The sequence below is a fragment of the Podarcis raffonei genome, chromosome 7 (genome assembly GCF_027172205.1).
Source record: "Podarcis raffonei isolate rPodRaf1 chromosome 7, rPodRaf1.pri, whole genome shotgun sequence".
Taxonomy (NCBI): Eukaryota; Metazoa; Chordata; class Lepidosauria; order Squamata; family Lacertidae; genus Podarcis; species Podarcis raffonei.
Genome location: NC_070608.1, coordinates 15135745 through 15207833, shown reverse-complemented (window position 1 = coordinate 15207833; position 72089 = coordinate 15135745). Strand labels below are relative to the sequence as shown.

The window sequence follows — 72089 nt, the reverse complement described above, 5'->3', positions numbered from 1 at the left end:
TGATTTGCATTGCCAAACATTCCTGCATGGGTTGCTTTTCCTGGTGTTAACCAAATGCCAGAGAGAGCCACATCAGTCAAGCTCAAGGAAGCCAGAGAAGTAAAGCTAAACTAAATAGGTATGAAGTCAGCTTATTATTTGGGAAGGGCTGTAGGTCAGCAGTAGAGCAACTGCTTTGCATGCAGAAGGTCCCAGGTTCAGTCCCTCCAAGGAATGCGGGTGGTGCTGTGGTCTAAACCACTGAGCCTCTTGCGCTTGCCGATCAGAAGGCCGGAGGTTCGAATCCCCGCGACGGTGTGAGCTCCCATTGCTCTGTTCCAGCTCCTGCAAACCTAGCAGTTCAAAAGCACACCAGCGCAAGCAGATAAATAGGTACCACTGTGGCAGGAAGGTAAACAGCATTTCCGTGTGCTCTGGTTTCCGCCACAGTTTTCCATTGTACCAGAAGCAGTTTAGTCATGCTGGCCGCATGATCTGGAAAGCTGTCTGTGGACAAACGCTGGTTCCCTTGGCCTGAAAGCGAGATGAGTGCCGCAACCCCATAGTTACCTTTGACTGGACTTAACTGTCCAGGGGTCCTTTACCTTTTACCTTTTCAATCCCTCCAGTTAGGGCTGGGAGAGCCAGTCAATGTAAACAACACAGAGATAGACAGATTAATGGCCTGTATTCTTTCTAAAGGCTATTGAAGACTAGTAGATATCTGGTGGGGGGTTTAGCTATTTTCTGCTCCTGTGTTCTGTCTTGTGCCTGTGTTTTGCCCACTCACTATATATATATAGTCACTATATATATATACGTTAGTATGCACACACACACACACACACACACACACACACACACACTCCATCTGGGTCTGTCCAAAAGCTCATGTGCTTCATGTTCTCACTGGTGATGGCTGTTGCCACTTGGAGCTGATAAGGGGCAGAAGGCAGGGAGAGATACAGTTAAGTAGAGCAAGAACCAATAACAGGTAAAGGTAAAGGTAAAGGGACCCCTGACCATTAGGTCCAGTCGCGGACGACTCTGGGGTTGCGGCGCTCATCTCGCTTTATTGGCCGAGGGAGCCGGCATACAGCTTCCGGGTCATGTGGCCAGCATGACTAAGCCATTTCTGGCGAACCAGAGCAGCGCACGAAAATGCTGTTTACCTTCCCGTCAGAGCAGTACCTATTTATCTACTTGCACTTTGATGTGCTTTTGAACTGCTAGGTTGGCAGGAGCAGGGACTGAGCAACAGGAGCTCACCCCACTGTGGGGATTCGAACCGCCGACCTTCTGATCAGCAAGTCCTAGGCTCTGTGGTTTAACCCACAGTACCACCAGCGTCCCAAGTAAAAGGTAGAGCAAAATAATTCTACTTTCGGCTCCATCCTTCTTCCTGCCAACTTCTGCAAGGGGTGGCACTGAGACAGAGGAGGAAGCTGGTACAGGCAGTGACATTCCTTCAACTGGTTGTAAGTAAAAAGACAGGCGGGAGGAGGGTGTTGGCTGAGTTTGGAGGGCACTGCCTGAATGGGCTCCCCTTGGGCTCACAGCAGCCAACCAGATGCCTATGGGAGGCCCACAAGCTGGACCTGAATGTGACAATACACTCTCCACTTGTGAGTCCCAACAGCACCTGATTTAGGGCTGTGCATTTGGTTTCCCTGCACAGGGTGCCAAGCCAAAGGTGTACATTATTATTATTATTATTATTATTATTATTATTATTTCTGGTTTTGTAATAATTTGAAGTCTCAGTGAGCCTGTTGAGAAGATATGTTTAAATAGAAACTGTACCCAAAGGAATTATTATGAAAATAAGAAATATTTTTTGGGGATGCCAAATTTTGTCCTCACTCAGGGCGCCATATTAATGGAGGTAGCACCAACCCACTGTGACTAGCAGTCATTGATCGCCATTATCCTCCATTCATTGGTCTAACCTTCTTCCAAAGCCATCCAATGTGATAACTGTTACTTTTTCCTGTGGGATAAATATCCATCGTTTGCCTATGCACTGTGTGAAAAAGATATTTCTTTTGTGTGTCCAAATTCTTCCAACATTCAGGTCGTGGCAGAACCTAGGATCTTACTGTGAAATCAAAATCGAAATAGCTGTATGTATGTATAAATCTCTCCTCTGTTATGTTCTTCTTCTTTTAAAGATCAGTTTGTGTGGAAAGGATCTGATTTTGTTAGATACGACACTGACTTTACACCTATTTGGTTTCCTGGCTGTGCTTATCTTAGAGCTACAATTAGCACCTCTGGGAGAGATCTTGCATAGATGCTTGAACTGAACTGATAAATGGAACAAAAAATATATGAATGAAGGCCAGCTGTGCTTTTGATTGGAGAGATTAAGAGCTGCCGTTTTACACAATATGTCTAGCGCTACACATGCCAGAAGAAATCCTTGTGCAGCCCAGTCTTATGCAATGAGGCATAACTAGAACTGCAACCCCGTATACGTTTACCATAAGCCCAGTGGAACACAATGGGACGTCGCCCTGAACAAATAAGCACAGGCTTGCATTGCAAACCAGTTTAAATCCCAACTCTGCCAAGGATGAAGCTGTTATAAAACAGCATGTTTGCAAACCACCCTGTTTGCATTGTCTGCTAGGTATGGGGGGGGATTCCATACTGTGGCCGGGTTTTGTGAGTGGGATTCAATCACATAGTAACATTTTCAGGTCATGCACATAGTGAATTTGGGCTCGTGCACAGCAAATTCTCTTCTTGTTAAAAACTAAATCTTTTAGATTTAGGGGAGCTAGTCTCAAACGTTTGTTGGGGGAGATATAGGTTTATTTGGGGGGATTTATTTGTCCTGTCTTCACGCTTTTTATGATGGAGGACCGCTGTAGTCACCCCCAACGACACCTTCTCAAGATGGAGGGTGAGGGAACAGCTGCAGTCGCCTGTGGTTCCTGCGCAATGTTTGCCATCTTGCCAAAGGTTGCAGGCAGCTTTACCTGCAGCAATTGCATGTTGATTGCCCTCTTAAAAGACAAAGTCCAGCAACTGGAGGAACGTGTAGCTACGCTCCAAAGAATTAGAGAGCTGGAGCTCTTCTTGGAAGCAACAGAGCACACCGTCTCCACCAAGGAGGAGACAGGGGACTCCCCTGAGAAGGAGGCTAGTTCACCAACACAGGAGCCAGATATATGGAGAAACGTGACTCAAAGAAGTAGGAGGCCCAGGGTTCGCTCTGATTGTTTAGAAATACGCAATCGCTTTGAGGTCCTTTCCCCTAGCATGGAAGACGAAGAGCTGACTCCATTTGAGGATCTCTCCCTCATTACAGTCGATCAGGTATATGAAGACGAGCAGCAAAGGCAGTCTTCAGGGAATGTGCAGGCGACCTTGGAACGGACAGCTCACGGAAGAACCCCGACCAGACCTAAGAGGAGGCGTGTAGTGGTGATAGGGGATTCCCTACTGAGGGGAACAGAAGCAGTGATCTGTGGGCCTGACAAGATGTCTCGGGAAGTGTGCTGTCTCCCCGGGGCTAAGATCCAAGATGTAACTGAACGACTGCAAGGAATCATAAAACCCACTGACAAATACCCCTTCCTCTTGGTTCATGTGGGAACCAATGACACTGCAAGCAATAGCCTCCAGAAGATCAAAAGAGATTACGAGGCTCTGGGCAGGAAATTGAAGCAATTAAATGCACAAATTGTCATCTCATCTGTCCTCCCAGTTGAACGACGTGGCCCAGGGAGAGAGGGAAAAATAGTGGAAGTGAACAACTGGCTTCGCAAATGGTGTAAACAGGAACGGTTTGGATTCTTAGATCACGGAATGCAGTTTCTTGAAGATGGACTTCTGGCAAGCGATGGGCTGCACCTCACAACGGTTGGTAGGAATGTTTTTGCAAAAAATCTCAGAAACCTCATCAGGAGGGCTTTAAACTGACTAATGTGGGGGAGGGAGACAGTGCTCCTGAAGGTAGGAGTCTATCAATTGATGAAGATGATCATCCAAATGTCATAGACCGAATGGAGCAAACAGCACGCAGACCTAGTGGTGGGAGGAAAAAATCCTTAAATAAGAGACACGGGGGAATGATGAATGGACTTCAATGTCTGTACACTAATGCGCAAAGTATGGGAAATAAACAAGATGAGCTTGAGCTCTTGGTACAGCAAACTAAATATGACATAATAGGCATCACTGAAACCTGGTGGGATAAGTCCCACGATTGGAATGTAATAATGGAGGGATACAATCTATTTCAGAGAAACAGACCAGACAAGAAAGGAGGAGGAGTGGCGTTATATGTCAGGGATGTGTATACCTGTGAAGAGATCCAAGATTTAGAACCTCAAAGCCAAAGTGAGAGCATTTGGGTCAAAATTAAGGGAGAGAAGAATAACAGTGACCTCATTGTGGGAGTTTACTATAGATCCCCAAGCCAAACGGAGGACATAGATGATGCCTTCCTGGAACAGATGGCCAAGCATGCAAAAGGAAGGGAGATAGTAGTAATGGGGGACTTCAATTACCCGGATATTTGTTGGATGTCAAACTCAGCCAAGAGCATAAGGTCAAACAGATTCCTCACTGGCCTTGCAGACAACTTCATTGTCCAGAAAGTGGGAGAAGCTACAAGAGGAACAGCCATTTTAGATCTGGTCCTAACCAATGTTGATGACCTGGTTAGTGGGGTAGAAGTGGAAGGATCATTAGGCGCGAGTGATCATGCTCTTCTGAAGTTTACTATACAGCGGAAAGGAGCAGCCAAGCATACTAGGACTCAATTTCTCGACTTTAAGAAAGCCGACTTCATAAAACTTAGGGAAGTGCTGGGTGAGATCCCATGGACAGTAATACTAAAAGGAAAGGGAGTTCATGATGGCTGGGAGTTTGTTAAGAGGGAGATAGTAAAAGCACAACTTCAGGCAATACCAATGAGACGGAAACATGGAAGGTGCCTAAAGAAGCCAGGGTGGCTATCTAAAGAACTTTTAACTGAGTTAAGATTAAAAAAGGATGTGTACAAAAAATGGAAAAGGGGGGAAACCACCAAAGAGGAATTCAAACAAATAGCCAGCACGTGTAGACACAAAGTCAGAAAAGCTAAAGCACAGAATGAACTCAGGCTTGCTAGAGAGGTTAAAAGCAACAAAAAAGGCTTTTATGGGTATGTTCGTAGCAAAAGGAAGAACAAAGAAACAGTGGGGTCACTCAGAGGAGAAGATGGTGAAATGCAAACAGGGGACACAGAAAGGGCTGAACTCCTCAATGCCTTCTTTGCCTCAGTCTTCTCCGATAAAGGAAACAATGCCCGACCTGAAGAATTTGGAGCAAATGATTCAGCAGAGGAAACACAGCCCAGAATAACTAAGGAGATAGTACAAGAATACTTGGCTAGTCTAGATGTATTCAAGTCTCCAGGGCCAGATGAACTGCATCCAAGAGTATTAAAAGAACTGGCAGATGTGATTTCAGAACCACTGGCAGTCATCTTTGAGAATTCCTGGAGAACAGGCGAAGTCCCGGCAGACTGGAGGAGGGCAAATGTTGTCCCTATTTTCAAAAAGGGGAAAAGAGAGGACCCAAATAATTACCGCCCAGTCAGTCTGACATCAATACCAGGGAAGATTCTGGAGCAGATCATTAAGCAAACAGTCTGTGAGCACCTGGAAAGGAATGCTGTGATCACCAATAGTCAGCATGGATTTCTGAAAAATAAGTCATGTCAGACTAACCTGATCTCGTTTTTTGACAGAATTACAAGCCTGGTAGATGAAGGGAACGCAGTGGATGTAGCCTACCTTGATTTCAGCAAGGCATTTGACAAGGTGCCCCATGATATTCTTGTAAAGAAGCTGGTAAAATGCGGTCTTGACTATGCTACCACTCAGTGGATTTGTAACTGGCTGACTGACCGAACCCAAAGGGTGCTCATCAATGGTTCCTCTTCATCCTGGAGAAGAGTGACTAGTGGGGTGCCACAGGGTTCTGTCTTGGGCCCGGTCTTATTCAACATCTTTATCAACGACTTGGATGATGGACTCAAGGGCATCCTGATCAAATTTGCAGATGACACCAAACTGGGAGGGGTGGCTAACACCCCAGAGGACAGGAACACACTTCAAAACGACCTTGACAGATTAGAGAACTGGGCCAAAACAAACAAGATGAATTTTAACAGGGAGAAATGTAAAGTATTGCACTTGGGCAAAAAAAATGAGAGGCACAAATACAAGATGGGTGACACCTGGCTTGAGAGCAGTACATGTGAAAAGGATCTAGGAGTCTTGGTTGACCACAAACTTGACATGAGCCAACAGTGTGACGCGGCAGCTAAAAAAGCCAATGCAATTCTGGGCTGCATCAATAGGAGTATAGCATCTAGATCAAGGGAAGTAATAGTGCCACTGTATTCTGCTCTGGTCAGACCTCACCTGGAGTACTGTGTCCAGTTCTGGGCACCACAGTTCAAGAAGGACATTGACAAACTGGAACGTGTCCAGAGGAGGGCAACCAAAATGGTCAAAGGCCTGGAAACGATGCCTTATGAGGAACGGCTAAGGGAGCTGGGCATGTTTAGCCTGGAGAAGAGGAGGTTAAGGGGTGATATGATAGCCATGTTCAAATATATAAAAGGATGTCACATAGAGGAGGGAGAAAGGTTGTTTTCTGCTGCTCCAGAGAAGCGGACATGGAGCAATGGATCCAAACTACAAGAAAGAAGATTCCACCTAAACATTAGGAAGAACTTCCTGACAGTAAGAGCTGTTCGACAGTGGAATTTGCTGCCAAGGAGTGTGGTGGAGTCTCCTTCTTTGGAGGTCTTTAAGCAGAGGCTTGACAACCATATGTCAGGAGTGCTCTGATGGTGTTTCCTGCTTGGCAGGGGGTTGGACTCGATGGCCCTTGTGGTCTCTTCCAACTCTATGATTCTATGATTCTATGATTCTAACTGGACTTTTTGAAGTAAGGGAAATGAAGCGGAAATGCAACAAGGTAGAATCTACACACATATTAAAAAACACCGTGAATTTTTTTTTAAAAAAAAGTGGGGTTTTTTTTGGGGGGGAATACATTGAATTTGACATCTAGTGTCACTTTGGATATTGCACTTTACAACACACTGAAAACGTTTTATTTGCAGCTGTGTAGCTGATTCCTCAAGTGTCATTGGGCAAGACTTGTGGAATGCTCTGTCAATTCAGCAGGCGACATCTGTGCCAACTTTCCTATTTTTGCCAGAGAATAGCTTACGCAGGCAATTAAAACTATGTTGTTGTTTAGTCGTTTGGTCATGTCCGACTCTTCGTGACCCCATGGACCAGAGCACGCCAGGCACTTCTGTCTTCCACTGCCTCCTGCAGTTTGGTCAAACTCATGTTTGTAGCTTTGAGAACACTGTCTAACCATCTTGTCCTGTGTCGTCCCCTTCTCCTTGTGCCCTCCATCTTTTCCAACACCAGGGTCTTTTCCAGGGAGTCTTCTCTTCTCATGAGGTGGCCAAAGTATTGGAGCCTCAGCTTCAGGATCTGTCCTTCCAGTGAGCACTCAGGGCTGATTTCCTTAAGAATGGAGAGGTTTGATCTTCTTGCAGTCCATGGGATTCTCAAGAGTCTCCTCCAGCACCATAATTCAAAACTCCATGGACAATTAAGACTATATCTCCCCACAACTGTTAATTTAAGTTGATTTTTTAAAAAACATTTTTAATCATTTCTATTGTATGCTTTTATGTTCTATTGCTGTAAAAAAACTTTGGTGTATTTTTACTGACCTAATGGTATATCAATATATATATATATATTAAAAAATAACTAACAAATTGGAATGAATGCTCAATGATACATCCACATTGACCCTGAGGTCTCAATACTGGTCAGCCACAACCAGTTCAGACCCCATATGAAATTATGATATATATATTTTTGTCCTGACGTACATCAGTTTACACTTGTCCACGTTGAATCGCATTTGCCATTTGACCGTCCTTTCGATCATTTTGGAGAGATCCTTCTCTTCACAATCCCTTTTGGTTTCAAAGATTATATGACACCTCTAAAAGTTCTGCAGACTGAAGCAGTTGTGTCAGCATATGAGGTTAACATAATTAACATATTTATTGTGTGAAATGGTAGTCAGGGTAATTTAATTATAACGCACATGCTTACTTTTGCATGGCAGATATTCTTGAAAAAGAGCTTAAAGCTTGAAATGTGTTGACCATATTATAGACTAAAGCTTGTAATTTACTGCACTGATTGATTATTTTCCTCTTAAGAGTGGAGCAGGGAATTAGAGATTTATAGGTTGGTCTGCTCTTGAATGTGGCAGGAAAATATCAGATAAAACCATTTGACTTAACATTGCAAAGACATCCTGTTAAAAACGTGGGAGGGAACTGAATTCTGTTTTGGGCCCGAATTTGTAGTTGATTTTCAATCAATTGCAAGGGGGCACTTTTCATTTTAAAGACCTCTATTGAAGTGCTTATCTTCCTCTTCTCCACCCCACAGTCAGGCCAGGATACTTTGTAAGTTGTCTATTGTCAAAATAATTCATTGCCGCTGGGGGAATCTTGAGTTCAGAAGCAGTGGCCATCTCCGGTTTAACAGGGGTCAGCCACATCAAAGGGAGAAATAGATTTGTTCAGTCTTGGGGGTGGGAATGGCGATCATCACTGCTCTTGAAGTTGCCAACTTCCCCTTTCAATCCAGAGTAGGAAATTTACTCCAAAGATGAAAAGCAAAGTGAAAGAGAAATTGTCATGCGTGCCAGCTCTGTTCCAAGCCTTCCAGCCCAGCAGAAATCAGGGCAGACCAAGGAAGCAATAGGATCTTATTATCTGGTGCTATAAAACTAATTCTGGGTTCGCCCCTTGGTCCGACTAGCATTGCTTAGGAGCAGACTTAAGTGCCTTCTTTTAAAAGAGAGTTTTAAACTTAGGTAGCCTAGAAAAGGACTTAATGAAGCACAGTGGACCAATACCAGCTGATGACATGGCTGCCCAAATCAACACAGACTGTGGAAACTTCACATTGGACTTCAAGCATCTGGCATTGTGTGCCTCCCCATTCTTCCTCCAGACTCTGGGTCCTTGGTTTCCTAATGAGATGCAAAAGCTGCTCTCATCAGAAAAGAGATTTGGGGAGCCATGTCATCAGCTGGTGTTGGTCCAGTGTGCTTCATTAAGTCCAGGATCAACACAGCCATCTACCAGGAGATTTTGGAGCACTTCACGCTTCCTTCCACAGACGAACTTTATGGGGATGCTGACTTCATTTTCCAGCAGGACTTTGGCACCTGCCACACTGCCAAAAGTACCAAAACCTGGTTCAGTGCCCATGGGATTACTGTGCTTGATTGCCAGCAAACTCGCCTGACCTGAACCCCATAGAGAATCTATGGGGCATTGCCAAGAGAAAGATGAGAGACATGAGACCGAGCAATGCAGAAGAGCTGAAGGCTGCTATTGAAGCTTCCTGGTCTTCCATAACACCTCAGCAGAGCCACAGGCTGGTAGCATCCATGCCACGCCGCTTTGAGGCAGTAATCGATGCAAAAGGGGCCCAACCAAGTACTGAGTACATATGCATGCTTCTACTTCTCAGAGGTCCAATATTGCTCTCTTTGCAATCCTTGTTTTGCTGATTTCATTTAATATTCTAATTTTCTGAGATTGTTAATTTGGAGTTTTCATCAGCTGTACGCCATGATCATCACAATTATAACAAATAAAGGCTTGACATATCTCGCTTTGCATGTCATGAGTCTATCTCATATATTAGTTTCACCTTTTAAGTTGAATTACTGAAATAAATGAACTTTTCCACGATATTCTGATTTTCTGAGTTTCACCTGTAGATCGGTTTGTCTGCGAGTGCGGTAGAAAAGAATCTGGTGGAACCATTTGCTTAACAGAACAGCTTGAAGTTGCACCCAAAAATTACTAGAAAGCTTCCATCACATCTTCACAACGTTCCAGTTGGCTTATGATAAGAATCTCCCTAAGACTACTGTTACACTAAAACACACACACACAAACCCCTTCTCTGCCTTAGATTTAAAAGCACTGTGTTTGTCTAACCGAATGATTATCCCAGCCAATAGATAATGAATGAGCCCACAGGTCATTGTTCTGCTATTTGGCTTTCTAATCTGAAGTCCTTGCAATACCCTGAGACAGTTATCCCGAAGGCTTCAAAAACCAGAAACAATATCCAGACACGGCTGGCTAGCATCTTAATTGCAATCCATTTCAATACGGCTGCAACTTACCTAAGAGGAAGTCCCATCACAGTCAATGGGGCTTGCTTGTGAACAGAGTTCATGTCAGGATAAATTGGTTAGTCTTTATGGTGCCACAAGACGCTTCATTCTGGTTGCTGTAACTGACAAACATGGCCACCTACCCACCCCCTCTGCCGCTGCCGGAAATGGCTAGGATATTTAGGATGGTCACTGTAAAACTCCAATTCTATACTCACTTGGGAGTAAGGGCTTATCCCCGATTACTTTTTGTCCCCTTCTTTCCAGGCACAGGTTAGCACTTTAATGCTCTGTGTCTGAGCAGTTTGTTTGTAAGGTACCGTATTTTTCGCTCCATAAGGTGCACATCACCATAAGATGCAGGAGGAGGAAAACAAGAGAAAAAATATTCTGAATAAAATAGTGGATGTATGATTTTTGTGGTTCATGCTGTGGCCACAGACATGCTATGTGATTTGACGTTGAGTTTGGGGTAGCCCAATGCAAAAATCCTGAGAATCCATGTGGATCCATGCCTTGCAGCCACGTTTTTGCTCCATTGTGGCCCCACGAAACAGTGGATGCATGGTTTTTTTTGGTGTAGGCTGTAGCCATGGACATGCTATGTGATCTGATGGTGAATTTGTGGTGACCCAATGCAAAAATCCTGAGGATCCATGTGCTTTTACCTCCCCACTCCCAGGCAGCCTCCTTTATTGCTAGAGTCCCTTATCTCCCTCCTGATCGCTTGCCGATCAGCTGCTCAGCGGCTTCCTTTCAACACCCCTTCCCTCTTGTTTGCCTTAGAATCTTTTCCTTAGCTGGAGCAGTTTTTTGCTCCTCCTTTTCTTCTAATTTCTCTCCTCATTGCTTGTTTTAGTCTTCCTGTCTCCTCTCCTTGCAAGTTTGCTGTCTTTACCTCCCCCACCCCACCCGGCAGCCTCCTATACCCACAGCCTTTTCTTCCTCCTGACCGCTTGCCAATCAGCTGCTCAGCGGCTTCGTTTCAATACCCCCTTCCCTCTTTCTTAAAAAATAAAAGCAGAATCTGCTTTTCGCCCCTGGGCAATTCAGCTCCAGCGACCACGTCTTTGCTCCATAAGACACACAGACATTTCCCCTTACCTTTTAGGAGGAAAAAAGTATGTCTTATGGAGCGAAAAATACGGTACATGTGCTTTTTCTAAGCAGTCAAAGACTTGTGTGCAGCCTGCCCCTGCTCTGCACATTTCAGCCCTCTTCTCGTTCTGGAAGACCAGGTGGGAGGGGAGCTTGTTGTAGGGGGAGACACCCAGGACTGTTCACCAGCTTCACTCATCTCTGCTCTTGGCCTCCCTTCTGTTCTCCTTCAGCTTCTGCCTCTCTGTACTTACCTCTTCCACAAACTCTCCCAGTTCACTGAGCCCTCTTACCTCTTCAGCTTCTGACCCCTCCTTCTCACAGTCTTCTCCTGCTTCTCCCTCCATTGTTGTCCCACCACCAATCCCTGGGCTCTGAGCCTTCTTCCCTTGCGGGTTCCCCAGCTGTTTCCTCTGTGATAGGAATTTTGAGGTCTTAGATATATGATAAATGTTCATAAGTGTACCAACCAAGCACGTACATAGATCAGCACAGGAAGACCGACCTGGAACCATTTTTGATTCCCAAACTGTCCCAAGCTGACCAAATGTTTTCTCTGCAAGGTGAAAGGAAAATGGAAAGGCCTCCCCATTGTCTTTTCCTTCACAAATCCTGTCTTAAGGGTATGTCTGTGTATGAATAGGGTGAGCCTGTGACCTGGCTCAGGAACTATGTATTTATCATTACAAAAGACTGGCCAGGCTCCTCAGGTTATCCAATCAAGTAAGAAGGCAATCCGATCAAGTGACCATTAAACAGGTAACATGTCAGATGAGATAAACAAGTCACTCAGATTTTTGTTGTAGACCACCTTTTCTGTGATGTAGGTATGATGTATCTGGGGGGTGGTCTTGAGCCCCAGGGCAGGGAATTTAAGGCCTTGTGCGCCATTGTTCTGGGTTCTTCCTCCAGTGTGGGGTGAGTGAGGACCCGGTTGCAACAGACTGATAAAGATGAGGCTTACTAGCTGCTTTGCTTCTCAATATTCTCTGGTTGGCCTCTGTTATTTTCTCCTACCAATAGGGAACCTACGTAAGGACTCTATATGGGCTCTTGGATACCCCATAAGGGAAAAAGGGCAGATTTTGTGTTCAACCAAACTGTGACAGCTAGCAGAGAGAGGCAGCCACAACATGGTGCCCTCCAGATGTTGCTGGACTCCAATACTCCAAATATTTTCAGTGCATCTTTGCCAAATATACACCCTTTTGCAAAGGAATTTCCCCTAACACGAGGCTTTTTGTGTGTGTGAATATTGTAGAAATGTGAATTTATGAAAGATGGCTGTGTTTCAATTTTCATGTTGTGTTAGAAAGTGAAGACCTTTAAATGTACTCTGAATCGGATTTCAACCCATATCCAGAACTGTACCAGCATAAGGCTGCAATCTATTGGCCCATTAAACCCCTGTTTTAAATATGTTGCATTTAATCCTCCTTAACCAAGGGCGAGATTATTCAACCCTGTTTATTTAACCAGCCTGATTTCATCAGAGAATATCTAGGTGCGAGTGGAGCGTGATTGGTATAATGAATTACTTTGGGTCAAAAGATTGTTCCTTTCTCTGCACACAAAATACCATTCCTAGAGGTTTGCTGAATTTGCAGGAACAAGCCCAGGGCCTCCTTGAAGAGATCTTTCGCAGCAGTGACGTGCTCTCCAAACCTGTTCACCCAGGGTGGTCTGACTGTATGAGCAGTGTAATGTTGGGAGGAAAGCCTCAACATGAGATTACGGCTCTTTTGCCCATTTCCACCTCTTTCTAAGTAGCTCCAAAATGTCCTTATTTAATCATACAGCTTGCTTTGCTATATGTTCAAATCATGGCAAACCACCATACCCTCCAATATTTCTCCAATGGAAACAGGGACATCCTGTTCTGTTGATGTTGTTGTTGTTGTTAATTTATTTATACTCCACCCATCTGACTGACTGGCCCCAGCCACTCTGGGTGGCTTCCAACATATATATTAAAACACACAAAAAATTAAACATTTAAAAACTCCCCTATATAGGGCTGCTTTCAGATGTCTTCTAAAGGTTGTGTAGTTGCTTATCTCCTTGGCTCAGTGGTCACATAACTCCATGCTACCCCAACATTTCTCTGATGAAAATAAAATAAAATAATAATAATAATAATAATAATAATAATAATAATAATAATAATAATAAAACTTATTATTTATTCCCCACCCATCTGGTTGGGTTTCCCCAGCCACTTGGAAGGCATCTGAAACTTTTTAATGTTTGATGTTTTATTGTATTTTTAATGTTTTGTTGGAAGCCACCCAGAATGGCTGGGGATAGTTGGATAGCTGTTTATTTCCTTGACATCTGATGGGAGGGTGTTCCACAGGGCGGGCGCCACTACCGAGAAGGCCCTCTTCCTTAGGGACATCCTAAGGAAAAGCGGGACATTCCAGAATCAAATCAGAAACTGGGACGGCTTCTGTAAATCCGGGACCATCTCTGGAAAATAGGGATAGTTGGAGGGTCTGCACCACTAAACCAATACCTGCAACTGAAACTTCAGGTTTTTCTAGGTGATTTCAGGTAGCCATGTGTTCTACTTTACAGAGGACTGTCCTCTGTTCGAAGGAGTCTTCCATTTGAAGGGATAATTAGGCCCTGGGCAGCTTGCCTCAAGTTGTTAAACAAAACAAAGGGGTTCAAAGAAACTTCTTATATGCGTTGGCATGTTCTGTTCTTTAATGTACATGAAGGCTTAGAAAGCTGGATTTGAATTTTGCAGAGAGAAGTTCTTTTTGAGCTGGCTCATTTTGGACCCTCAATGGAAGAAGAAGACTGTTGCTACCGTGGACCTTTACTCCAAACTTACTGCTTATAATTCATCTTCACTGCTGTGATTTTGAGTTAAAGATATTGCTAAGGAAACAGATCCTCTGTGTGTAAGGGGCAAAGCTTGGCTTTAGTGGGCATGTTTTCAATGCTGGATGTTCCAGAGTCAATTCCCGGCTTCTGAAGGTAGGACTGGGAGAGAACCCTGTCCGAAATCCTTGAGATCTGCTGCCACTCAATGTAGCCAATACAGTGGTACCTCTGGTTACGTACTTAATTCGTTCTGGAGGTCTGTTCTTAACCTGAAACTGTTCTTAACCTGAGGTACCACTTTAGCTAATGGGGCCTCCTGCTGTTGCCGTGCCGCCGGAGCACAACTTCTGTTCTCATCCTGAAGCAAAGTTCTTAACCCAAGGTACTATTTCTGGGTTAGCGGAGTCTGTAACCTGAAGCGTCTGTAACCCGAGGTACCACTGTACTGAGCTAGATGAAGCAAAGGACTGGCTAGTTAGAAGGCAGCTTCACACAGTCATGCAAAATTCACATCATGTACAGCTGCCCGATATCCTCTGCTAAAATAACTAAATATCTTTGAAGAGAGTCCCATTTTAGGCTTGGAGTACACAGCACTTTGGAGTACCCCAGAGAAATGGAAAACAAATAATAATAATAATAATCCCCTTCAACAAAGGTTTTCAAGCTAAGTTTATAAGTGTATTTCTTAAGCTATAATCAGAACATAGCAACTTTAATCAGATGCCATGTCTAAATTCCCCACAATTAACAGCGTTTTTGTTTTTTTTAACCCTCTAATTAGATGTACCCTGGAAGAATTTTGGCTACCAAAATATGCCTATTTCATATTTAGGTTGGGGGGGGCAGTGTAGACCAGCCTTAAAATAGAAAGTCCCCCCCCCCTTTTTTAAGGATCCTTTTACATAATCCCAATTTGCATGCTCTTGCCTGAGTTTCTTCCTGCTGTTGAAAAGGGCAGTGATCAGAAACAAACACACACACAGGCTCATAAGCGATCGCACACTGGAACAGTTTTGGCAGCCAATGAATGATGGGCTTCTTTGCCCTCCTATTAAAAACGCTTGCTAAAAGAGACGTTCTCTTTTTTCAGGGGCCGCCTTTGCGATGTCCTGATCTGCAGCTAAATGAAGGCACTCTGTAGTCAGGTCTGAAAGAACTGCTCTCCCCCAGTCTTACATCTGTGATCCTCCCAGCTCAGAAATGGGGCCACGTACAGTTTGTTTTGACACCTGCTTAAGGCACGCACCCTGCTTTATTACATTTAAGGTTGGGTCTTCAGGATACGCCCCGCAGTGTGTTGCGGTTTGCAAAGAAGTGTGCTTTCGATCCAGGGCTGAGACCATCTGATAAGCCCAGGCTCCCTTAAGGCTCAAGCTATGAAATGGACATCTGAAGGCAGCCCGGTTTAATAATAATAATAATAATAATAATAATAATAATAATAATAATAATATATTATTATTTATACCCTGCCCATCTGGCTGAGTTTCCCCAGCCACTCTGGGCTGCTTCCAACAGAATATTAAAATACAATAGTCTATTAAACATAAAAAACTTCCCTAAAAAGGGCTGCCTTCAGATGTTTTTTAAAGAGAAGATAGCTCCTTATGTCCTTCACATCTGAAGGGAGGGCATTCAGGTTTAGGGAAGTTTTAAAATGTTTGATGTTTTATCATGTTTTTAATATTCTGTTGGGAGCCGCCCAGAGTGGCTGGGGAAACCCAGTCAGGGGTATAAATAAATTTATTATTATTATTATTATTATTATTATTATTATTATTATTCATTGCTTTCCATGCAGAAGATACTTGGGCCAAACCAGAGTTTCTCCAGGTAGGGCTGAAAAAATGTCCCCTATCTGAAATATTGGAGACCCACTGCCGATCAGTGTAGACAGTAGAACTGAATGGAGCTGTGGTCTGACTTTGTATCTTGAGGCAACTTGGTTTTCAACACATCTTGTCACACCCTAAATATCTTGCAGATGAAGGTGACCAGGAAACTACAACTAATCCAGAATGCGCCAGCTAGACTGGTGACTGGGAGTGGCAGTGAGTCTATATAACACCAGTCCTGAAAGACCTACTTTGGCTCCCAGTACATTTCTGAGAACAATTCAAAGTATTGGTGCTGACCTTTAAAGCCCTAAACGGCCTTGGCCCAGTATACCTGAGGGAGCGTCTCCACCCCCATAGTTCAGCTCGGACACTGAGCTCCAGCTTCAAGGGCCTTCTGGAGGTTCCCTCACTGCGAGAAGTGAGGTTACAGGGAACCAGGCAGAGGGCCTTCTCGGTGGTGGCGCCCGCCCTGTGGAACGCCTTCCCATCAGATGTCAAGGAAATAAACAACTATCTGATTTTTAGAAGACATCTGAAGGCAGCTCTGTTTAGGAAAGTTTTTAATGTTTGATGTTTTATTGTGTTTTTAATATTCTGTTGGGAGCCACCCAGAGTGGTTGGGGAAACCCGGCCAGACGGGCAGGATAGAAATAATAAATTATTATTAACTATTATTATGGAACTGCTGCACCAGGTGCAAAAAGCCCCTTCCCAAGAGGGATTGTCAGCTGACACCATTTCTCAGGACTTATATTTTTGAATTGTTATAGGTTTGTATGGGCTGCATTCATTTATTGAATTTATTGTTTGTTAATATGCTACTATTAGAAGTGGATGATTTTGTCAACTTTGTTTTCTCTCGTTTTTCCAATCTCAAATTCAATTCTCCACTTCATTAGTGTTCTAGTGTGGGTTTCTCCATTTGCACATTTTATATGCAATTCCCCGAATATACGCATTTTTTTCGCAAAGCATTTTTTCTGTAACGCAATGCATCTTTGTATGTTATTTTAATGAATCAATGCATTTTTACACACATTTAAGAAGAAGAAGAAGAAGAGTTTGGATTTGATATCCCGCTGTCAGAGGCTCAGGAGCAGAAGAGCAGGGGAGAGAGCGAATAGAGAGCGGAGGAGAGGAATCAGAGGGGAGCGTAGGGGAATATGACAGTGGACCGAGAGATTCCATGAGCTTCTCCAGCGAATCAGAAGATTCCCAGGAGGGGGCGCCTATGGTAAGGGCGAGGCGAATCCCAGGAGGGACGATCCATAAACAAGGAACCAGAGGGGAGTCCCAAAGGAGTAGCGGAGGAGTAGGGCCAGTTCCCCCGCCAGAGCACAGTGGGGGGGAAGAGTCACGTGAGTCAGGACCAGCTTCTCCTCCATCGGGGAGTGGGGAGACGGAGGGAAGGCCAGGTCCAGCTAGCCTCCCCGAAAGGGGGAGCAGTGACACAAGTGTAACGGTCAGAAGGAAAGTGGGAGGCTGCGCGCGCGCGCCAAGTTCAAATGTGGAGGAGCGCGGGACAGCAGAAAACCCGGATTGGGAGCCAGGTCCTAAAGCCCGAAAGAGAGGGGGGGAGGAGTCGGGAGAATCAGCGTCAGAAGAATCTCGGAGGGCTGAGACTCCGACTAGCAGAAGGACCCAGAGAAAGAAGGAACAGAGGAAGAGGTGGAGTAAGGCTAGAATCTTAAGCTGGTGTCAGGGGGGAGGAGATTCAGATGGGACTTCTACGGTCTGATGGATAGATGTAGCGTTGCGCGCTGCGCGTCTGGAAATGAGACTGAACTTCAATAAAGACTTTTTAACTTGAGCAAGAAGCAGCGTTGGTCTTGTGTGAGCTGGGACCTTGGGCAGCGCTGACAGTAAGTCCCATCTCAAAATCTCTGCAAGCTCACGAAGATAGGCAAGATGACTACAGAGGAATTAGTCAAGCAATTGCAGGAAGCGGTCTCAACGCTCTACGCAGAATTGGCTGCGTCTAAGAAAAAAGAAGAAGACACAGCTGCGCTCTGCCAGGATCTGCAAGCCAGGTGGGACAGATGGGGAAAGGAGGGGCAGCTGGGAGCCAAGCCGGAGGGAGTTGGCCTCGGGAAAAGGGGAGCGAGCCTTGTGACCCATTTTGACGGGAACCTGCAGCAGTACCCTAACTTCAGAGCAGAAGTAGTTTTCGCGATCAATTTGCTTCGGAAAGATTTTAGAGATGAGGAGGAGAAAGTGGGTTTCATAATCACTCATCTGCATGGGGAAGCTAAGTCGTGGCTGCGAACCTTGTTACGCGAAAATGACCCCGCCCTCAAAGATTCAAGCGCTTTTATTGAAGCCATGGACGCTTGCTTTAAATCAACGGTGGATGTGGATGTCGCTAGAAGGGAAATGCATGGATTGAGGCAAGGAAAAGCAACGGTGCGCCAGTATCATTCCCGCTTTTTTGGGTTAGTAAATGTGCTGGGCTGGCAGAAAGACTCAGCTGCTGTCAGGGATCTGTTCTGGGAGGGGCTGAATGGAGCCGTAAAAGATGAGCTGGCGAGGGGGGAGAGACCCCAAAATACAGCAGAAGTAGTGCAAAGGGCGCTCGCAATTGGGGTGCGCCTGGAAGAACGCCCGTGGAGCAAGGAGGAGGGGCGGAGAGCAAACACGCCAGTTAGAATGACTCCCTTCCTACCCAGAGAGGCAGAGCGCGCTCAGTCCACGCCTGCTTTGATGAGGGGAGAGGAGCCAATGGAAATCGGAGGTGCAAGGGCTCAGACAGCAAGCAGAGCCCAAACACCAGGAGCAGTCAAGGCGAAGGCTCCTAGAGGGAGCAGGAAGTGTTACATCTGCGACAGTGCACTGCACATGGCCAAAGAGTGTCCCCAGAGGCTCCAGAAGCACACTGCAGCCTCAGCAACTGTTAAAGGAGCAATTCAGCAGGGAGTAGAGCAGCAGGGAAACGGCGACGCCTGGTTGGAGATGGAGGCACTGGGGCTCAACCAGGCGAGTCAGTGAAGCAGTCCCCAGAGATTTTGCAGCCCACAGACCCCCTCCCACCCAAACCAGTGGTGCAACTCACTGCATCGCTCCAGCTGCCCGATGGGCTCACCCTGGAGGTCCCTATTACCATTGACTCTGGTAGCAACGCAGACTTTGTAGGGTTGGACTTCGTCAAGCAGCATCGCATAGCACTCCTGCCAGCCACGACGCCCCTAAATGTTGTCACGGTAGATGGCAGGAAGATACTGGGAGGAGAGGTGGTACAGCAGACACCGCCTCTGGTGATGCAAATTGGGAACCACCGTGAAGTCATCAGTTTCAACGTCACCCACCTGTCGGACACGCCCATAGTGTTGGGCATGAGTTGGCTGGATAGGCACAGCCCGGCATTAGCGTGGTACCAGCGGCAATTGACCTTCTGCTCTTCCTACTGCGCAGCGCATTGCATCCAGACCTGCCAGGAAGAGGAGGGGCAAGAGGATGCACCGCAGCTACACCTAGGCATGGTGCAAGCGGTGCCCAACAAGTACAAGGCCTTTTTGGAAGTCTTCTGCGAGAAGGAAGCAGACAAGCTGCCTCCCCACAGACCCTACGACTGCAAGATTGACCTCCTGCCAGGGGCGACGCTGCCGACTGGGAGGCTGTACTCCATGTCTGAAGACGAAATGCAAGAACTCAGGGAGTTCATAGATCGCAATTTGAAGCAGGGATTCATCCGGGAATCCAAAGCAGTGGGGGGCAGTCCCGTGTTTTTCGTGAAGAAGAGAGACACGCCCGAACGGAGGCTCATAGTGGATTATAGAATCATCAATTCCAGGACAAAGCCCACAGCATTCCCCATGCCCAAAATTGACGACCTGCTCGCGACGGTGAGGAAGGGACGGATCTTCACCAAGTTGGATCTACGAGGGGCCTACAACCTTATACGCATGCGGGAGGGTGACGAGTGGAAGACAGCCATGTTTACGCCTTTAGGAACCTATGAATACAGAGTCATGCCGTTTGGTCTCCAAAATGGCTCCCATTGTTTCCAAGCTTTCATGCACCACGTGCTAGCGGGACTCCTCTACAAGAAGTGCGTCTGCTTCTTAGATGATATCCTGATCTTTTCGGACTCGCAGGAGGCGCACGAGGAGGACGTCAAGGAGGTCCTGCAGAGACTACGGGAGCACAGACTTTACGCCAAACTGGAGAAGTGCCAGCTCGACACGACAGAGGTGGATTTCCTGGGCTACAAGCTGTCCGACAAGGGACTTGCCATGGACAGCGCCAAGGTCCGCTCAGTGTTGGACTGGAAGAGCCCGCGCAACCGGAAGGAGGTCCAGAAGTTCGTCGGTTTCGCCAACTTTTATCGCAAGTTCATCAAGGGGTTCGCGAAGGAGACGGCGGCCATCACGGACACCCTCAGCTCCAAGAAGAAGAAGTTCACCTGGACGGACCAGGCGGAGCAGTCCTTTCGGAGGCTCAAGCGTCTCTTCGCGTCCGAAGAACAGCTGCTACACGTAAACCCCAGCAAACCGATGAGGGTTGAAACGGACGCCTCGGACAGAGCGGTGGGGGCGGTCCTGTTGCAGCAAGATCCGCAAGGGGACTGGAGACCGTGCGCATTCTACTCCAGGAAGCTCAGCACGTCGGAGCAGAACTACACCATCTGGGACAGGGAGTTGCTGGCCATTCATGCAGCTTTCAAGGCGTGGCGGCACTTCCTCGTCGGAGCCAGACACACAGTGCAGGTTCGCACGGACCACAAGAACCTGGAGTACTGGCGCACGGCGAAGTTCCTGAACCAGAGACACATCCGCTGGGCGGAGTTCTTTGCAGATTTCGATTTCCGGATAGAATACATCCCGGGAGACAGCAACGTCATGGCGGATGCGCTATCCAGGAAGCCGCAGTATCTCGAGGAAGCGGCACCGGCAGCGGCCAAACACATTTTCGCACCAGAGGTGTGGGCGTGCGCTTCAGCCGCAGTGGACCTGGACGCAGTCCGTCGCGCGCTACAGGCGGATTCGTTTGCGCAAACCAAGATGGAGGAGGTGCGAAACGGCACAGCGAGGGACGACGAGTTCCAGATACGCGACGGACTACTCCTCCACAAAGGGGCTCTCTACGTACCGGGAGACGACCTTCGCGCGAGAGTCTTGCAGCAGCTGCACAACGCGCCCAGCGCTGGGCACTTCGGCAAGGACAAGACGGCGGAATTAGTCACCAGGGACTTTTCGTGGCCCAAGGTGCGGGGAGAAGTTGCGGATTACGTTTCCAGGTGTGACACCTGCCAAAGGGCCAAGCCAGTACACAGGAAGCCGGCGGGTCTGCTGGAACCGCTGCAGACGCCGCTCGAACCATGGGAGAAAGTGGCCCTGGACTTTGTTACAGATCTGCCCAGTTCGCGCGGCAAAACAGCGGTACTCGTGGTCGTAGACCTCTTCACCAAGATGGCGCATTTCATTCCGTGCGCGAAGGTGGCCACAGCGGAACAGACCGCCAAGCTGTTCATAGACCACGTTTTCAAAGCTCACGGCCTGCCGCGGTCCATCCTGTCCGACCAGGGCCGCCAATTCATCTCGAACTTCTGGCAGAAGCTGCTGGGCATCCTGAACGTCAAGATCAACTTAGCGTCGGCACGACACCCGCAGACCAACGGACAAGCGGAGAGGGTCAACGCCATCATGCAGCAGTACCTGCGATGCTACGCCAATCAACAGCCCTCGACCTGGGTGGACTACCTACCGCTAGCCGAGTTTGCCTACAACAACACGAAGCACGGGTCTACAGGGGTGACACCGTTCTTCGCCAACAATGGGCGCCACCCCAGAACCTTCCCGGGGTTGGAGACCGAGGCAGAGGGGGAGCCACGGGGGGCAGAGCACTTAGCCGCAGAGTTACAGGAGGTCCATGAGCAACTACGAAGGCACTTGGAACTCGCGAAACACGCCTATAAGATGCAGGCAGACAGGCACAGGAGGGTTGGGGAAGACATACAGGTAGGGGACTGGGTCTGGTTAGCAGCTCAGGCAGTGCCGGCCAGAACGCTAGCTAAGAGGAAGCTAGGACACAAGCAGCTGGGACCTTACCAGGTCGGCACAAATCAATCCAGTGGCCTACCGGTTGACACTCCCGGAGGGCTCCAGAATGCACCCAGTCTTTCACAGGTCAGTGCTCACGCCTTACAAGGCGCCCCACAGGTTTCAGGCGCCAGGGACCGCACCAGCTCCAAGTAGCCCATCGCCAACAGGGGAGGGACCACAGAGGGCGACGCCACTCAACGAGGTCACAGAAATTTTGGACTCCAGATGGGGGGAAGAGGGAGTTGAATATCTCCTCGCCAGGGAGGGTACTCCGGCCAGCGCCAACGAGTGGGTGCCGTGCTACGCCGTGGAGGAGCACTATCTCAAAGACGAGTTCCATTCGATCTTCCCACACAGACCCATGCCGGTGGAGTATTTCGACGACTGGCTTTTCACACCCACACTGTCAGCCAGCACGTTCCGAGGTTTCTCCTCAGACGAGGAGCCGACGCCGGGGATGAGCTCCCCGGAGGGGTCGCTCTCGGGGTTTGCCACGGACCACTCCTATTGGTGGGACACTCAACCAGAAGTGGGCTGGAGCAGGGAACTGCTGAGGGGGCCCTTGCACACAGCCTCACCCGAGGGACCGGGTGGAGAAGTGGACATGGACGTGTGGGGGGAGGATCTTGGTTTTGAGCACGACAGCAGAGAAATGGAAGCAGAGGAAGTCGACGTCGACGAACCCATCGTGGGGGGGCCTGATCCCGCTGGCCGGTTGCACACCAGGGGGAAAGAACAGAAGCCAGCACTCACACCCCCAGCGCTGGAGCACCTGGAACCCACACCCGAAGAGGGGGAAGGGGGAAGGGGGGGCTTCGAGGGGGGGATGGATGTCAGAGGCTCAGGAGCAGAAGAGCAGGGGAGAGAGCGAATAGAGAGCGGAGGAGAGGAATCAGAGGGGAGCGTAGGGGAATATGACAGTGGACCGAGAGATTCCATGAGCTTCTCCAGCGAATCAGAAGATTCCCAGGAGGGGGCGCCTATGGTAAGGGCGAGGCGAATCCCAGGAGGGACGATCCATAAACAAGGAACCAGAGGGGAGTCCCAAAGGAGTAGCGGAGGAGTAGGGCCAGTTCCCCCGCCAGAGCACAGTGGGGGGGAAGAGTCACGTGAGTCAGGACCAGCTTCTCCTCCATCGGGGAGTGGGGAGACGGAGGGAAGGCCAGGTCCAGCTAGCCTCCCCGAAAGGGGGAGCAGTGACACAAGTGTAACGGTCAGAAGGAAAGTGGGAGGCTGCGCGCGCGCGCCAAGTTCAAATGTGGAGGAGCGCGGGACAGCAGAAAACCCGGATTGGGAGCCAGGTCCTAAAGCCCGAAAGAGAGGGGGGGAGGAGTCGGGAGAATCAGCGTCAGAAGAATCTCGGAGGGCTGAGACTCCGACTAGCAGAAGGACCCAGAGAAAGAAGGAACAGAGGAAGAGGTGGAGTAAGGCTAGAATCTTAAGCTGGTGTCAGGGGGGAGGAGATTCAGATGGGACTTCTACGGTCTGATGGATAGATGTAGCGTTGCGCGCTGCGCGTCTGGAAATGAGACTGAACTTCAATAAAGACTTTTTAACTTGAGCAAGAAGCAGCGTTGGTCTTGTGTGAGCTGGGACCTTGGGCAGCGCTGACACCCGCCTTTCACTCCCCTTCAGGAGTCTCAAAGCGGCTAACATTCTCCTTTCCCTTCCTCCCCCACAACAAACACTCTGTGAGGTGAGTGGGGCTGAGAGACTTCACAGAAGTGTGACTGGCCCAAGGTCACCCAGCAGCTGCATGTGGAGGAGCGGAGACGCGAACCCGGTTCCCCAGATTACGAGACTACCGCTCTTAACCACTACACCACACTGGCATGCACACATTTTTTGCACAGGTTACTGGGTTGAAGAAATGCAGTGCAAAAGTTGAGGAGGGCAGATTTCAAAGGATGGCTGCATCGTTCCAGTTCATGTGTAAGAGGTTTGGGAAAGTTTGGATCTGCTAGGTTTCTCTTTAAATATTAATTGAATCAACTTTTTCTTCCATCCCTAGTCACTGTGTTTCGATAGGACTGTATTGGTGGGAACGCGGCTTTTCTAAAATGCTTTGTGTTTGTTGTGGGCCTCCCGAGTTCAATGTTGCTGTTGGAAGAGTGCCAAATATCAAACCAAACGCGTCAACTTTATGTGTAATAATAATAATAATAATAATAATAATAATAATAATAATAATTTATATCCCGCCCTCCCCAGCTGAAGCCGGGCTCAGGGCGGCTAACAACAATAAAACAGTACAAAAGTACAACACAAACAACACTCTAAAATCATTCATTATAAAATTAATTAAATTCAAGCCACTGGCCACCATTGGGCCAGAGCTCCGTGAAGATTGCCGAGGGAGGGAGTCAGGCTGTGCCCTGGCCAAAAGCCTGGCGGAACAGCTCTGTCTTGCAGGCCCTGCGGAAAGATGTCAAGTCCCGCAGGGCCCTAGTCTCTTGTGACAGAGTGTTCCACCAGGTCAGAGCCACAGCCGAAAAAGCCCTGGCTCTAGTTGAGGCCAGCCTAACTTCTCTGTGGCCTGGGACCTTCAAGATGTTTTTATTTGAAGACATAATAATAATAATAATAATAATAATAATAATAATAATAATAATAATAATTTATTATTTATACCCCGCCCATCTGGCTGAGTTTCCCCAGCCACTCTGGGCAGCTTCCAATCAAGTGTTAAAAACAATACAGCATTAAATATTAAAAACTTCCCTAAACAGGGCTGCCTTCAGATGTCTTTTAAAAAGAAGATAGCTGCTTATTTCCTTCACATCTGAAGGGAGGGCGTTCCACAGGGAGGGCGCCACTACCGAGAAGGCCCTCTGCCTGGTTCCCTGTAACTTGGCTTCTCACAGTGAGGGAACCGCCAGAAGGCCCTCAGCACTGGATCTCAGTGTCCGGGCAGTACAATGGGGGTGGAGACGCTCTTTCAGGTATACAGGACCGAGGCCGTTTAGGGCTTTAAAGATCAGCACCTTTGTGCTCGGAATTGTGCTTGGAAATGTACTGGGAGCCAATGTAGGTCTTTCAAGACTGGTGTTATATGGTCTCAGCGGCCGCTCCCAGTCACCAGTCTGGCTGCCGCGTTCTGGATTAGTTGTAGTTTCCAGGTCACCTTCAAAGGTAGCCCCACGTAGAGCGCATTGCAGTAGTCCAAGCGAGAGATAACTAGAGCATGCACCACTCTGGCGAGGCAGTCCGCAGGAAGATAGGGTCTCAGCCTGCGTACCAGATGGAGCTGGTAAACAGCTGACCTGGACACGGATTTGACCTGTGCCTCCATGAACACCTGTGAATCCAAAATGACTCCCAGGCTGCGCACCTGGTCCTTCAGGGGCACAGTTACCCCATTCAGGACCAGGGAGTCCCCCACACCCGCCCGCCCCCTGTCCCCCAAAAACAGTACTTCTGTCTTGTCAGGATTCAACCTCAATCTGTTAGCCGCCATCCATCCTCCAACCGCCTCCAGGCACTCACACAGGACCTTCACCGCCATCGCTGGTTCTGATTTAAAAGAGAGGTATATATAGCAAGGGTGGCCACATGGTGCCTTACAAATTCCAGCAGCCCCAAATGTCATGTCCAACAGCCATGGATGATGGGAGTTGTAGTCCAACAACATTGGGAGCTCAGCACTAGGGGCATCGACTTGGGCCCCAGATTATGGGTGCCCAATAGCACCCACGCCGTAACGTGATGTTGTGACGTCATGTCATTTACATTGTCTGTGCTACACCAGTGCGGCCTCAGAGGTCACGTCTGAGGCCTCCGTTGTGACTTCCAGTTTCTACTAGAAGTTGCATCTGAGGTCCCATCAGGTCTCAGACATGACTTCTAGGGTCTCACGAAGCACCAGGATTCGCATTAGAAGTGCCCAAATGATGGAGTCTATGTGTTCAGCTAGTGCTCGACCTAGAAAAAGGTAAAAGGTAAAGGACCCCTGGATGGTTAAGTCCAGTCAAAGGCGACTATGGGGTTGTGGCACTCATCTCGCTTTTCAGGCAGAGGGAGCCGGCATTTGTCCACAGTCAGTTTTCCAGGTCATGTGGCCAGCATGACTAAACAGCTTCTGGCGCACGGAGGACCATGATGAGTGCCAGAGGACACGGAAACGCCGTTTATCTTCCCGTCGCAGCGGTACCTATTTATCTACTTGCACTGGTGTGCTTTCGAACTGCTAGGTTGGCAGGATCTGGGACAGAGCAATGGGAGTTCACCCCGTCGCTGGGATTTGAACCGCCGACCTTCTGATCAGGAAGCCCAAGAGCAGGGGTTGGCAAAGCTTACCTTGCCTGGGCTGGTTCACTGCCGCGGAGCCCCCTCCGTGGGCCAGATCTCAGGTGTGCGTTAGCGCATGTGCGACCAATTTCCGGCATTTGCATCTGCACAGACGCGATTTCCGGCGCTGCGAAAGCAAGTCCCTGCACCGTGCTGTGCCGGTTTAGCACAGCGCATGGGGACTCGCCCAGTAGATGGCTCTGTTCGGTGGCAGCTCATGGGCCAGTAAAATGACCCCCATGGGCCGCTTGTGGCCCCAGGGCCTTAGGTTGCTGACCCCTGCCAAGAGGTTCAGTGGTTTAAACCACAGCGCCACCCGCATTCCTCCACCTAGAAAAAGGTGCATCTAGCCAACAAAGGTCCGTATAGTAAAAGCTATGGTTTTCCCAGTAGTGATGTATGGATGTGAGAGCTGGACCATCAAGAAGGCTGATCGCCGAAGAATTGATGCTTTTGAATTATGGTGCTGGAGGAGACTCTTGAGAGTCCCATGGACTGCAAGAAGATCAAACCTCTTCATTCTGAAGGAAATCAGCCCTGAGTGCTCACTGGAAGGACAGATCGTGAAGCTGAGGCTCCAATACTTTGGCCACCTCATGAGAAGAGAAGACTCCCTGGAAAAGACCCTGATGTTGGGAAAGATGGAGGGCACAAGGAGAAGGGGACGACAGAGGACGAGATGGTTGGATGGTGTTCTTGAAGCTACCAGCATGAGTTTGACCAAACTGCGGGAGGCAGTGGAAGACAGGAGTGCCTGGCGTGTTCTGGTCCATGGGGTCACGAAGAGTCGGACACGACTAAACGACTAACCAAGAAAGTCAACAATAGGACCAGGTGAGCATTGTGATACAAATGCCATCACGTTCGTGTTGGTTGCATATATAAAACCAGCTGCTATGCAGACCCTACATGGTAGATTTGGGCTCCTTTTAAAAATACATGTACAAAACTCAGGAAAGAACACCAACTGCTCACAATCGTATCAAAAATATTTTATTTATTAAAGTAACAATTGTACTAAACAACCTATACTTGAAATGCATTGAATAATTGCTAGAATAAATACAGGCAATTATTTCAATCCTTTAAAGAATGAGAGGATTTTTATTTGACACTTGAACGTTGTTACCCCAAAGCTTTAACTTATACAATATAAATAGTTAAAAGGCAAAAGTCAAGTTTCTTTTCTTTTTTCCCCATTTGTGTCATTTGCATGGTTGTTGTTTTTTTAAAAAAAGAAAATTTAATACTGATCCATTTGGTCACCAAAAAGGATCGATTTTCTCCCCCAGTTGTAAGCAAATTAAGGCAAATTTTGCGAGCAAACATGATCTCTGTATCATCAGACAAGGTAGTATGGGTGTTACACATTCCACAGCAGAAAAATCAAAGTCATATCTGCATTTTAAGGAAGACAACCATATATCCCCCAAAACAACCAGATGAGCTTCCATTCTACCAGAGTGATGGTCCATGTAAAAAAAAATAAGAATAAAATATAGATCAGTATGTTGTTGATACTCTTCCGCTTTTTAAAAAATATTCTTAGGGATTAATATTACATTAATTTGCCTATGCAGGAATTGGGGCCCATATTTTCCTCTTTTTAAAAAATGTATTTTTAGGCATTCTTATAATAATAATAATAATAATAAAAACTTTGATGGGTACATCATTGGGGATGGAAGGAATTCCTACAGCACAGAGGTGTAGAGATTCGTGTTATTCTTCCATTAGGTTGGATCCAGATTTAAGATGTAATCTAATACACATTCACCTGGGAATAAACCCCACTGAAGTCAGTGGGACTTTCCTTATTTTTCCGTCTATAAGACGCCCCCATGTATAAGATGCCCCCTATTTTGGGGGACTCAGATTTAAGAAAAGTCCACCCTTTGGTACTATCAGTGTATAAGACGCCCCCTAATATTTTATATTATTTCTTAGGGGGGAAACCTAGTCTTATACCCGGAAAAATATGGTAATTCTGAGTTGATATGTATGGGATTCTGCTATATGTTACTCATGCTTTAGCTCATTGAAATCAATTTGGACAAGTTAAGTCAAGGTTCACATAAATCCCATTGATTTCAATGGGACTAAAGCTTTGCTTTAGACAGGACCTATCCCAATAGTTTTCTCTGGAAGCTAATGAACTGCCAACAGCTTCCATTCTAGACTGGAAAGGATTTTCTCACTGGGTTGGCATAACTCAATTTGAACAAACCAAGATATGCGACTAGGATTTCACTCATCTTTACATATTTTCTAAACTGGAAACCAAGAGTTTCACTCCGACAACACTATGTTTTCATATATATAGCATTCGGCACCCAGGTAGTGGGATGGAAGACTGCTTTTAATGCCTATGTATCATCTGGCAGAGGGTTATAAGTTTCCTCTTAGAAAAATTTTATGGGGAGGAGAAAAAGATTGCACGTATCTATCCCATTGGCCTTTGTGGGCCCAATCCCGCAGAAAGTTCTCCTCCGCAATTCGCACTGAAATTGGTGGGAGCTGTGCAGAACCGGAGGTGGAATTTTGGGCTCTGGATTTAACGGTCTCATTGCGACGTCAATATTTGGTTAAGTCAAACCTGGTGTTTTTGTCCTCTCACTCTAATCATTCTGCTATGTGGGGCACTGGACATCTGCCCAAATGGTGCCACTGAAGCTGTTTGTGATCACTTAACGCAGCTCCCATTGATTTCAATGGGGGTTCAAGCAGGAGAATATCCTGGGGATTGTGCTATTCCTTGCGCGCACAAAGATTTTGCCTCCAAAAATTGACAATGATGTTAATTTTCCCTTCCACCCCTCAAATAAAGTCAAAAGCACACATTTAAATACTTTCACAGAAATAAACATTCATCAGTTTAAAAATACAGAGACTTTTAAAAAATTCTTCTTTCAATAGAGGGAGGGGGGAAAACTCAAATCAGCAAACCATTTTCACATTGTGGGCAAGTCTTTTTCTTTCTTTTTTTTAAGGAGGAGTTTTTCAAAGCCTATTTAGAGGGGGGAAAGCGAGAGAGACTGTAAGAGTGGCGGGGAGGGGTGAAAATAGTGTACTTTTTGGCAGAAATATAAAATACGAGGTTTTTATTTATTTGTTTTTTTTAAAAAAAAGACTGGTGTAAAAAGTAAACAGAGACAAATAATTACAATTATATAAAAATACAAACCCTTGGTCATCAAAACCCTTATAAAAACTTGACTTTGGAATTACAGTTTGCAGCCTAACACACACACACACACACACACACACACACACACACACACCTTCCTAGAAAAAAAAGGTCACAGAACAACAAGAAGGTTCATAAATTAGGTTGCAGTTCCTAAAATGGGTTACCAGATCCTTTGCTTGTGTCTCCAAATCTCCCTTTCTTCCATGTCCGCCCACATGAGCGTGGCCAATGAGGTATATAGGACGTTAACACTTTTGGGCGTACGCACAACAGAAGAAAGTGCATCGTTGGGAGACGACCCACAGGAATGGGTTGAATCCGTGTGATTTTCTTCTCCCCCCTCCCCCACCCTTTCCCGACAAAAAGGCACAATCACATTTAATTATTATTATTATTATTGCTTTGGCATGGTCATGAATTCGTTCATGTTCAAGTCCCAGCAGCAGTGATCCTTTTCCCTTGATGATCTCAAGTACCACAAACGCTAGAAGGTTCGTCGTGTGACAAGAAAGATTCCATGGGCAGCAAAAGAAGAAAATAAAAACAATGGGGTTAAGGGAGGCACAGTGGTTGAATCATACATCAAGCACCATGTCGTACTGTTGTTCCTTCTTCCTCCTTCCGCATTTGGTGATGAGGACCAAGTACAAAGTCAAGAGCATCACCCAATAGCAGGCGTAAAGTATCGTACCAATGATTAGCACGGTCTGTTTCGATTCAGTGAATGGCTTTTTGGATTCCTTGTATATCGTAAAAATGACGCCGCCCAAGAGGATTGTAAACCAAATGGAGACCGGGATGAGTCCTATGAAGTTGACCACGATGGTTTTCCGGCCCGACGTGCCCCAGCCTGCTTTGTTTATGGTGGCGATGGCAAACATCTTTGCCGGCAGTAAACTGGACATGTACAACACTGAGTAGAGAGACATGAAAACCATGACAATGTTCCCTCTAAGGCAGCTGGCAAAGGAAGACTTGATAAGGCCCACCAGCTGGACTGTCAACAAGAAAAGGAGGATGTTCCACAGCTTCCCCCGGTAGAAAAGCTGGATGACAGTGGCAATGAGGAAGAATGGGAAGAAGCCAGTGATGACAGCCTCGTAAGTCATCCACAAGTGATGCTTGTGGAACCACATTGCATTGTATAGCCACTCTCGGAAGTAGGACTTGCTCCAGCGGGTCTGTTGGTTCAACCACCTGAGATATTCGATGGGCGTTTCGGTAAGGCACTTGGACCGAGCCGTGTATTTCGTTGCATAGCCAAGGCTCAGGACTCGGTTGGTGAGATGACGGTCGTCTCCAAAGCTGCACTGAGATCCCATGAATTCTTGATTGTACCAGTCTTCCACAAATTCATGGAGCAAGGCGTTCCTGTACATCCCCAAGGGCCCGCTGATGCACTGCACACAGCCAAAGTAGGACTGGCAGGCCCTCTCGATGTTAAACGCCATCCAGTATCGAACGCTGCTGAGAAAGGAGATCCACGAGTCGTACTTGTTCAAAATCTGCAAGCAGCAACAATAAAAAGGAAATTTTAGCAAGAAAAAGAACATGCAACTGTGTTTTTTTAAAAAACAAAACCCATAAAGTATATGTCATAAAATACTGCCATTCACATTTTTTTTCCGATTTTTTTATTTTGACATAGTAATAATCAAAGAAAAAAGAATAAAAATGTGCACCCCACCACTGAGACCATTAACATCCAACCTCCCAAAATTCCAACACCTCTTGCGATGGTTTGACCCCTTTCCATTTTAACAGTACAAATTCTACAAACACCCTCCATATCTCCTCAAAATAATTTCGCCTGCATATTCCATGCCTTACCTTAATGGCACATGTTAATTTATCATTAATAGCTATATCCCACACCTCTTTATGCCATTCTTCCATTTTATATTCTGCTTTCCCCTTCTACTTCCTAGCTATAATAATGTGTGCAGCTGTCAATAAATTTGTGAGCAAGTTTCTTCATAACCTGTGAACCTTCCACCTCATTGTAAATTGATAATAGTGCTACCTCTGGACTTTTGGTCAGCTTTAACGCAGTGATTTCTGTTATCTCCTTAAACACCATTTGCCAATTTTATTTTATTTTATTACATATTTATACTTCCACCACATGTGAACATAATTCCCTGTTTCCTGGCATCCCCTCCAACATAACACCGAATATCCCTTGTTTATTTGGTTTAATCTGACTGGTGTTAAATACTATCTCCAAATTGATTTATAATAATTTTCTTTTATTCTTACATTATTTTTAATATTCTGTTACTCCCTCCCACCCATGTTTTTATAGAATCCTGCAATGCAAGAATCCTGCACTTCATGTTGGCTCTCTCTCACACAATACCAATGTTACCGATATTTTGTGGCAGTGGTTTTCAAACTGCGTGCAGATCAGCACCATGCATTTAAAGTACAATCCTGGGAGCTGCAGTTTCCCCTCAAGGAGCTACAAATTCCCAGCATCCTTAACAGACTACAGTTCCCAAGATTCCTTGGGGGAACCAGTGCACTTTCAATGAGTGTTGGGTGTGCTTCAAATGGATAGTGTGGCTCCGCCTTGTGCGATAGAAGACCTGGAATTGCTCAGTGCCTTATCTTGGGGTTCCTCTTACTTCCAGCATCCTTCCCTCTCATCTAGACCCCAATTTTGAACAAATACTTCACTGGACACAGAATGGAACATTTGCAAGAGACCCCAAATGGCAGAAAGAACACAGGCATACATATCGTTTCCAAGTTCAGAGTCTGCAAAACCAACAAAGTTCCCCAGACCAAAGTACTCTGGTTTCTGTACATTTCTAGACTCCGGCTTTTTCCAAGGTCTTGTTTATTTTACTTTGACTGCACAACTTCACGGTGATCTGCTCAAGGGGCGGGCAGAGATGTCAGGCAGCACAGGGCCCCGAGCCACCGTGTCACTCCCAGGAGAGACGCGTGGCTTGGTAAGTGCCGCCCCCCTGGTGTGTGCCATTTTGTCGCCCCCTCAGGGATTACACCGCACCCCCTGCAGCCCCCTTCCTACGCCCCTGCTCATTGACACCAAGCACAGCCAGATCAGCAGCTCACTCCATCCCGATCACCCATCTTATGCTCTTTCCTAATCATGTTATTTTACCCCTATATAATTAGAATCTGAACCTTGCCCTACGAGCAAATAAGTCTCCTGAAATGCAATGACTGATTCCAAGAGTCAAAGCTTCATGTGGACTATATTGTGTAAGAATTAGGCCTGGCAGCACTGTAATCGGCACACTCTATTATCTTGTCTCAGTCGGTCTTTTGTGCCCCGGATCCTTTACATTGGGGCCCATTTTATCTATACAGGCCCCAGACAGAGTTGTTCCACCTGGCCTTTGGCCTTTGGCTTGGAATCAATTTGATTCCCTCCCCCTCTTCTTTTTTCCTTTCTCTTTCTGTGATGGAACTCCTATTTGGGAACTTCCCTGGCTTTTTTCTGGCCCATGTAGGACCAGTCTGAATAGCTAGCCTTGGTGAAGACTTGACGTTTTCATCTCCAAAAAAGTTTTTGATTTGAGTTTCCACTGAAAGGAGGCTGCATTTTAATGTTTTGATGTTTTAATATTGTATTTTAATCTTGTTTTTTAAGTTGTATTTCAATCAATTGTTTTATATCGGGTGTTAGCAGCCCTGAGCCTGGTCTTGGCTGGGGAGGGCGGGGTATAAATAAAATTTATTATTATTATTAGGCTTTTCAGATTAACAGAAAAGCTCAGTTATCCAACCCCCAAACCATCTGAAGGCGGGGAAGGATAGGGATGTGTGCTTTTTTAATGTTTAATGTTTTATCATGTTTTTAGATATGTTGGAAGCCACTCAGAGTGACTGGGGCAACCCATTCAGATGGGTGGGTTATAAATGCTAAACCAGTAGTAATAAATATTATTACGGAATAGGACGTCCCTATTTTCATTGGCGAAACGTTGGAGGGTACATGGCTCATGTACAGACAATGACCAATAAGGACATGTGACAGGGTATGGAAGTGGCTGGAAAAGGAGGCAGAAAAGGGGGTGTGAGTGGGCTTATGTCATGCACAATGACCCAGAACACAACCCTTGTGCAAATCAGGGTTGCCTGTATTACCATGTCCTACTCGGAATGAAATAGCAAGCATATTGTAAATGCATGAATGGTGGCATCGCATAGGAATGTCTTCTGTGCAAAGTTCATGGATCAATATTCCCAAATCCAGCCTAGATATCCAGTGGCTTCTGGATCAATGCATCCACTATAGGAGAAATGTTCATAGTGCACATAAAATATGCATGTGACTTCCTGCGTGACTATCAATCTTCACTTGCAAGGGAGCACATAGAGGTGGCCCTAAATATACAGTCTTTGATGCAGAGTTTGAAAATTGCTATATTCACCTGCACATCTCCCCCAACGCCTCCAACCATTGGATCTTCTTCTAAAACTTTGACCATTTCTACCGATGAAGCTGGATCAAGCATTGTATCAGAGTCGCAAACCTGTCCACGAGAAAAACAAGTAAATGTGGAATTAATAAGGGAACCAGAGTCAGCACTTCCGAAAACTATGTGTTTCACAATTGGTGTGTTTTGAAACAAATCCTATCATGCGAATCACAGGTTGTGGAACCCAGGTTGGCAGCAAAGCTTAGCAACACTTACAAAACTTGAAAAAAGGTCACCCCATTCACACAAGGGGATGATGCCTTTGGCAGATTTCAATTTTTAACTGCAAATTTCAGCTATGCACTTTTTCACATTGTAAGGCTTAAAGATCCTCTTTGTTCCCTCACATCTGACTCCGCTCGCTCTAAAACACTTCCCACCAGAATCTGCAGAGTTCCTCCTTTTAAACCCTATTTGTGTCAAGCTAGCAGGCATACCCTTTAAATGTAACAGCAGTTGTGTGAGTACTGTGGCTATAAAGAAATGTCTGTTCTCAGAATCAGAGGTATTTATTTAATTAGCACATTGGATCAACTTCTTTGAACAAGGACCGTGTTCATGAGATGGGGCATGGAGAAGAGTGTGTGTTTGTGTGTGTGTGTGTGTGTTGGGGGGGGGGACTTTGCGGGTGTTCTGCACTTTTCCTGATCCCATTTGACAGAAGGAAACCGGATGCATTTGGTGCCCCCAGTTCAAAAGTTTCCCGCTGTCCTAAGGGGGGAATGAATGATGAGTGAACCTACAGATGCTTATAAAAATTGGCAGAGGATCTGGGAAGAAATACGATAGCCCCTTTTTTTTTCACTCACAGAAGGTTTAGCCATTCATGTATATATGATTCCAGAAGCTGATTCTGCCAACCAGATCTCTTTGAACCTGCATTTCATGGAGCGCTCCTCATTCACAAAGACGCCTATAGAACTGTTTCTCATAATCGCACACTTGCATTTTATAGCATTTAATGTTGCTCTGCTTGTGGTTATTATGCTCTGGTATTGTTTCAAAAGGGATGCGGGTGGCACTGTGGGTTAAACCACAGAGCCTAGGACTGACCGATCAGAAGGTTGGCGGTTCGTATCTCCGTGACCAGGTGAGCTCCCGTTGCTCAGTCCCTGCTCCTGCCAACCTAGCAGTTCGAAAGCACATCAAAGTGTAAGTAGATAAATAGGTACCGCTCTGGTGGGAAGCTAAACGGCGTTTCCGTGCGCTACTCTGGTTTGGCGGAAGCGGCTTAGTCATGCTGGCCGCATGACCCGGAAACTGTACGCCGGCTCCCTCGGCCAATAAAGTGAGATGAGCGCCGCAACCCCAGAGTCGGTCACGACTGGACCTAATGGTCAGGGGTCCCTTTACCTTTACCTATTGTTTCAAAGGATATTCTGATCTCATTTCTAGCATGTTTGAAATGTTCTGCAGGTATGGCTTTCTTCTCCTTTGAAAAGAGTTGTTGTTGAGTAAAATGATCATGGCAGCGGATGCTCACTTAAGGGCAGGAGACAGAGCAAAACCAGCACAACCGTGAGGCTGAGTGACATGGCTGCCTCAGGTGGCACCCCACAAGGAGCATCAGCCTCAGTTCCGATGCCCCGTTTTGCTGCTGGTCTCCCCAACCTCTAGGGACACAGACTCACAGAATTGTAGCAACACAGAAGTCTCAGATAGAGCATCCATGACAGATGGACACCCAACCTCTGCTTAAAAAGGAAGGAAAGTCCACAACCTCCCAGGGGAGACTGTTCCACTGTTGTAACAGCTCTTATGGTCAGAAAGTTTTAGTCAGAAATCTCCTTTATTGTAACTTGAAACCAGTGGTTCGAGTCCTACCCTCTGGAGAAGGAGAAAACAAGCTTGTTCCCTCCTTCCATGTGACACTGAATGAATTTTCATGAGGATTGCTTTGAAAAATGCTGCAGAAATCTGGAGAAGCAAATTTAATATTGGAAAAACGAGCAACGGAGAGAATTGAAATTGAAAGTTCCTTCCACCCACTAATTGTTGCAAATGTTTCTATTCTAAGCCTTCCTCTAATGAGCTCTGGGTAACATTCACTTGGGCCTATCCTTCCTCCTCCCCAGTTATCCTCAAAACAACCCTGTTGAGCTGACCAGTCATGACCAGATCACATAGTGAAACTTCGCAGCTCAAGCAGGAATTCAAACCCAGGCCTTTTATCGCCAACTTCACCAGGAGCAGGTCATAGACCTGACAGTGACCCTAGGTGAATCTGATAGGTCAAGGGACAGAGCCAAGGGTGGTGCTAACAGGTTATAGGGGAGCCTGATATAAAGAGTGTTTATTAATGTTTCTGACTGCCATTCATTAGTTTCCCAGTTAGACCAATAGATTACTGGGTGGAAAGCAGTTCTATTCATAGCCGGCATGAAAGGCATGAATACAGAAATATGAATGTAAATACACCTTTCCCATTGACTACCGTATTTTTCCCTCTATAACACGCAGATTTTTTCTCCTAAAAAGTAAGGGGAAATGTCTGTGCGTGTTACTGAGCGAATGTGTGGTCCCTGGAGCCGACTGGTGTGAGGCAAAAATCAGGCAAATATCAAATCGTCCGGAGAAGGGAAGCCTTGAAAAGAGGAAGCTGCTGCTTTCCTGCATTCTGCCTCAGGGTCTTACTGCCCACCCTTTTCTGTTTCGTTACTGTGTTTGCTCAAACGGAACAAAGAGCAGAGAAAACCTCTCCCCTCCAAGCAAGCAGAGGGGAAAGCAGAGCGTCCTTCCTTCTAATTCCTAGGGACTTGCAGGCAACATGCAGGTGGGAGAGAGAGAGAGAGAGAGAGAGAGAGAGAGAGAGAGAGAGATGGCTGGCTTGGGTGGGTGGGTGGGTGGGTGGGTGGGTGGGGAACTTTTGCCTTCCTTTCCTCCCACCGGTAAAACCCCTCTCCTGCATTCTTAGCCAGCTGCTTCTCCGTACACCCCTCTCATGCTCCTTGTCCCTTCTATGTTTTTCCTTCCCTCCCCACTTAAAACGTGGTTACAAAGCACAGATCCACATGGATCCTCAGGATCTTTGCATTGGGTCACCCCAAATTCACCATCAGATCACATAGCAATGATCTGATGCAAAAACAGGGCTGCAATGGTGCAAAAACGTGTTACAAAGCACGGATCCGCATGGATCCTCAGGATCTTTGCATTGGGTCACCCCAAATTCACCATCAGATCACATAGCATGCCCATGGCTACAGCCTGCACCAAAAAAAATCACACACCCACTGTTGCCTGGGGCTGCAATGGTGCAAAAACGTGGTTACAAAGCATGGATCCACATGGATCCTCAGGATCTTTGCATTGGGCTACCCCAAACTCACCGTCAAATCACATGTCTGTGGCCACAGCATGAAGCAGAAAAATGATACATCTACTGTTTCATTCAGAATTTTTTTCTCTTGTTTTCCTCCTCTAAAAACTATGTGCGTGTTATGGTCAGGTGCGTGTTATCGAGCGAAAAATATGGTAAATCTACAAATCTGTACCCTCTTCATTTAGAAGTGGGGGGGGGATTACAGTCATTTGCATATGGGCTTAGAGACCATTAGAGGTGCCTTTTTGTCCATTTGGCAACAAAATCAGCCTTCAAAATACTAATAAGGGGAAGAACCAGACCAGTTAGGGTTTTTAGTGTATCACAATGTGAAGATTCTGCTTTGCCTTGGACGTCAGGTGTGTCATACAGCAGGTACATTAACAAGCAAGCTCTGTGAAGCATTGGGTAGCCATATTCCATGATATTTATGATAAAGCTCACTTATTTGAAAGAGCTAATGTGGTGTCATAGGACCTGGGAGACCAGAGTTCAAATCCCTATTTTGCCATGGAGCTAGGAACAGGAAAAATCTGCCCATTTTGGTTTCTCTGGGTGTGTCTGCCCCCCCCCCCATTTTTTTCAGTCTTAAGTTTGGTTCTCCCCATTTCAAAATTGGTTTACATTTTTTTTAAAAACCCTCATGAAAAATTGTAAGCATTTTAGCGCAAATTTATCCGGATAAGCAGTTTTTGTACGCCCTTCTCCTCCTATGCACCATTTCACAACGCTGTTTTCCCCAACAGAACGTATGTTTCCATGCTATTTTCACTAATATAGACATTTATATCCACACTTTACTCTAGAATATGCATTTTTGTACAAATTACTTGGTGGGAGAACTGCGTTGCAAAATTCAGAGTGGTGTGAATTACAGAGGACAGATGTGTTTTGGTTTGTGTACAGTTTCGCAAAGTGCAATTTAGGTAAATTCACTTTTAAATGAGAACTGAATTCAATATTTCCCCCATCCCTACCTTGGGCTTAGGACGCGGGTGGCGCTGTGGGTTAAACCACAGAGCCTAGGATTTGCCGATCAGAAGGTCGGCGGTTCGAATCCCCACAACGGTGTGAGCTCCCATTGCTCGGTCCCTGCTCCTGCCAACCTAGCAGTTCGAAAGCACGTCAAGTGCAAGTAGATAAATAGGTACCACTCCGGCAGAAAGGTAAACGACGTTTCCGTGCGCTGTTCTGGTTTGCCAGAAGCAGCTTAGTCATGCTGGCCACATGACCCGGAAGCTGTACGCCGGCTCCCTCGGCCAATAAAGCGAGATGAGCGCCGCAACCCCAGAGTCGGCCATGACTGGACCTAATGGTCAGGGGTCTCTTTACCCTTACCTTGGGCTAGTCACTGACTCTCAGCTCAACCTCCCTCACAGGGTTGCTGTGAGGATGCTATGGAGAGTGGAAGAACCATATCTGCCACCTGAGGCTAGAAATGAAATTATTAATAGTGAATCAAAACATTAAAAAGTTGCTGCTTTAAAAAACCTCAATAACACTTCTTAAAAACTTTCCCTCCCCCCTTTGCCAGATGTATTGCTGGGATCCGAGGCCATGATTCATTCTGTGAGAAACTCTGAGGCACTCATATGCAAACAGATGCTCTTGCTGCTCAGAAAGAGCATCTCAAAGGATTGGCAGAGTCTGCGAAAATGGAGAGATTTTAAAGCCCTATAAAAACTTGTTAAGAAGCAGGGAGAAGGCGGCGGTGGCTGGGTGGGGAGGAGGAGGGGAGCTTAGAAATACAAACAGGAGAGATCCCTCAGCCAAAGAGTGTTGGCTTCATCCTTTACAGCTGCATTACCTCACTCAAGGCAAAAAGCTTGGCCTTTAAAGCCTCAGTGACACCGTTCACTTAAAAATGAATTAGGCAGTACCCACCCACCCCCTGTGCAAAGTACAAGCTGCAGGCAAGGATTATTTGCCAGCTGGGCTGCATCTGACATAGACATACCCCCCCCACACACACTTTCCTTACTAGGCCTGGTAAAATGGAAGGGGCAAAAAGCTTACAAACAAAGAACTAACTCACGCAGGCTACTTGTATTTATAATTGCCGTTGAGCTTTGGGGAGGAATACATGGGCGTGGGTTGCCCCCGTTTTATCCTTACAAAAACTCAAGAGAGGTAGACTGGGGCCAAGAGACAGAAAGAGGGAGGGAGGGAGGGAGAAGAATGTCCCTATAGGCCACATTCACACCATATGTTTAAAGTACCACGATACCACTTTAAACCATCATGGCTACCCCCAAATAATTATGGGAGCTCCTTGTTGTGGGTGTTGAGAGCTGTTAAAGAGACGTCTACTCCCCTCACACAGAGCCAGTTTCCCTTGATTGTTATACCACTCTGAGATCTGTAGTTCTGCGAGGGGAATGAGCTTCTCCCAAAATCTCTCAGCACCCACAACAAACTACAGCTCCCAGTATTCTTTGAGGGAAGTCATGAGCATTTACTAGTGGCGCTGTGGTCTAAACCACTGAGCCTCTTGGGCTTGCCGATCAGAAGGTCGGCGGTTCGAATCCCTGCGACGGGGTGAGCTCCTGTTGCCCGGTCCCAGCTCCTGCCAACCTAGCAGTTCGAAAGCACGTCAAAGTGCAAGTAGATAAACAGGTACTGCTCTGGCAGGAAGGTAAACGGTGTTTCCGTGCGCTGCTATGGTTTCAGTGTTCTGTTGCACCAGAAGCGGCTTGGTCATGCTGGCTACATGAACCGGAAAAACTGTCTGTGGACAAACGCTGGCTCCCTCGGCCTGTAACGCGAGATGAGCGCCACAACCCCAGAGTCATTTGCGACTGGACTTAACTGTCAGGGGTCCTTTACGCAGTGTAAGGAGTGTCTATGGGAGTATATTGTATTTAAAAATGGGGTATCAGAGTTTTTAGGGGGCTAACTAGGTTGGGATAGCTGGGATAGGAGGCTTGTTGGTTTTGAATGTCTTATGTAGATTTTTTCAATTTCATTGTTCTGTATGGGACAATGACAATAAAGATGATAAAGATTATCGTATTCTTCCTTGGAGGCTTTTAAACATAGGTTGGATGGCCATCTGTCATGGATGCTTTAGCTGAGATTCCTGCATGGCAGGGGGTTGGACTAGATAACCCTAGAGTCCCTTCGAGCTCTAAGATTCCATGACCTTTCTAAGAGAGACCTTATTTGCAAGCAGCAGCAACACGAATGATGCTTTCAACGAAGGCAGGTTTTTTTACACCAGTTAAGAAACTGGCCTAGTTAAATAACACAGCGAGGCAACTTCAATCCCATTGGATTGGGTACCCATTATATATTTTTTGCTTAAAAGCAACTGAGGCAGAAAAAGATTGCCAGAGATAGGGGGTTGGTCAACCCCTTCATAACAGCATAGGACACTCTTGTACAGTCAGGTTATGGGACTATCTCATCTACTATCATCTAAACTTGCTGCCACTGAAACACCTCCATAGGAGCCAGTTCCAGTGGGCCAAGGGTGCCCTGGCACCCACAATAATATAGAATTGTGGGGGGGGGGCAAACACCCACAAAGTCAATGAGAAAAGCCGACAGGTGGCAGCGGTGCTGCCTCCGAGAGAAGTAGTTCAGCTCCACCCTCTGCAACCATTGAGTGGGGCATCCTTTTCTGGGAATGGGGCTCAGATGTGGAGGCAGAGTCTCTGAGCTCCTCCCTATGGAAAAGGGTGCCTTGCTGGCTGTGGGGAGGCATGTGCGTGTGATGTCACACCCACAATCCTGAGGGCAAGATGCCCCCCCGATCACCTGTGTTTCACACAGGAATCTCCTCCCTGGAGATGCTGGGGTTGAAACTAGGACTTTTCTGCACAGAAAGCATAACCTTTCCCACTCAGTCCCAGCCTCTCGTCCCTTCCATTTCTCCATGTTAACTTGCTACTTCCTGTAGCTCAGCAAATCAGTCTCTTAAGCTTAAGCCAAGAAAGAGTACCGTATTTTTCCCTCTATAACACGCAGATTTTTTCTCCTAAAAAGGAAGGGGAAATGTCTGTGCGTGTTATTGAGCGAATGTGTGGTCCCTGGAGCCAAATGGCGCGAGGGGAGGCAAAAAAAATCAGGCAAAAATCAAATCGCGCGTCTCGGAGAAGGGAAACCTGAAAAGAGGAAGCGGCTGCTTTCCTGCATTCTGCCTCAGGGTCTTACTGCCCACCCTCCTCTGTTTCCTTGCTGTGTTTGCTCAAATGGAACAAAGAGCAGGGAAAGCCCCTCCCTTCCAGGCAAGCAGAGGGGAAAGCAGAGTGTCGTCTCTGTGCTCTGGTGCTGCTGAAAACATGCAGGAGGGGGAGAGAGAGAGAGAGAGAGAGAGAGATGGCTGGCTTGGGTGGGTAGGTGAGGGAAAACTTTTGCCTTCCTTTCCTCCCTCCCGTTATACCCCTCTCCTGCATTCTTAGCCAGCTGCTTCTCTGCACACCCCTCTCCTGCTCCTTGTCCCTTCTGTGTTTTTCCTTCCCTCCCCACTTAAAATGTGGTTAAAAAGCATGGATCCACATGGATCCTCAGGATCTTTGCATTGGGTCACCCCAAATTCACCATCAGATCACATAGCATGTCCATGGCTACAGCCTACCCCCCAAAAATCATGCACCCACTGTTGCCTGGGGCTGCAATGGTGCAAAAATGTGGTTACAAAGCATGGATCTACATGGATCCTCAGGATCTTTGCATTGGGTCACCCCAAATTCACCATCAGATCACATGTCTGTGGCCACAGCATGAAGCACAAAAATGATACATCCACTGTTTCATTCAGAATGTTTTTTCCCTTGTTTTCCTCCTCTAAAAACGATGTGCGTGTTATGGTCAGGTGCGTGTTATAGAGCGAAAAATACGGTATTTTCTATAAGATTGAATATCATTATACGAATCGAGACTTTGAGATTAGACCACTGAAGAAGCCTGGGAAACTATCTTGGGAGTGTGCTACCTGCAAGCCACAGTAAAAGGGACCCATCGGGGGTGAACAGCGGCCTCTTGATTACTTGGACTGCCAGGGCAAAACAGGTGCAAAACGCCGGCACCCTGTCGTCTACAACTTCATTAACATCTATCTACAACTCCACTAGCATCTCTCGGTATTGTGAATAACACCGAACTTACCTTTTGTTGGTATCTGCAGGAACTTATCTAAAAGACTGAGTTAAGCATTTGAAAAACCCATTGAAACCAGACATGCATCTTAGGTTGGGTAGTTCGCAAGTCTCTGTGGCTTTGTTTAATGTTTTGTATTTTTCTGAGAAGGTTGATAAAGAATGTATAATTTATCATTCTGTGTATATTAATCGCCAACGTGTTGCATGAGTCGCACTACTTCCTGTAGCTCAGCAGTGGTGAAACCTCTGTACTGTGGGTGTAAATTGGGCCTGGTGTGAGTCAAGTTTGCTTGCTGAGCTGCTTCTGACAAACTGTGCCCCATACCCAATCATAGGGATGGGGTACCTCTGGATGCAGCTACAAAGGAACAGCTGGGCACTTAAAACTGAAACCCAGAGTGTCCCTTTGTAAGTGGGACTTTTTGTTTCCGACTGGGAGCTCTGCTAGGATCAGCTGCAGTTCAGAGTTCCTCGTCGGGAACTCCCTAGTGTAGCTCCATCGCTTTCTCCTTTTGTAGGAATTGGCTTGAATTCAAGTAAGTTCCCAGAAACAGAGCATTTCCCCTAATGATGTAAGCTAATAGATAGTGGGGGATCCCCTCTGAAACAGTTACGTGAGACAAGTAAAGAGCAACCCACACTCAAACTGCAATGCTCTTCTTCAGACCAACAGCCCACTGAGAGGCTGTAACTGCTGTCTTTGCAGTCTTATAACCCTGATTCATTCGCAAGCTGCTTCTGCTAGTAGCCATCATACAGGTTACCAGCAGTGGTCAGCAAAGTAGGACAGTGGTGCTTACCTGACCTCCTGTCACCTGCATCACTGCAGTGTACTGGGAAGGGTGAGATGGCCGTGAGTGAGTGGTCCGTGAGGTCGGCAGAATGCAAACGCACTTGGCTGCAACACAGGTTGGCTCTGCCAGCGCATTTGCACTGCGCTGGCCAAACCACCACCTCTCCCTTCTTCTTCCCAGTAACACAGGTGATAGGGCAGGTAAGTAACTGCTGTTGCAGGTTATGTAATTCAGCAAGTGATTAATCTACGGATTTAGAAACAACTGCCAATAAACAGATATGGTAAACAGAAGTATGTGTAAACAGAGGCAAAGAATCTATCCCTGCTTTAAAAAATATGGTTGGGGGGAAAATATCATTCAGAGAAGAAATGGCTGCCACAATGTTTGTCCCAATTTCAAACTGGTGATGCTTCGGGGTCCAGGTAATCGTAGATATTATTTGCAGGTTTTGGGGTGCTCCCCTTACCATATTCATTGCATACTGGACCATGAGTTAAGGTCCAGTATGCAAAGAATATGGTAAGGTAATCTCTTTGTGAGGTTAGGCATTGAGGTTAGGCATTGGGTAAGCCTTTGTTTGGATGGAGGGGAGGTTGTAGCCTTTGCCTGCCCCTCTCAGTAAGGGTATCCTGTTAAAGGGATCCAGGGGTGTGGATTTTGTCCAATTCTGTTGGACCTCGGCTAGGGCCATGTCACAACCCCAGTGGGAACCCCTTGGGGTGCCCCTATTTGATGTACGTCATAGGGTTCCCCCCTATTGGTGGTTTACTCTTAGATGGACTTCCTGCCGGCTGGTTGGAGTAGAGATCTAGCCTGGCTCCACCCAATGCCTAAGCCAAACTGCTCACATCTGTAACCAATAAAGTTGTGGCCTATTTGAACCCATAAACCAAAACACTCATGTCCATGTGTTTATTGTCCATTAGGGAACTGCGGGTCACGGGGCCTTGGCACGTAAGGGCCACACACACACACCCGGTGCACTGGTGTCTGAATTTGTTATGGTTTGTGAACGCTTCTAAGTTAAGTAACTGCACAGCTCAGTGTCAGGTTCTGCCCATCCCCTTAAAACTGGCCCTGCACCAGCATGACGTGTCACTGTGTACTATCTGACCAGCCTTAACTATTTCAGAAGCTAAAGCTTTTCAACAGCCCTGCTGTTTTCCAAATGGAGAGTGAAAGGGGCGCTCTGTTCACCGAGGGACTAGGATAGGCTACGCGCTGCAACGTCCAGCACAAGATGTACAAGACCTGCTTTCTTTGGAGGCTTGTTATACTTGGCATTGAAGAAGGGCTTTTTCATACCTACCTGCACATAATCCACGCTTCTCCCCAGTGCTTTGAACGCTGTGTACATCACTTCTCTTTTCCCGCCCCATTTTTGCATGATGCAGACACTTTTGTTGGACAGGACCAGCTGAGTGACGTGCTGCATGCTCTCCTTATGTGACTCTTCCGTCTCCTCCGGGCCTCTCTGGTGGAAGTTATTCCTCCAGACGTAAGTAGCAGACTTATCCCTGCCCATGATTTCGCTAAAAATGTCCATCATGTAAACGTCATCTTCAGAATTCCCATCGATGACCATAATCACCTTAATTCCAGGGTAGGTGAGCCTTTTCACGGAAAGTAAACATTTCCTTAAGTAGTTGGGGTCCTCCTGGTAGGCAGCAATGCAAAGGGCAACAGTTTTGTTCAGCTTGATTGGCGTCTCAAGAGACCGTTTCATTTTCCTGTGTTCGAGGAAGGCAAACAGGCTTTGGATGATGAGGTGCGATGCCAGAATGGCGCCGTAGAGTCCAAAGGAGAAGTAATAGTTGTCCGTTTGGATAAACTGGTAGCCAACAATGTAAGCAGCGGAGATCCCAAGCAGGAGGGACACCCCAAAGAGTGTGGTTCCAAGTATTCTCAAGATACATAGAAACCTCTCGCAATGCATCTGCAATGGATCAAGACAGGTCATTGTTACTTAAGCATACTTCTGGATAAAAGAGATGATCAGGTTAGTTTAAGGCAGGGATAAGGAAACCTGTTGGGATGCAGGTAGCGCTGTGGGTTAAACCACAGAGCCTAGGACTTGCCGATCAGAAGGTTGGCGGTTCAAATCCCCGCGACGGGGTGAGCTCCCATTGCTCAGTCCCTGCTCCTGCCAACCTAGCAGTTCGAAAGCACAACAAAGTGCAAGTAGATAAATAGGTACTGCTCTGGCGGGAAGGTAAATGGCGTTTCCGTGCGCTGCTCTGGTTCACCAGAAGCGGCTTAGTCATGCTGGCCACATGACCCGGAAGCTGTACGCCGGCTCCCTTGGCCAATAAAGCGAGATGAGTGTCGCAACCCTAGAGTCGGCCACGACTGGACCTAATGGTCAGGGGTCCCTTTACCTTTAAGGAAACCTGTGGCACTTGTTGGACTCCAACTCCCTAACTGATGTATTCAATAGTCAGGGATGATGGGAGATGGAGTAGTAGTGGACTGCATGGCAAGGCTACACCGCTTACCTGATCTTTCTCTGCCTGAGTTGCTGTTGCATTCTGGGGTACGGGGGCAGTGAGGCTGGTGCGGTGCAAACAGGCAGACGGGAGCACTAGGTAGGCTCCACCTGCGCATTTGCACTGAACTCGCCACAACCTCTGCCCCTTCCCTTCTCCATCCTGGTATGCAGCATCGACTCAACCACAGGGAGGTCAGGTAGCCTCACCAACAACATCTGAAGGGCTACAAGTTCCCCACAGCTAGATAGAGGGAAACAGGTTTATGACACCTAAGACACAGCTATAAGCTGCAAGTTATAGCTTCCAGATTCTGATTGAGGGGGGACATATGTAATATTGAAAAAACAGGGAGCAATAATGGTAGAATCATTGCAAACAATCATGTGCAATCTGGTTATAGTTCTACTCAAACTACATAAAATGCTGGCGCGTATTTATCTATCTTGGATGCTGCATTAACAACAGAGCCAAATGAATCATGTTTTGAGCTTATAAAAGCTACTTCTTCACCAGGAGAAATGTAGTTCAAAATTCCCAAAGCGTTTCTATAGAATATCTTGGGAAAAGTTAGGTTTTGTCAATAAACTTTTGTACTTGCTACTTAGTCCTGTCTGTGATACCTGTTGAGTGGATCTTGTGCTACAAGCCCAGGCAATAATCACCAGATAAACCATTGCTTTGTTATGGGCTCCATGGTGGGATGTGATGGTCTTCCATATGTTGGACAGTGGCAACTGGGTATTTGCAACTGTGTGTGCCAGGGGAACATAGCAGGTCTCAGGTCCCTGCACGTCTACTTAAAATGCCTTGCAAATAAGAGCAAAAGCAGAAAAAAATGCAAGTCACTGTCATTCACCCTTGATTCCCCCCATTTGATGTTCTGCTCCCCTACAAATGCAAGGGCTCTAAATGACCTGGGTTTATCTGGATCAGCACCACAGTGCCCCACATCGCATTGTTTTCTTAGGTCAACGTGACCTGGTTCATGTAGGGTACAACCAGAGGACAATTGAAAGCAGCTGCAGAGAAGACGCAAGCAAACTATATTTCTGGATGCAATTCTGCTTATCTCCTCTGAGACAGATGTGCATTAAGGGTCCTTTTTACGGCTGTATTTTATGTTGCACAGACCAAAATGCAAAACAAGAAAAACACACTAGTGGATAATGGCTCACTTAAGCAGGAAATTGCCAATTCCTACAAACTATGGTGTATCTTATCCCTCTCCTCATATGACTACACCTCTTATTTATGGACTTGAACCAGGATTGTCTACCTAGGAGATCCTTGAGCCCCTCAGGAATCAAGTTAGGAGATTGAACCAGGGACTGGCAGATCAAACATTTTGTCCAAGGAATAGAAATTGGCAGTGGCCGCAGTCTAAACCCATTCAGTGGTGCCACATTGCATGGCTCAATTCCAAGGTGCTGTCCCTTTAAATTATCTTTCCCATTTGGGATGTAACTCCTGTAGTCTCTGGGAGCTCTCCCTGGTCCTGCAGTACCAAGATGTAACATAACCACCTGCTTCTAACTACCTCTTGTAGTTCATAGAGGGTTGGAAGGGAATTCAAATGGCATCTAGTCCAACCCTTGCTGATGTAGGAACTCTGCTGCTAGAGCATCCCTAATAAGTGGCCATCCAGCTTCCACTGAAGGTTAGACCAGCACTATTTGAAGCAATCAGGTCCAATGTTGAACAGATTGTACCATCAGAAAGCTCTTCCTAATGTTTAGTCTAATAAATCCCTTTGACTTGGGTACCACCCTCTGAGTTGACAGAAAACATATCTGATAATTTTATATGAGGTTTGTTTTTTTAAAAAAAGGCTTTCATATGGTCTTTTAATCATATCTTGCAACTCCTTCAACCTCTCTCCATAAGACTAGATTTCCACTCCCTTTTCTGCACCATTCCCACTCTCCTCAGGACACATTCCAGTTTACTGATATCAGTCTTAAACTGTGGTGCTCAGAACTGGACGTAGTACTCAAAGTGTAGTCCGACAAAAGTAGAATAGAGAGGTACTCAATACTTCTTGTGATCTAGACACTATGCTCCCATTAAGGCTTCTTGTTAGATTTCTGACCTAGAACTGCTAAGTCCCAATGATGTGTAATATAAAAGTGTTGTCCTTTTCATAGCCTTCCTAGTACCTATAAATTGCATGTACAAGGAATATACAGTGTAGCAGCTAACTAATGTGTGCAATTCCCTAGTTCAAAGCTCATCACAGCAATCAATTCACAAGGTGTTTCGTATGATCATCTGTTTTCTTGGTCTCAACGTTCCCTCCACAACATAGGGATAAAATTTGCCTGCTTTACAGGACTGTAAGAGGGAGAACTGAGAAAATGTGTGTTAAATGCTTCGTACATTTGAAATGCACCATACCTGTATTACGTTACACACCAGCAAAACAATATTTGAGATGAAACCCAGCCTTTCTTGGGTATGGAATTCCTATTGTTATGCTTTCATGCATTTTAAATATAAACTACCAAGAGTGACCCCATATTTTTTCAAGCCTAAACACACACACACACACACAGTTTATAAGCTCCCTTTAAAAACAAAACCCTAGAGCAATCATTTTTCCAAGGTGACAAAACCTATGAGCAAGAGTTCCAAAAATTCGTACACTTGTCAGTCGGCTGTTACAAGTGTCTCAGAAAAGTTGTACAATACCCTCCCGCTTCAAGTCTTAACTTGCTAGAGAAATCTTGAAGCGCAAAGTGACTTCATCAGCTGTGCTGTTCTTCCATGTTGCTTATACTAATATTAGAAGGTCTTTTTTAAAAGAGAGAGAGAGAAAGGAGGTGTCAGACTATATATAGGCTGAGCCCTTTCAGAACTTGAAATAGAATCTGGCAACTTTTGGCATCCTTAGCTTGTCTGTCTCTGGAATCTCCGTAATGCTAAACTCCGCAAGTTATGCATGATCTAACAAGAATGCAAGACTTAACAAGTGAACAAGATGCGAAGGCACCACAGTAATAAGCAAAGTGTATATATTAAAACCTTTCCAGGAACAGAGAGACTTGCCGCTTAGCACTGTGCATCTTTACTCAGAAATTCATTGCACTATGCTCAGTGGGGCTTATTCCCAGGTCAGTATGCATAGCATTGTGTAAAGGTGGGAATAATTTCAACAGGACTTACCTCTGAGTAAAGATGCATAGATTTGCATTGCATGGGGGGCAGTATCTCAGAAAGTTCTGCTTCCACTCAGCCTAGACAAGTCTATTCAAAAGAGTTCAAAGGAACGGTCTCCCAGAAAACTGGCTATAGGTTTATATGGGCCTGGATCTGTGAGTGCGTCACAGCAGAGGGGTCAGCAGCAACTGGCATACTCCTCAGACCCCAGAGTTAGAAACTCAGATATATAAGCTAGGTACCAAATGGCTCCTTGAACCAGGGTTACAGTCACCAAAGTGGAATGCCTAGTTGTCATTTTGGGGCCAGACTGCTCAGTATGACCTTTTTGGTTCCTGAAATTCATTCTGATTGTACAGATAAAATGTAACGGATAGAATTCTACAGGATGCAGTATTTGTGTGTGAAAACAGTCAAGATCCAAGGATAAAAACCGTGGGGAAGAGGAAAAGGAAGGTGGTAGTTAGGGGTGGGTAATCTGTCAATTTCAGGTTCTCTCGTCTTCTCATTTTTCCAATCATAAATTCAGTTTTCCATATTTCCACAACAATTTGTCAATCTCCTATTTAAAAAAACCTCATGCAAATTTCTCCTACTATACAAATGTCCGTGTGCAATTTTGCCCAATGCAATGCATTTCTGTATGCAATTTAAAGTAACATATGCCTCTTATGCAATCTTTGCCATAGTATATGAATTTTGTACTCATTACGTGAAGACTGGACAGCTAAGTTGAAAAATTCAGAGAAGCGTGAATTCCAAAGGGTTGCTGTGTTTTGGTTCGCATTGTTTCACAGTGCTAATTAGGCATGTTTGCCTTTAAATGTTAACTATATCAACTTTCTCCCCCATCCCTAGATAGGATAGACCCCCTCCTACAAACATTTTTATTTGGCATGTATCCTCAGATCTCATATATAGCCATCAAACACCAGACTTCAAACAATACAGGGAGGGAAAAGGTACCATATGTACCAGTTCAGTGGCACCCAGTGTTGTGTATAATTTTCCTTAGCTTTCAGCAAACATCAAATAAGGGGAAGAACTAGGAGCCTAGCCAAGTCACCACCATTCCATTCCTTCATTCAGATTAAGATTCTCCAGCAACTTCTCTGGCTACAATAACTTCCAATTATGATAAAACAAAAAATTTTTTTCCTTCCAGTAGCACCTTAAAGACCAACTAAGTTAGTTCTTGGTATGAGCTTTCGTGTGCGTGCACACTTCTTCAGATACACTACATGTATCTGAAGATACACTAGTGTATCTGAAGAAGTGTGCATGCACATGAAAGCTCATACCAAGAACTAACTTAGTTGGTCTTTAAGGTGCTACTGGAAGGAAAAAAAATTTTTGTTTTGACTATGGCAGACCAACACGGCTACCTTTCTGTAACTATTCCAATTATGATGTGATGCATGCAGTGGTACCATCATGCCAGCCAAGCTGTGCAAGCAATATTGGAACAGCAATATTGCAAGCTGCATGCAATCTGAAAGGAGCAGCCCAGAATCCCCTGCAGTTTCAAAGAGCATACTGCAGAATGCTCTCCCCAGGGAGGTTGGGCCGGCGCCTTCATTATACACCTTTAGGTGCCAGGCAAAAACGTTTCTCTTTAACCAGGCCTTCGGCTGATTGACAGCCGAAGCCCTTTTAAAATGTGTTTTGGAAGGGGAGATTATTGGGTTTTTGTTTTTATTATGTATTTTGTGTTTTTATATTGTGACTTTATGTTGTGAATCACCCTGAGACATGCAGATATAGGGCGGTATACAAATAAAATAAGTAGTCTTACGTTGGAAGCAGAACGGAATCCGTTCCGGAAGTCCGTTTGACTTCCAAAACGTTCAGAAACCAAAGCGCAGCTTCTGATTGGCTGCCAATCCGAAGCCACAGAAGCCCCATCGGATGTTCGGCTTCCAAAAATAGTTCGCAGACCAGAATAGTCACTTCCGGGTTTGTGGCGTTTGGGAGCCAAAACGTTCGAGAACTAAGTTGTTTGAAAACCAAGGTACAACTGTTCAGGTCTTCCAACTCCATGCATGGTATTCAACTTAAGTTTTACTCAAGAGTTCCACCTGCTGAAATTAATGAACATGACTAAGCTAGGTCCATTGCTTTCAATGGGTCTACTGCAAGTAAAGAAATGACTTCAGCTTCGTGCACAGCTTGGCTGGCCATGTGTTTGATCACAGCCAGTGGTGGTTGGTGCCCACTAGACTGAGGGAGCAAACGGCAAGGAAACCATCAGTAGGTGGAATCAGAGCCAACTAGTTCTTGATTGCCCCCTTCCTTCTCAGAGCTGCATACTACAAGGGCAACAACACTAAAAACATAATTATGAGCTTGCTGGATCAGGCCAATGGCCCATCTAGTCCATCATTCTATTTCCACAGTGGCTGAATAGTTGCTTGTGGAAAACCATCAAGTGGGATTTGGGCAGAAGAGCCCTTTGTCTTCCTGTGGATTCCAGCAACTGGTCTTCAGAAGCACTGCTGCCTTTAACTGTGGAAGCAGAGCATAGCCATCATGGCTAGTAGCCATGAATAGGCTTCTCCTCAAGGAATTTGTCTAATGTGTTTTTAAAGCCGTCGCTGCCTCCTGTGGGAGTTCCACAGTTTAACTATGCGCTGCCTAGGACCCTCGTACCTACGGGACCGCCACTCCTGGTATGTCCCACGGAGGACCTTACGGTCTTCAAACAAAAACATCTTGGAGGTCCCAGGCCACAGGGAGGTTAGGCTGGCCTCAACCAGAGCCAGGGCTTTTTCGGCTGTGGCCCTGATCTGGTGGAACGCTCTGTCACAAGAGACTAGGGCCCTGCGGGACTTGACATCTTTCCACAGGGCCTGCAAGACAGAGCTGTTCCACCAGGCCTTTGGCCAAGGCACAGTCTGACCCCCTCCTTCTGTAATCCTTATAGAACTCTAGCCCAATGGTTGCCATTAATTTGAGGCTGAATTGATTTTAGAATGAATTGTTTTTAGAATATATTTTGATTAATTAGTTGTGATTTTATGTAAACTGTGTTATTTTTACAGTTGCTAGCCGCTCTGAGCCTGGCTTTGGCTGGGGAGGGCGGGATATAAATAAATTGTTGTTGTTGTTGTTGTTGTTAATTATTTATTATTATTATTATTATTATTATTATTATTATTATTATTATTATTATTTTGTCTGTCCCAAATCTTCCAATACTTGAAACCAAGGAGGAGCCTGACAGTCAGTGCCACCCTCTGGACTGGTTACAAGTAAGAAGGCAAGCAAGATGGTTAGGACTGGTGGATAATGGAGGAGCCCTAATGGAGAATTTCAATGAATTATGTACAGTCTCTGCCACATAATCTTACATGTTTTATCAGAACGAGAGTTCCACCAAGTTCAGTGGGACTTCCTCTCTTCAGAGGGATGTGGGTGGTGCTGTGGTCTAAACCACTGAGCCTCTTGGGCTTGCCGATCGGAAGGTCGGCAGTTCGAATCCATGTGATGGGGTGAGCTCTGTCTGTTGCTCTGTCCTAGCTTCTGCTAACCTAGCAGTTCGAAAGCATGCCAGTGCAAGTAGATAAATAGGTACCGCTGCGGCGGGAAGGTAAACGGCATTTAAGTGTGCTCTGTTTCTCTCATGGTGTCCCATTGCACCAGAAGCGGTTTAGTCATGCTGGCTGCACAATCTGGAAAGCTGTCTGTGGACAAACGTCGGCTCCCTCAGCCATGAGTGCCACAACCCCATAGTCGCCTTAGATTGGACTTAACCGTCCAGAGGTCCTTTATCTTTTTACCTTTACCTCTCTAATGCAGAGTTTAGGGTTGCTGCCTTGGCTAGGAAAACATATTGATGTGTCACATGGTTAGACTTTTCAAATGAAATGTATTCCTAAACCGAAGACTCTGGCAGTGTAGCCAGACCCATCCCCAAACTTCTGCCCCTTCCCCCATTATTCACATTTTCCTTACATTCACCATTTTCTGTGTGCATGCTGATAATATTCAGCACACCATCTGTTGGCCACATCTGATTTGGAACTACACCCTCTGACATCATTATATGCTTGAGGACCATCCCTTTGAAAGGCTGGGAAAAAAGATTTTCTACTTAACTATAGCCATACAACACTCATCAACTGTTTACATTTCTGTCTTACAGGGCTTTACGGCATGGGGGAGGGGAGGACGGGGGCTACACCCTTTTATAACTTAGAAAAGGACGTATTCAATCACTTCTAGCAGATCACAAGGACAGGAGTCAAAGAGAAAGGAACCCTTTTTAGAGATTTTAAAGTTAAGAGTGGGGGAGGTTTAAAGAAGGCAGTAAGCTTGCTTTCATGTACAGCTTCAGAGAGAGAAAGCTTATTCCAGATTCTGTAACGGAGACGCATTCTTAAAAGATCTAAACCCTTGGTCTGGCAGGATCTACAGAGTCACACCCTAAAATGTGTCGCCAGCAGTTTGAAGTTTCAAGGCTGTTTCTTACACGTCTGTGTCCATCACTTGGTTTCTCAGTGCCAGATGACGGAGCAGCTGGACGTGTGAACTGGCTCCATTGAAAACCATTATGCAGTGGCATAGCAAGGTCAGGTGGTACCCGGTGTGGAAAATTTATTTGGACTCTAGTTGAAATCTGGTTAGACTCCCAAGAGACTGCCATCTACTCACAGTATAAAAAGACTGGCTGTGATCTACCCATTATCATTGCAAGGAGTTGTTGAGGTTTCATTAGGGGAGGGTTGCCCAAAGTTGTTGAGCTTTCTGTGGTTCCAGGGTTTGGGTCCTGAGTTGAGGGACCTTTTGCTTCTTGTCAGGAGGTTGAATCCTGACAAGACAGAAGTACTGTTTTGGGGGGAACAGGAGGAGGGCAGGTGTAGAGGACTCCCTGGTCCTGAATGGGGTAACTGTGCCCCTGAAGGACCAGGTGCGCAGCCTGGGAGTCATTTTGGACTCACAGCTGTCCATGGAGGCGCAGGTCAATTCTGTGTCCAGGGCAGCAGTTTACCTGCTCTATCTGGTACGTAGGCGGAGACCCTACCTGCCCTCTGACCGTCTCGCCAGAGTAGTGCGTGCTCTGGTTATCTCCCACTTGGACTACTGCAATGCGCTCTATGTGGGGCTACCTTTGAAGGTGACCCAGAAACTTACAACTAATCCAGAATGTGGCAGCTAGACTGGTGACTGGGAGCGGCAGCCGAGACCACGTAACACCGGTCTTGAAAGACCTACATTGACTCCCAGTACGTTTCCGAGCACAATTCAAAGTGTTGGTGCTGATCTTTAAAGCCCTAAACGGCCTCGGTCCAGTATATCTGAAGGAGCGTCTCCACCTCCATCATTCTACCTGGACACTGAGGTTCAGTGCCAAGGGCCTTCTGGCGGTTCCCTCACTGCGAGAAGCCAAGTTAAAGGCAAACAGGCAGAAGGCCTTCGCGGTAGTGGTGCCCGCCCTGTGGAACGCCCTCCCACTAGATGTCAAAGAGAACAACAACTACCAAACTTTTAGAAGACAACTGAAGGCAGCCTTGTTTAGGGAAGCTCTTAATGTTTGATGTATTACTGTATTTTAATATTTGGTTGGAAGCCGCCCAGAGTGGCTGGGGCAGCCCAGCCAGATGGGCAGGGTATTAATAATAATAAATAATTGCTTCTCTCCTTCCCTCTACCCTTCACTTCTTTGCTTGCCTGCCTCCTTCCCATTCTCTCCCTGCATGGCTCTGCCAGCAGCCAGGGAGCGTGAGGCTGTCAAAACGAGGGGGGAAGACTGCCAGAGTAGGGGTAGGCAGGAGTCGTGGGCAGACAGTGCGCCAAATGTCACCCCCCTCAGAGTTGACACCCAGTTCACACCACACCCACCTTGCTCCACCCTTGCCATTATGCATTGGATAAAGGGGTGACAGACAATGTCTTGTGAAGTTCTGTAACTGTTCACTGACACACCGCTTGATGCTGCAACCATCTACAAAAACAAAAACCAGAATCCACAACCACCGCCAACCCAACTGAATCCATTAAGAATTTGGGCATATTGAAGCAACTACTTGACTAAGAAGACCGTGACTATGTTAGGATCATAGAATTGTGGAGTTGGAAGGGACCCCAGGGGTCATTTAGCCAAACACCCTGCAATGCAGGAATCACAGCTATCAGAACCCAAGCCAACCAGTCCTGTGCATTATCATCATCATCATCCAAGTCATCCTGTAAGATCCTAGAGCAGTTTGCAGCATAATCAGACAAAATACAACATCACAGAACAATAGCCTCAAAAGGCTCCTAACCAAACACATGACAATCATTGGCAGATTCTGTATAGCAGCAGACAAAATAAGAGCTACCAGAAAGCATCATAAGGAGGTTCCAGATCAACAGAGAAGCCACAGGGAGAGGAAGGTGAAGCCTGAAGTCCTCTCCTGATATGCCCCGCGGAGGTCCTTAAAGTCCACAAATGACAACATTTGAGGTCCCAAGTCGCAAGGTGGTTACATTGGTGTCAACTAGGGCCAGGGCCTTTTCAGTACTGGCCCCGACTTGGTGGAACTCTCTATCACAAGAGACTAGGGCCCTGCAGGACTTGACATCTTTCTGCAGGGCCTGCAAGACAGAGCTGTTCCTCCTGGCCTTTGGTTTGGACTCAGTCTGACCCTCATGTTTCCCTCTCCTTATGGTCTTGATTTACTTTTAAAATGAGGCTGTATATTAAATTGCATTTTAACCTGTATTTTAATTTTTTTCCTCTTTTTCTTTTTCCCTTATTATGTTTTTACTGTGATTTTATTGGTGTTAGCTGCTTTGAGCCTGGCTCTGGCCGGGAAGGGCGGGGTATAAATAAAATTTATTATTGTTATTACCTGAAAATAAACCCAGTTGAACTCAATAGACCATAGCTGGGAAACTTGTGGCCCTCCAACCTCCATCAGTGACAACCACCACAGCCAAAGGGCAGGGATGTTGGGAACTGCAGTCTAACAACATCTGTCCACAGGTCCCTGCACAATAGGGTTTGCTCAGAAATGGCTTGTGAGGTTGGGCAGAGCTGCTGCACCAGCTTCCCAGAGGGTGGGCCTCTGGAACAGGGGGAGACTTTGGCCTTTCAAATTTCAGTGGCACCCTGGGCAAGGCCAAAATTGGGTGTGTCCCACCTCTCACCTTCCATTATGCACGCGCACCACGTCATAGTTGCAGCCATCCCCTTCGCTCAGTGCCCAGTGTGGGGACACTGGTTGCGCTGCCCTAAATCCACATCTGACTGGGGTTTACCAGGATGGAGAGGAGCAAGGTGGCAGGGAGAGCTAGGCATGGTGCAAACACATTGGCAGGAGCACCAGATTTGCTCTGCCAGTGCGTTTGCACCATGCCAACATCCCCACAGCCTTCCCCTCCTGGTGACTCTCTGCCGGAAATCTAACATAGCAGCTATGCTCAACTTGGTGACATGTATGCCAGGGGTGGCCCATCCTGTTTTGCCACCCGAGGCAAAATGGAAAGGTGGCACCCCCCCCGCCACTGCCCCCCTCTGGCCTTCCTTGCCAGGGTTGTGTGGCAATGGCTTCTGCAGAGAGATCAAGATCTTTACAGAGCTCTCACAAGATCGCGCTCTCGCGAGATCTCCCCAGAAGCTGCCACTGCGGCTTCTCCTCGCTGTCATACTTATGGATAAGCACTACTGGTGGAGAAGCAGGGGGCATCCAAAATCTGTGTAAGTTAAAAGAGTTATTAGCTTGAGCCAAATGGTCATGTGAAAAAAGGCCCTGGGTGTAGCTGATTAAGCCCATAGTTTCAAATGAATCAAAACAACCTGACAGATGTAATTTGGGCTGCCTTGAACGCTGTGGGAGATTTGCCACATACTTAAAAGCACAGCAAAAATCTGTGGGAAATTCTTTGACTTCGGTAGCTTGATATGAGAGTTTAGCCAAAGACTGTAGACTTTGCAGCAATGTGACAATTAAGAGATCCCTGCTGCTTGCGGTTGCTTTACAGTTAAGCATCCTGTAGGACTTACAGTAATCTCTGTATCTCACTCACTCTTTCTCTCTCGTTCTCCCTCCCTCCCTCCACACCCCCCCCCCAACCTGGCACATAGAATTCATTTATACAGTGGTACCTCGGGTTACATACGCTTCAGGTTACACACTCCGCTAACCCAGAAATAGTACCTCGGGTTAAGAACTTTGCTTCAGGATAAGAACAGAAATCGTGCTCCGGGGCATGGCGGCAGCAGGAGGCCCCATTAGCTAAAGTGGTGCTTCAGGTTAAGAACAGTTTCAGGTTAAGAATGGACCTCAGGTACGAATTAAGTACTTAACCCAAGGTACCACATGTTGAAAGCATGATGCCTGGATAGCTCAGCTGGTAAGACTGTGGCGCTGATAATGCCAAGGCTGCAGGTTCAATTCCCTTCCAACTCTAAAAAAAATTATACGATTCGTTTTTCTGCATTTAATTTCATTCCAACCAAATGGAAGGTGTTCAGAAGGACATAGGAATTGGCTTGTGGGGAGTAGGCAAGATGAGGTGCCTATGTCAGATAGCAGATGCTGGGGGCGGGGTAGGCCTCAACGGGAGACAAACCCCCAGCCTCTTCTCCCTCTGTAATTATCTACACTGACTGGCAGCGGCCCTCCAAGATTTCAGACCATTACTTTGGAGATACTGAGGTTTGAAGCTGGGTCTTGTGGTGTAGTGGTTAATAGCGGTAGTCTCATAATCTGGTGAACGGGGTTCGCTTCCCCGCTCCTCCACATGCAGCTGCTGGGTGACCTTGGGCTAATCACACTTCTCTGAAGTCTCTCAGCCCCACTCACCTCACAGAGTGTTTGTTGTGGGGGAGGAAGGGAAAAGGAGATTGTTGGCCACTTTGAGACTCCTTAGGGTAGTGATAAAGTGGGATATCAAATCCAAACTCCTCTTCTTCTTCTACTACTAGCCACCTTCATGGGCTGAGGTGACCACTGTCTCACCTGTACCTGGAGATGCTGGGGACCTTCCACATGCAAAAGCTCTGTCACTTGCCGCAATGCAATCCATCAGCGCACAAGCTAAATTGATATCCCCAAGCACTTTCCCGATCTGTCCCACTATTAAGACTGAAATCTCGAGTTGCTTTGCCCAGAATCCTGAACACAGCTGAAGCCAACGAGTTTCCAGCAATGTAGCCTTGGGCAGGACTGCAGTCATAGAGAAACACGGACGTTTGATACAGGACTTTGAAACCGGGGCCTTTGCTATCTGATGTCCAGGATCTGATAGTTAAAAATCGGGACCCGATTGTGGCAACCAATGCTGCTGCTGCTGCGGCTGCTGCTTGGCACCGTTCCAGTCACCAATCTACTCGTTACAAATTTGATAAGCCTGCAAAAGGAAAGACTTGGTGGCTGGAACAATTCCAAATAGCCAGGAAATCCCACTTGAGGTCAAAGACAGCCACAACTGGAGAATTCCTCGCTCACTCGTCTAGCCAATACAGGCTGTAACCCCCCCAAACAAACTGGAAACCTAAGGACTCTTGTTCTGGTTCAGGTTCAAATAATGACTGTCAAACAATGGCTCAGGTTCTGCTCCGTTCCAGTTCAAGGGGAAAATAATAAAAATAATAATCACTAAAGGCTTGGGTTTTTTGCTTTTTTCGGTTCTAATTTCATATTGAGGAGCTTTCAGAAGTGATCTCAAAATGACTGCAAGCTGGCCAGGGGTTGGGGAACAAGTGGCAAAGCCCTGGAGCAGATACAGGAGATTGGCACTTGCTAGAAAAGGAATATCAGGTTGACACCTGTTACTCTCAACCCACTTAAGACAATGAACTGGAATGGACCACAGTCCACAAATGCCTCTCCTATAGTACTGGATTCCCTGCATTGCCCGGGCTTTGACTAAATGAATACACGAAGGACTAAATGATTCTATGTAAATGAGTAAAGTTTCAAGACCAGGAGCAGCCTAAATATGTCACATGACTTAAACCACTGAGTCTCTTGGGCTTGCTGATTGGAAGGTCGGCAATTCGAATCCGCGTGACAGGCTGAGCTTCTGTTGCTCTGTCCCAACTGCTGCCAATCTAGCAGTCCGAAAGTACACCAGTGAAAGTACATAAATAGATACCACTGCGGCAGGAAGGTAAACAGCGTTTCTGTGTGCTCTGGTTTCCGTCACAGTGTTCCATTGCGCCAGAAGTGGTTTAGTCATGCTGGCCACATGACTCCGAAAGCTGTCTGTGGACAAACGCCGGCTCCCTCAGTCTGAAAGCGAGATGAGCGTCACAACCCCGTAGTCTCCTTTGACTGGATTTAACCATCCAGAGGTCCTTTACCGATTATCTTTATTCATCTACCCAATTATATGATTCTCCACCTCTGCCAAAAATTCTCCCTCACATGACTTGACTTATTCTCCTCTCAGACCGCCTCTTTTCCAGGAACAGCCTCCTCAAATTCAAGACAGGATTCTCTGTTGTGCCAGGAACCAGTCAGATGAACCAGAGATCTGCTGCATCCTTCAGCTTCCGAAAAGCTGTAGGAGGAGTTTCAGAGGGTGGTCATCTCTACATTCACACTTACTGTATTTACATTCGAACCGTATGCAGGCACCTGTAAATTATAACATTAGCCGATTGCTACATTAGCCGATTGGCACCCCCCATTTCTGGGAAGCTGGCTGAGACTTAATTTTGGCAGCAGCAGAAGCAAATCCATCTTTGAAGTACAAATGATTCCCAGCGTTCATTCATTATGAACATAAAATAGCTGTCAGCATTCTTTCCCCTTCCAGTTTTAAGAGCCAATGGAAGGGGAAACTGAACAGTTATGTTACATCTGTATGGCTTTACTGCTCTGCAGCCCAGTTGCCTTAGTCTCCCACTCATTTATCATTTCCAGATTTTTTACATGTCATTGATCTTCGCTGCAGGGATCAGACAGAGCCGACGTCAGGTCTCTGTTTTAAGTGCAAATTAAAGAACAGGAGAGAGCCCAGCTTTCAATAATGAAAAAAGAAATAATAATAAAAAAATCAGGCCATTATAAACATGAAACCAGCTGTACATTCTCAGAGACCCCCAATATGGGGTCTCCGAGTAGCATTGAATTAAAAGGCGTGGGGCCCTATTCTAAACTGTCAGTTTGCCTACGCCATTGCTCTCAAGTCTTACACCTTTTAGCTGAAGGCATGCTTCGTTAAGGGACGCGGGTGGCGCTGTGGTCTAAACCACAGAGCCTAGGGCTTGCCGATCAGAAGGTCGGCGGTTCGAATCCCCGCAACGGGGTGAGCTCCCATTGCTCGGTCCTTGCTCCTGCCAACCTAGCAGAAAGCACGTCAAAGTGCAAGTAGATAAATAGGTACCATCCGGTGGGAAGGTAAACGGCGTTTCTGTGCGCTGCTCTGGTTCACCAGAAGCGGCTTAGTCATGCTGGCCACATGACCCAGAAGCTGTACGCCGGCTCCCTCAGCCAGTAAAGCAAGATGAGTGCCGCAACCCCAGAGTCGGCCACGACTGGACCTAACGGTCAGGAGTCCCTTTACCTTTACCTATGCTTCGTTAAAATGAAGGTCTCTCCCCACTTCCAAAGAGTGCAGATAGTCAAAATAAGGGTTCTAACCAACTTGGATTAGTGATAGGGAGTATAAAACTGGCACCCAAGGATGCCAACATGAATAAAATATTGGAGGGGCCCAGGTAAGTTCTGGCCCGCATAATCAAGTCAGTAGACATGGCACAAACACACAATTTGAATGGCAATTCTGATCAACTTTAGGTGTGTGTACCACTCCCCCAATATTTTATTGAGGGTGCCAAAGGGACCTTGGCCCCTAAGAGTTGGCTCCTAGGTTGGCATCCCAGTGGTAATGACTCCAGGTGACTTAAGGAAAATAGAGAGCAACACAGTGGTACCTCGGGTTACAGACGCTTCAGGTTACAGACTCCGCTAACCCAGAAATGGTACCTCAGGTTAAGAACTTTGCTTCAGGATGAGAACAGAAATTGTGCTCCGGTGATGTGGTGTCAGCAGGAGGCCCCATTAGCTAAAGTGGTACCTCAGGTTAAGAACAGTTTCAGGTTAAGAACGGACCTCCAGAACGAATTAAGTTCTTAACCCGAGGTACTACTGTATGTTTGTGGCAGAAGAGAAGAGGAGGGGTGCTTGTTCTGCAGTGTTGGTTCCCACACCACTTTATAAAGCGGGTGTTTTAATTGTGAAACAGACAAGCCCCCCCTCCCACTTTGCTAGTTGGGCGGGGTGGGAATACTACCACACAAGGGACATCTTTGGGGGGGAATGAAAAGGCCAAGGAGCAAAGCCCACACAAATACATAATGGAGTCCCTAAGGTGGTTGGATGGAGTCTTGTACACTTCCTTCTGGCAAATCCAGCAGCCCAGCTGGTGCCAAACGTATTGCTCTGCTTTCCTTTGGACCACATCAGTGTGGCTGGGGGGGGTGTCTTTGTCATCTGGGGAGCACAGAGTCTATGCTATGACCTGAGAGACCAAGGTTTCAATCCCCACTCAGGCATGAAGCCCACTGGGTGACCTTGAGCCAGTTACCGTCTCTCAGCCTGATCTGCCTCGCAGGGTTGTTGCAAGAATAAAGTGGGAGATGGAGCAGAGGCACATTTCGAGCTAATGGGAAGAAAAGAGAGATATAAATAGGAGAAATGAATAAATGCCAAGGTGGGTGGGCACTAGAAAGCAGGATCGCCAACCAGGACTGCCTGCACACCTCTGCACCTGGTGGGGCAATACAGTCATACCTCGGGTTACAGATGCTTCAGGTTGCGTTTTTGGGGGTTACGGACCCGCCCAAACCTGGAAGTACTGGAACCAGTTACTTCCGGGTTTCGGCAGTCGCGCATGTGCAGAAGCGCTAAAATCACGCTTTGCGCATGCGCAGAAGCACCAAATTGCAACCCGTGTGTGTCCAGACGCGCCGCTGGGTGTTGCGAACGTGCATCCCGCACGCATCACGTTCGCAACCCGAGCATCCACTGTAATGTCATCCTGTTTCAGGTTGCATTGTATTTTGATTTCTGGAGAAGGAAGAAAGAAAGGAAAGAAAGAAAGAAAGAAAGAAAGAAAGAAAGAAAGAAAGAAAGAAAGAAAGATGGTGCAAATATCATTTGAAGGATGACAATGAGGAAAGTATGGGGATGCCAACATTTTGGGAAGGAATGTTGACTTCTTAGTAATAAATGAGGGGGAGGGATGGATACTATACTGAGAAAAAGGAAGGCTTTTGTGACACTGGAAGTACCCAGTGACTCACATAACTAAGCATGTGAATATCCTCCATTGAACAATATTGTGCTGGAAGTGAAAGGGTTGGGTGTTTGGTGAGAATAATACTTTGCATTCATATTGTACAATCCTATGCATGCACATAAACTGCACTTTATCCAATGCTGTTTACTCCCATGTAAGTGTGCATAGGATTGCATGTGCTTGTGTTCAAAGCGCATCCTATTTATTATCCCTGCAATTGCTAGCAGGCTCAATAAGGGAGGGCAAGTGCTATTGTTGTCATATTGCTGGGGTGAGTGGTGGCCAAAAAGAGTGGATCAGACCCAAACCCCGTCTTGTCCAGCATCCTGCTCTTACAATGGCCAAGTATGCACACACACAGCAAGTCCACAAGCAGGACACAAAAGTGTCCACTCACCCAACTTGTGATTTCCGGCAATTCACATTCAGCGGTTTACTGCCTCCTGCACTTAAAACTAATGCATAGCCATCAGGACTAGTAAAGGTAAAGGTAAAGGTAAAGGGACCCCTGACCATTAGGTCCAGTCGTGACCGACTCTGAGGTTGCGGCACTCATCTCGCTTTATTGTCCTTGGATGAATCAGCAGCAATTATATTTTGAACCATCAGAAGCTAAACTAGCCTCAACTTTCAGCTCTCTAATCACTTAATTGCAGCAGAGCGAGCCTCATCTATTTCAGTGGAACAGACTTTCCAGGGATAGCTTGTGCCTGTGCAGATTTCCTCAGAAGCAAGTCCCACTGAATTCAAGGAGGCTCATTCCTTTGCATGCCTGTGTTGGACTGCAGCCTCTGCTGGCTTGCAAATTGATGCATCTCATTTCAGTGGGTTGGAAGAGAACTGAAAAGGCCAAGTCTCAAGTTTCAAAGCTGTCTCATTGTCCTGTTCCCTGTGCAGACTGTTGGGTGGTGGTAGGTTTTATATTCTGCTCCTGCTGATAGCTATTACTTAAAGATGTGTGGAAACTAGAAACCACTGGGGATAATATATGTGGCTTGTCAGTTACACACTATTTCAAAGAGCATTCAGTGGCGAGCCAATGAGGTCCAGTCAGCCTTCAAGGCTGGAGACTAATCTACTTATGGATTTGTTGTGGCCTTGAGAAAGTTATTTCTCCCTAATACCCTGATCCTATGCATCTTTGCTCAGCATTATCCCATTGATTTGAATGAAGCTTGCTTCCAGTATGTGTGCTCAGGTCCTTGGTTTCTTCAAAGGATCCGAGCACATGTCCTGGATGTAACCACCAAGGACTTTTGATACAGCCAATTATTTGTTTCCATTGTTCTGTGCTACCAAGCGCAATGCCTCTGCTTTGTTGGTCAATCTGGGGCAAGAGGAAGGAGTGCAATTAACAGTCATACCTCATGTTATGTTTGCTTCAGGTTGAGCGTTTTCAGGTTGCGTCCCGCGGTGACCCAAAGTACCGGAAAGCGTAACTTCCGGGTTTCGCCACTCGCGCACGCGCAGACGTGCAAAATGGCATCATGCGCATGCGAAGCGGTAAATCGCGACCCGCGCAGACGTGGGTTGCATTCTGCTCATGTTGCGAACGGGCCTCTGGAACGGATCCCGTTCGCAACCAGAGGTACCACTGTATTGTGTGCATGGAAGGAGGGTGTGGCGAACACACAGGGTCCCCAGACGCTTCACCGTCTATTGATCCCTGTGCCACCACTTTATTTCTCGTTGCCACCACCCGGGCCCTACCTGGGAAAATACTGAGTCCAGTCAGGGTTAAATTGAAACAAACTTTTGTTATTTATTGCAGTTTAACAAGCGTGTGGTTTCATAAACCGTATCGGTCAGTTACATTCATGGGGTGCCTATCCAGACCTATAACTTCCGCTACCTGCTCTCACTCACTAAACCACCTCTCAGATATTTACTTGTCTTCCTAGCTCCTAACTGTTCCTGACTCAGCTTATTTCGCTACACTAACTCAACCTACCCACAGACTCTATCCCAATTCACTCCCACTCCAACCAACCACCCAACGAACTGCTCCTTTTGCCCCTCCCAGAGCTGGTTTTATAGTCCCTCTGACTCCACCCCCCGGGGTCCTGACTGGGCAACCTGTTTAACTATTTCACCTCCAGCACTCTCATATGTTAACATCACAGAGGGTCCCTTCCCATCACCTCAAACCCTGAGTTCTGTTTATACAAACAAAGCCCACAAATCTAGGATGGGGCACCTGTGACCTTCCAGATGTTGAACACCCATCGTTGGGCGCAGACCCCTGGGGGCCAAGGCAGTTTTGGCCCCAACCCCAATGTATTTTTTGAGGGGGGCAGGGCCAGGCCTCTTCAATTTCCAGAGGGCGTTTGGCTCCACCCCCTGGCTCCTTGAGACTTACGTCAGGCCCCTCAATCATCTGGAAAAGCTGGCACCTTTGACTCCCGTCATCCCTGACCACTGGCCATGCTGGCTAACAATACTGAGAGCTAGAATACAATAGCATATGAAGGGCCACCGATTCCCCACACCTGTTTTAAATGGTTAAAATCTAAAATAATCCTTTTATTTGGGAGTGAGGTCACTCTTCCCCGCCCCCGGTTATTTTCCTTTTGTACATTTAACACATTTACTAAAATGGTTAAGACAATTCTTATACTCCCGTAGACGAACATAACTGCCTTCCAACCCAGGTAAAACGTTATTAGCTCCAGCCTGCATCTATGGAAATAGGTTTTGTACCTGGGTAACTCCTTTTCGTCTCTGTTTCCTTTGATTTTATTGTAAACAGCCTTGTGTATTGTATACAGTGGTACCTTGGTTTGCAACCGTTTTGGATTACAACCATGTCAAACCTGGAAGTATGTGTCCCTTTTTTTAATTACAACCCATTTTTTGAAAATTACAACCCCCCTTTTTTGAGGCCCCATTGGCAAAAGTGCGCCTTGGGTTACAACCTGTTTTGGTTTACAACCGGACGTCCAGAACGGATTATGGTTGTAAACCAAGGTACCACTGTACTAGGAAAAGTGAGCACATGGACTCATATTGAAGTCTAAGGAAATAAATGCAGTTTGTAAGGCAGGGGTCAGAGAAAGGCAAGCCTAAGCATATTTACAGAGCTCCGTGGGACTCGCTCCCTAGTATGAAGTCACCATCTGAAGCACTCAATCACCTGCTTTAAATCTCCCTCCCAACGCGCAAAATCAATGGGATAAAAAAAAAAATGCTTAACCTTCAAGGCCCATGTTTCTAGAGCAGTTATATGGTATAATAACCCATCAGATCTCAGAGGGTGTGGCAAGAGAGGATGGCAAGCGTGACGGGAAGATTCAAGGGCAATCAAAGAAACAGTTAAACATTTCAGTGCAGTATAATATCAAAATAAGTTTTTAAATTATCTTTTCAAAATAAGAGCAAGAACACCAAGGGAAAGTATCATCCTTATGGTTGCCATATTTCAAAAAGTAAAAACCAGGACAACCCAAAGCTGTTGAGCTTTCTTTAGGAAGGAGAAACACAAAAACCTGCACTGTCTTTTGTAAATTCCCCCCGTCAATTCAAGAAAAACCAGACGTCAATTCTGCCTATGAAATCCCAGATGTATGGCAGCCCTAATCATCCTATAATACTTAACGTACATATGTAAGAGACTCATTTATAGTTATAATTTGGGAACGTATCCTTACGCAGATGCTGATTTAATACCTTTATTATTGATTTTATACTTTCTGGATGTTTTATTTTGTAAATTAAGTACTTCTAGGAGTCCCCGTCCCCCACAACGTATTTCTTTTTTCTTTTCCAATCCATTTCCACATCTGCTGTGGCTCAAATTTTTATTCTGAAATAATAATAAGGGGGGGAGTTTGAGCTCCGTGGGAGAACAGAAGATCCCAGGTTCCATCCCCCGACTCTCTAGGCAGGGCTGGGAAGTCGAAAGGAGCTCCTTATGCCAAGAACCCCCTTGAAACGTCTCCTTTTTCTCTTCCCTCTCAGAGGCGCCAGCTGTAGAAAAAATCCCCACTTCCCTCGTGCTTGTCTCACGGATCGACCGGGGGAACCCCTTCCAGATCGCCGGAGCCAATCAGGAGAGGGTGCGGCGCCGCGTCATAAAGGAGGAGGCGGACCCTCCCACACAGTGACCTCATCGTCGGCATTCCCTGCATCTCGGGTCTTGCCTGCTGCCACGTGGGTTCCCAGCCTGCAATAAAAGTCTGCCTGGCTTTTTGCTGAGCGACCTCGCTCTTCTTTTTTTTGCTCGCTCTGCAAAAAGGGAAGGCGGGGATTAGGAAGCGGCCGGGGCCCCAGACGCCTCTCCCCGGCTTTGCAAGGGGGCGCGGAGCTTCAGGCAGGCCGGGGCTTGTTTTCATGCGCTGGGGGGCGAATGCTGCACACGTGTGGGTCGCCTCTCTGGACTCTGGCCCATAACCACGGTCTCTTCTCCCCGCCTCCCCATAATTGAACCGCTCCAGCTGCGCCCTGTCGAAGCCTTTTGCAACCAGACACTTTTGCATTGGGTCTTTTGCAAAAGGACCCTGCTTTTAAACTCGCTGCGCCTTCCCACGAGGGAAGAAAGGCTGCTGAATCCGGAGCAGTAAAAAGGGGGGAAAGCAGTGGGAACGAAACAATGAAGTGGCTTCCATCCAGGGCGTGGAGATAGGCATCTTGGAGCCCGGCAGGCGGTTGCCAAGCCGGGGCCAGCGCAGCCTCCTCCAAGCTTGGCTCCCTTTGTCCTGCCCCACGGATGGGGGGAGAGCGGATCGGCCCCTGTCTGCACGCGCGCGGCTCCGGAGCCGATGCCACGTCCTTCTATTTCCCTCGCCTGCCGGCGCGCCCCATCCTCCAAGGCAGAGGATCTCAACCCTGCCCACCCGGAAAAAAACAAAACAAAACCCTCGCCCCGATCCACGGCCACACGCCGCACTTAACCCTCCTAAGGTAGCAAAGCATTGAGCCTTGCAAGGCTTGGAGGCGAGGAGTTGCATTGCTCCTCTCTCCGGTAAAACGGCAGCGATCCTACACATAGACAACCTGGGAGTAAGGAGCCTTGAAGCCAGCGAGGCTTAAGGCCGGAGTAAAGAGGCACTGGCAGATCTTGAGGGTGGGGTGGAGGAGTCAGTGTGCCCACGTGTTAATATAGGGTGGGTATCTATCTCTGCTTCCCTCCCCCCCCCGAATCATTTCGAAACGTCTTGCAAAAAGGGTTCACCAAACCAGACACACCCCTTTCCTAACACCGAGCAGACAGATGTTTCTTCCAGAGAGGGGAGGGGGAGACCGGCTCTCCAGATGTTGCTGGACTCGCCAACTCCCAGCAGCTCTGGCCATGGTCGCTGGCGGGGGGGGGTGTCAATAGCCAGATGTTCCTTACCACCGCAGCGGCATCTGGCTATTCAGATTGCAATTGAACACGGCTCCTTCGTTTCACAGCCTTTGCCCTGACAGATCGGTAGCTCCCATCAATGCGTCTTTTAGAAAAAGAAAAACGAAAGAAGCCAAGAGCGCACCCCAGCTACCCTCCCATCTTGTGGCAGCGCGTTCCGTAGGTAGAAGCGTTGCGGAGCAGCTCCTTTCTCGCGCCAGTCAAATTTATTGGCCGATTCTGGCTCGGTTTGTAGGTTGTTGAGACATCCTCTCCCCCCTTCCTTAATAAATAAATAAATCACTGGGAATCTGACACCCACACCCCTCCCCCTCTCGCCTTCTGCTCCTTCCCAGGTTCCTTCTCCACTCTCTTCCACCCGTTTGAAACCGGGAAGGGAGGGGAGGGCGTGGCAAAGTCACGTTTCATGTTTTTACAAGTGTCTAAATAGCTACAGTGTATGCAGTCCAAAAAGAGAGAGAAGGGGAAAGGAGACCCGCCTTCCGGAATAGACTCGCTCCTTTGATATTTTGGAACCAGATCAACGTCTCCAAATCTCCCAAGAACCTTTTATAGCTTACATAGGTGTGTTCATACGTGTGATTTTATATATATATTTCTTGCAAGCCGAGAGGGGAAAACTATTCCTTTACTTAGGCGTACAAGACACGCCCCCCCACCAGTTACTTGCGAGTAGGCTTACTGATTTCCCTCCATTGATTTTACGGATGTTCCCACAATTATCACGGAAATGAGAGAAGAGACCAAACCCTAGGAGGACCTAGATGCATGTACTCCTGCACAAGCCCCTTCCAATTGGGTTTACTCGCGAGTAAGTTCTCTTCTGCCACAAAACCCTAGCGCTCGATCCTCGACCTTTAATGCATTTGCAGAACTCGGAGGAGTCGGGGTTGGTAAACGATTTATAGACCAGGATAAAGAAAACGGGCAAGATCCGGCCAAAGGTGAACACCTCCCAGTACCATTTTCCCCCGGTAGAAGAGAAGCGCACCCCCTCAAAAAACCTAACCATGCTTAGGCCCAAACGGGCTTTACTCCCAAGTACAGTAAGTACGTGCAGGATTGCAGCCTTAAAACGCGGTCGACCTTGGCAGGATCGTGTCCTGAGCCCTGAAGACGCGCCCAAGGTAGCCTAGGTGTTAAATTTAGCCTCCCCTAAACAGGATGCAGTAAGGAGATGCACAGCATTATCTGAGAGAAGCTTCAGGTGATCAACTGCAATGGCAATTAAATTAGGCTGTTCCTCGGGGCAGAGACCTGCGTTCCCATCGGTTTAAAAGGCACAAGCGCGCAAAGAGTTCCCTCGATGGCGCTCCACAAATTTCTCTGTCCCACTCCTCGGAAGCAATGTCCGCCTCTTATTTAAATATAAATCACCCCTAAATCCCCCCCCACCCGATTTCTTGCAAGAAACCTAAACAGAAATATGAATATAAAAAAAGCAACCTTCACTCACCTTGCAGTTCTTCTCTGCTCATCCAAGATCTACAAAGAGGCCGTCGGCGCGGTGCGGAGACCTGGAAGCCCTCTCCCCCCAGATTGAGGTAATAGATCAAATCACGCTTTCGGGAAGGTGTTTGGAGGGGCTGGATCCCAACGGCCTGCAAACCATGGGGAAGAAAACAGGGAGCAGAAGGGGGATCTTTTCTCCCCCACCTGGATCCCAGTTCCCTAAAAAAAAATCAAGTTTCTGGCCTTTTTCTCCAAATTTCCTTGCCCCTTCCTTATTTTTTTCTTAAAGCTGGCTTCCAGAGAGATGGAGACGGTGGGCTTGTTCCTGGCGGTTGGAGAGTCCAGGCGCCCGCCGCAGAAGTTGCTAAGAAAAGTTGAAGGCGGTGCAGCATCAACAGGCAAAAGAAGGAAGGGGGGAAAAAGTCTCACTCTCTCTCTTTGGTCCGGGCTGAATGGAACTTCTATCTCAGGCTCGGCGGCGGCGGCGGCGGCGTAGCAGCAGCAAGCAGCCTCAGCAGTTGGAAGTAGCGGGTGGATAATATTTTCCAGACGTCTCTTGCCTCTTTCTCTCTCTCTCTCCCGTCTTCTTTTTCCTGCCTCCCTTTGGCTGCTGAGATTCTGCCTGCTCCAAGTTAAGGGGTCTCTCTCGCTTTCTCCTTTTTTTTTTTTAAACCAGTGAAGGCTTGGAGGTTGTTTTAATAGGGTGGAAAGGGTGGGGGGGAGGAGGAGGAAGGAGGGAGAGAGGGAGGGAACTCCTGTAAGTTGGAAAGGGGGGGGGAGCGAGAGAGAAGAGGGAGAGAACTGCCCATTCAACAGGACCAGTTTAAACTCGAGTGAATTCAATTAAATTAATTGCAAACAGAAATTGCAAAAAGAGAGAGAAATACAATACATATGTGTTACTACCACCTGATTTCCTCTTCGTGTTAGAAGGGGTGGGGAGAGGGGAGGTGGGCTTTTGAAATCCCTCCATTCCGCCACTCATTTCACCTCCCGGAATCATATTGTATGTTTTGGGTAGTAAATGATTTCTGGTGCACATTGCATTTTTTTTTTAAAAAAAATATTTTAAAAAATCCAGGTTTCATATTTTCCCCCTCCTTCTCTTCTAAGGAAGCGGGCTGGAGGGATTGCTTCTCTGATGATTTCTTAATTCATTGGAATTGCTTTACACAAGCTGGCTTTGCTTCCTTGATCCAGCCCAGCTTTGCAAGATAATAAGGGATATGGTTGGAAGGGACTCCAGGCGATTGGAAAGGAGAAATAAACCCATTCACGGTCCCTCGGCCAACGAGCCTGGCTTTGGAGAGCAAGCCTGGAAGAAGGGGGAGGGGACGACAACACGAAACAGTCTTTGAAATCATCTTTGCATCAGAAGCTCTGGTCCCAATCCAGCCAGGAAGATCCATGTGCAAAACTGGGCTTTTCTGTGCAGGCAGCTGTTGGGAACATCTTGATATGCAGACACATGGCAGTGCCATCATGTACATTTGAGGCCCAATACACTGATTGGCTTTTTGATGGAGAGGAGTGGGTGAATGCACACCCCCATTGTGTTAGTCGTGAGTTGTGTGGTTCATGACTAAATGTGCACAACTAGATCTGAACCAGAACCTCTCCATTTCTTCCTTTAGTTCAGGTGAGGTGAGAACCTGTGGAACGCAAGATGTTGCTGGACTCCAGCTCCCATCATCCCTCACCTTTAGGCCATGCTGGCTGGGGCTGATGGCACTAGGAGACCACCAACAATTGGAGGACCACAGTTTGCCCACTCCCGATATCGATCATCCCCTTTAGTTCTCATGTCCTGGGTGTGAGTGCCAAAACAGGACCACTCACACACAAATGAGAGGTGTTGGCAGGTTTGGGTGAGTCCTGAGGTTTGGAGATGGAAAAGGTAAAGGTACCTAAAGGTGTCCCTTTACCTTTACTTACCAGGGGTAAGGTAAAGGAGCTGCGGACTCAAAAAGGTTGAAAACCTCTGCTCTATACTAATAAAGGTAAAGGGACCCCTGACCATTAGGTCCAGTCGTGACCGACCCTGGGGTTGCGGATCTCACTTTATTGGCCGAGGGAGCTGGCGTACAGCTTCTGGGTCATGTGGCCAGCATGACTAAGCCGCTTCTGGCAAAGCAGAGCAGCGCACAGAAACGCCATTTACCTTCCTGCCAGAACAGTACCTATTTATCTACTTGCACTGGCGTGCTTTTGAACTGCTAGGTTGGCAGGAGCAGGGACCAAGCAACGGAAGCGCACCCCGTCGCGGGGATTCGAACTGCTGACCTTCTGATTGGCAAGTCCTAGGCTCTGTGGTTTAACCCACAGCGCCACACCCCCCCCCTTTTGTGGGGAGACATCCTAAGGGACTAAACCCAAAAAAGCAGCCCATTGAAAACACAGCGTGCTCTGTGACCCACAGATGGATGAATAGGATGAAAAAGATAAGAAAGGAAATGGAGAGCGTAGAATCCTGAACAGGGAGCCCTACACATTGCAACATCCCCCCCCCCAGACAACGATGATTGATTGCTTATATTTATATCCTGCCCATCTACACAACTGTGCCCAATACACTTAATGAAATGAATGGGGAATTAGATCAGTCCTGTTACCAATTTTGCTGCTGCCTTTTGCTTGCTTACATCAATATTGTCAGCTGAGAGAAATGGAACTGCTGTGATCAATCAGTGCCCCCCTTTACTCTGCTGGTGTACAGAAATAATGACTACTAAATTCCTGTCAATTCATGGTACTATTTCATATATATATATATTAAACATTATTTGTGGGGGGTGATCGCTCTGCATTTTCCCTGCAACAGATTTTCAAGAAAACTGACCACCACCAGGTGGCACTGTTTAGAAAATTATAAGCCTTGCGGTTCCACTGGTCTAGCCAAAGGTCATATGATTTCTAATATTTTTTGCAAATATATGCACATGGACCCGAGTGAAAAGCTTGTATCAATCTGCCTCCCCTGAGGTTGAATGGCAGAAAAAACGCCAACTAGCTGTAATGCGTCAGAATGGCTTTTCTTGACAGTTCCCATTCATTGAGCATCTGGTTCTGTTAAACAGGCATGCGGATTGTCTTCCCTGACATTTCCCCTTATTAGTATGTGGGCAAACTCCCCATAATCTGCTTCAGATAGAATCCTGAGCGAGAAGTTTGCTTCCTGGACATCTGCTGGATGTCCAAAGGAAGCTAACCCT

General features: G+C 46.8%; 1 protein-coding gene across 1 annotated transcript; it reads right to left on the bottom strand.

The window, feature by feature from the left end:
* Window positions 1-27312: 27312 nt before the first annotated feature.
* Window positions 27313-69549, bottom strand: HAS2 (hyaluronan synthase 2). Its single transcript, XM_053395370.1, has 4 exons — window positions 68882-69549; window positions 44507-45133; window positions 33929-34030; window positions 27313-31027 (listed from the first exon to the last, which is right to left on the bottom strand). The coding sequence occupies exons 2-4, from the start codon at window positions 45131-45133 to the stop codon at window positions 30098-30100; spliced, it is 1659 nt and encodes a 552-aa protein (XP_053251345.1). The 5' UTR covers window positions 68882-69549; the 3' UTR covers window positions 27313-30097.
* Window positions 69550-72089: the final 2540 nt, after the last annotated feature.

Excerpts from the sequence above, each read along its gene's own strand:
- HAS2 (XM_053395370.1), bottom strand. The coding sequence starts at position 45,133 with ATGCATTGCGAGAGGTTTCTATGTATCTTGAGAATACTTGGAACCACA. Across the intron at positions 34,031-44,506 it reads GAAGCGTGGATTATGTGCAG|GTTTGCGACTCTGATACAAT; the intron begins GTAGGTATGAAA and ends TCTCGTGGACAG. Across the intron at positions 31,028-33,928 it reads GCGTTGGGGGAGATGTGCAG|ATTTTGAACAAGTACGACTC; the intron begins GTGAATATAGCA and ends TGCTGCTTGCAG.